At 40.6% G+C, this 72,089-nt stretch overlaps 4 protein-coding genes across 5 annotated transcripts; 2 read left to right on the top strand and 2 right to left on the bottom strand.

Moving 5' to 3' along the window:
- Positions 1-3,480: 3,480 nt before the first annotated feature.
- On the top strand, positions 3,481-18,804 carry dcbld2 (discoidin, CUB and LCCL domain containing 2). Of its 2 annotated transcripts, none has more exons than XM_034128605.1 (15): positions 3,481-3,836; positions 5,807-6,031; positions 7,354-7,491; positions 9,549-9,600; positions 9,692-9,764; positions 11,841-11,974; positions 12,180-12,220; positions 12,515-12,724; positions 13,510-13,634; positions 14,142-14,286; positions 14,375-14,512; positions 14,600-14,693; positions 15,229-15,278; positions 15,364-15,489; positions 16,841-18,804. In XM_034128605.1, exons 1-15 carry the CDS (start codon positions 3,734-3,736, stop codon positions 17,257-17,259), a joined length of 2,073 nt encoding a protein of 690 aa, XP_033984496.1. In that variant the 5' UTR covers positions 3,481-3,733; the 3' UTR covers positions 17,260-18,804. The 2 variants fall into 2 exon arrangements, with proteins under 2 accessions (XP_033984496.1, XP_033984497.1); XM_034128606.1 differs by having other exon boundaries at positions 14,375-14,506.
- tmem30c (transmembrane protein 30C) lies at positions 18,791-22,517 on the bottom strand. Its single transcript, XM_034128607.1, has 7 exons — positions 22,161-22,517; positions 21,761-21,877; positions 21,485-21,592; positions 20,871-20,961; positions 20,651-20,794; positions 20,360-20,572; positions 18,791-20,163 (listed from the first exon to the last, which is right to left on the bottom strand). The coding sequence occupies exons 1-7, from the start codon at positions 22,350-22,352 to the stop codon at positions 19,976-19,978; spliced, it is 1,053 nt and encodes a 350-aa protein (XP_033984498.1). The 5' UTR covers positions 22,353-22,517; the 3' UTR covers positions 18,791-19,975.
- Positions 22,518-22,869: 352 nt separating this feature from the next.
- cmss1 (cms1 ribosomal small subunit homolog) lies at positions 22,870-57,526 on the bottom strand. Its single transcript, XM_034128838.1, has 10 exons — positions 57,344-57,526; positions 25,819-25,961; positions 24,656-24,727; positions 24,432-24,564; positions 24,278-24,337; positions 24,087-24,189; positions 23,938-23,998; positions 23,750-23,837; positions 23,574-23,662; positions 22,870-23,208 (listed from the first exon to the last, which is right to left on the bottom strand). The coding sequence occupies exons 1-10, from the start codon at positions 57,390-57,392 to the stop codon at positions 23,125-23,127; spliced, it is 882 nt and encodes a 293-aa protein (XP_033984729.1). The 5' UTR covers positions 57,393-57,526; the 3' UTR covers positions 22,870-23,124.
- LOC117481228 (filamin A-interacting protein 1-like) lies at positions 48,575-53,010 on the top strand. Its single transcript, XM_034128837.1, has 2 exons — positions 48,575-48,705; positions 50,159-53,010. The coding sequence occupies exon 2, from the start codon at positions 50,463-50,465 to the stop codon at positions 52,692-52,694; it is 2,232 nt and encodes a 743-aa protein (XP_033984728.1). The 5' UTR covers positions 48,575-48,705; positions 50,159-50,462; the 3' UTR covers positions 52,695-53,010.
- Positions 57,527-72,089: the final 14,563 nt, after the last annotated feature.

A 72,089-nucleotide genomic window follows, 5' to 3' on the forward strand; every position in this document is an offset into this window, starting at 1 on the left:
TATGCCCCCTTTAATAATAACTGTTGGTATCAAACTTGCCATTGCAGTCATTTTACCCTACAGTGCAGGGCGCTTTGGTTGTGCCTTTTGTTTCTTGCATTGTTCACTGAGTTGATAGTGGGAAAGCAAGTACAGACTTGACCCAGGCATGTGATGACTCAACTCTCACTAATTGACTCTTTCTCCAAAAGACCGTTCCAAGTCTTTATCAAATCACCTCCCATGGGAAATGAGAGAAAGAAAATCTCTCAATACTCAACTAACTGTCACTATCAAACTCACACACAGTGCGGTGTCAAGCTGTGAGCATGAATTATGAGTACCACTCTTTTCAGATAAGACTGTATATGGTACGGGGAATACTTTTTAAATAAAGGAATATTCTATAAAATGTCTAGTGTGAGACAATGAGGGAGTGTTAGATCCTGCCACAAACAACAGCAAAACATCCATCTGTTGCCAGCATGTTATAATACTCTGTGACCACCGAGTGGCACAATCTAGTTTCTAGTTGAGGTCCTTTCTTACAGAATATATGCTTTCCAGCAGAGGTCCTCACAGTGACAGTATATCACAGTCTGTATAATGACAACCACTGTTTATTATTTTGCCAGTATCATAAAATAAACCAGTTTAGAAATCCCCAGCGTAGTTTCAAAACAAAGATTAGTCTTTATACATGCAAAACCTTAAGGGCTGAACATATGATAATGAACATTATACGTGAAAGTATAATTTATGTGGCACTCTTGAATTGAAAAGCAATAGACTGTTCAGGTGTTGAATACAAATAGTTCAAGCATAATGCTTATAAAATATAATGGTGAAATATTTCTCTTATATGGTACTGAAATAACCCTCCATTTCTGTCTATTGTCACCTTCAATCATAATGTGCAAGCCCAGTTTGTCACCACTTTTTAAAAACAGGGACAAGTGAAAAGTAAATGCACATTTTGTTGTTGACAAATACAACATTGGCATCTTTGGAAACTCAAACAATGAGGAAGCAAGCAAATGTCAACAAAGCACAACTTATCTTTCGAAATATACAACTCGCTTTAGGGATATTCCACTGGATTCCATTCGATTTTACATGTTTTATATATATTTTTCCAAACCTACATAATAGTATGTTATCTATATCTCACTTTTATGGGAACTTGTAAGAATGCCCCTCAGGGGGAGGGCATCTGGATAAGCCTGCCGCTGTGAATATATTGGAGTTCCCCTTGTGCCCTTGTGCAAATGTGTCATACAAATACAGATAGGGGATGTAACAACAGCCAAAGGGTGTGTATGGGAAAGACTGTTGGAATGGACCATTTCAGCATGAGTGACTGTTTGGCTGCATCTCTGAACATTACACTTTCTAACACCCTCATGGACATCTGCCTACAGTCAGCTCACAGAGATTTAGAAACACACACACACACACACACACACACACACACACACACACACACACACACACACACACACACACACACACACACACACACACACACACACACACACACACACACACACACACACACACACACACACACACACACACACACACACACACACACACACACACACACACACACACACACACACACACACACACACACACACACACACACACACACACACACACACACACACACAGAATGAAAACTCAGAATCAATCCGATATATTACTCCCAGGCTACAGGCTAAAAACTGTGTTTGTTGCTACATGTTACTATTGGTTACTCTTGGCAGTTGAAACTCCTTGTTAAGTGAGGGTGTTCTGCAGAACAATAATAAGTGTCTTCACATGAATTTACTGCTTCACTGTTCAGGAATATGTTGCTAAGCCATTGTTGTTTCACAAAGGCATTACTCAGACAAACTTATGTATGCACATTCTTATTTAAATAACTACAGTATGTATTAGGGCAGTCTTTAACATCCCAGTATTTGTGGATTCTCTCGTGACAGATTTGGGTGTGCAAACAGAGGCTCACAGCTGAAAGGAAAACACATTAAAGGAATAATAAAGAGAGGGTGGGACAATAAGTGCATTAGCTCACACATATTTTTATAATACAGCGGAGTTCCACGAACACAGGAGTCATTACATAAGTCCCAGTGAATGATCAACAACAATGGTTAGGTTGATAATTGCTTTGTTATTCATCAGAGACAGAAAGAATGAATGAATGTTTATTCAAGAATTGTTTTTAAATCTTATAAAGTTATTAAATCTTATAACGCGTGCATACATTACTCGTCTACGTTAACAGGGGGCAATGTAGAAAAAATAGAGTCTTACCTTTACTCCTTTGCATTCATCACAAACTGTAACTAGCTCGGTCCTGTTTGTCTTCAATGATAAACAAAGACTTGGGTAAAAAACAAAAACAAATTACATTATAGATTTTTTCTCTTTCATTTATTTATTACATTTGTATCTAATATTGAACCTTTTTGGCAACCCAGCAACATTTGGGCCACTTTAAAAACATTTAAATACTGCTTCATGATTTAAGATGCAACATATGCCATGACATGGTGGGCTAAACCAATGGTTCTCAAACTTTTTCTGTCATTCCCCACTTTGAACAGGTGGGCCTTTTCAAGCCCCACCTGTTCCTCATGCCTCCAATAAAATGGTAGGCCAAGACAATTGGCAGTGTATATATTTAGCACATTTTAACATTATTATATGCTTACATTTAACCTTTGTGTGCTGTTTGGGTCTGTGGGACCCGTTTTCAGTGTTTACTAAAATAAAATGTATTCAATTTAATTATTTTAACCTGCTTTAGTGGGGGTGGACCTCACATCCTCTAGGGGGGTCCGGGGGCCACCGCCGCCGCAAACACCCGCAGTAGCGAGGCTCCGGCGGCTCCGGCGCAGCGGCGCTGTGAAAGTCCACCGCCGTTGCGAGTCTCCGGCTGCAACAGTCCACTACCGCCCATGAGGACCCAGGTTCGATTCCGGCCTGAGGTCCAAAACAATTATTTAAAAAAAATAAAAAAATAAAAATCTCCCGTTCATCGCGTCCATTCGCGACCCACCTATAACATCTCTGCGCCCCACCAGTGCGACGCGCCCCACACTTTGAGAAACGCTCGGCTAAACACAGGTGTTAAAATTGCCATTAAACAAGTACTACTTTTATTCAAGTGCCCTAGAAAGTGACGCTCTTTTGTTTATATACTTCAAATTTGTTGTCTTAGGTAGGCTATACTGTATTGTTTGAGAAGTGTGTGAGTTACCATTTTGATATCCAACAACTGCTGTGGCTTGTTGTGCTTATGATAATAAAGCCTTCAAATCTTTGTTTTAAATGCAGGACTTGTACTTGTTATGGAGCGTTTTCATTACTTTTACTGAAGTAAAGATCAGAATACTTCTCCCAGCCCTGTCAGAGGGGTGTTGGTGGATGTGGGATCATTCAGACCACTTGGGGGACTCGGGTATCCCAGATCAGGAGGAGGAGCCTCGGTGGAGGAAGTAGCTCCACAGCTTGGATGTGTGTGTGTGTGTATGCGTGTGTGGAGTAGTTACCTCCATAGTGAGAGTGTCGCTAACCACTGGATTGTTAAAAAAGACAAGCAAAAGTCACCCTCGGGAGGAAAACACACACCGACTCGCTTTCGAGGAATAGTTTTGATTTGTTTTTCCCACGTTCTCGGCACAGGTTGAAGCGGTGCAGCCGGTCCAGAAGCGAGCATTATGCATTCAGACTGCAGGCTGCTATGGGCAGAGCGGTAATGGTGGGCAGGGGACCGACAGGGGCCGGGGTTCTCGTCCTGTCGATTCTCATCATCCTCACCACGGAGGACTGTCGAGCTCAGAAAGGTTGGTGCCTCACAGCTGCGGTGACAACTGCAGGCGGGACCCAGTGCGTAAAAGCACCGCTGCGGCCATGCTGCTTCTCCAAAGTGTGAACACGGAGGGGTTTTAAGTGTTATTAGAGATGAGCTGAAGGAAAAGCTACATTGTTATTGTCCCCCAGAGTTAAAAAGCTACCTTACATGGCCGTGTGTACGTGGAGTTCCGCTCGGTTTGCACTGCTTGCCGCAGCCCGTCATGGTGAGAGACGGGTTTAGTGAAACCAGGCAAACCGGTTCTTTAAAAAGCAGATTGTAAAGAAATAACTGCTGCTTGGTGGATCAGTTGCTAGCTGAATTAACATAGGACTATAGCTGATTTGTTAGACGTTTAAAGTCACAGTCCCAATCTTATTTGAGTTCCCTAATAAGCGAGTTACCTTTAAAATGGCATGTTTTCTTAATGGAGTCTGGATTTAAGATGTCTTTAGGAGACATTTGGCAACTTACCCTTGTTTCTCGGTCCAGGTAGCCTACTGTATACACAGTTTTCCCTAAATCAACTACTATAAACACGGAAAGCTTAATATGTTTGATTATATTCGAGTTACTTTACTTTCTACCTAAATACGCATATTTAGCAGTTTTTCAGAGCCCACAGCCAACCTCAGGTGGTGCGAGATTGGGGGTGGGGTAGCAATGGGGGTAAGACTGTAAACACGTGGACACAGTTGGTCATAACTCTACATTTCACATAAATTAGAATTGAGCTTTTCACAGAAAGTATCTCGTGGTATATTGTTTGATGATATCAATATCTAATGAGGTCTTATGATAAAGCAGGAGGAGTGATTTAGGTTGTGCTCTGATTTGTTTTTGAGCATGAGGGGAAATTTGAGGAAGGTAATCTGAACTCCTGCTGAATGCCATGCAGTTGTTCGGTGTTTGTGAGTCAGAGTTGAGGGAAGCAGCTTTGTTTTTGTCCTGTTCATCTGGACAGTGTCCACTGAGAGGCTCTTATATAACCCCAGGCCCACAGAACATCCACTTAGCACCATGAAGCGTGACTGAGTGCGTGTCCACACACAATGTCTCTGACAGCTCAGAGGACACAAAAACAAACTATCCTTAAAGAGTCTGAGGTCATAATTTCTAACTATGTGGTATTTAACTGCAGCAAAAAAACAGCAACACAAGATCAGATACCCCCTTTTCCTTATTACCCTTTGATCTGTTTATCTTATCTGCTTCACAGCCACAAGTATTTATTGTCTTTTTAAATCAAAGCCAGCTTTCCTGCTCAACCTAATTACAACACATTACATTATTTAGGCAGGGGCTTCAAATTCTTTATGCATTTTTTTGTTTGGTCCAGAAAACATCCTGATGTATTCAAATGTCTTGTTTAGTTTGACCTATTTGACTATCACCACCTAAAGACACTATGCAAGTCTTTACATTTAAGAAATAGAGAATTATGGCATTTTTTTCAAGAAGTGTCTTCAATAAAAGGTGAAACTATCCAAATAGTTGTGATCAACTAATTAAATGATTGATTGGTGTTATTCTACATTTATCAGGACATTTTGCATTTTTAGGAAACTATTTCATCTGTGGTTTTATAAACATCTAATTTCCACGTGTTTGTATTCAAATACAGAACTTTGTTTATCATAAAGAGGGAATATGTCTCCCCATTTGACAGCGGTGCCCATTGATGCAATATTGTTTGTCTGCACTGTAGGTCTATGACACAGGAGAATAAGATATCACACTCAAGCAGACTCAAGGCTTCTTGTCAGTTTTGATTTTGGTGTTTTTCATGCTATTTCTTTACCTTAAGGAGAATAAAGAATAGATTTACCTTATACTTAAACCCTCACTTCCATTGCATTAAAGGCTTATGAAGAGTACCTAAATTAACATATTTTTATGCTTTTCTTATGTTACTTTTTTAGCAGCCTGCTCTTTTTCCTCATACTTTGTGTTGTCCTGCAGGTGATGGCTGTGGCCCCACTGTACTTGGCCCCAGCAGTGGGACTCTGTCCTCTCTGGGTTACCCGGGGACATACCCCAACAACACGGTGTGTGAGTGGGAGATCAGCGTGCCGAGCGGCAGCAGGGTCCACTTCCACTTCGCAGAGCTGGACATAGAAGACAGCGACTGCCAGGTCAACTACCTCCGTCTCTACAATGGCATCGGGCCCGAGAGGAGTGAGATTGGTGAGAGTCACGAGCAGATACTACAGTGGGCTTAAACTGATATGGGATAGAAACCTTACATTTTGGCACTAGTTTTTACCAAACTGAAAACTTTGTTCGCCAAAGTCAATTAAAAAACCAGCATGACAGTCCTTTTAGTCACAATATACTGCATCAGAGGTACTTTTAGGATAGTAAAATAGTCAGGGTTGACCACATCCTTAAACATTACATCTCCCAACCTGCATGAATCTTATTATCTTCGTTACTGCCTGTGTTTTAATGCACAAAATAAATAAGGTGATGACAATTGAGAACATATTACTTTTGTGTTTACTGTGAGACCTGAACTACATACAGCTGATGAGCTAACATAATTTCCATTGACCCAAATACATTTATTTTTAAAATATATGAGGATGCAGCCTTAAGAGATACTTAATAGATCTTAACAGAAAGCTGAGCGTTAAGCTGCGGACTTCCAGGAAGAGTTTTGTTTCTTATAATTACATTTTCAGCATTAGTCAGACTATGCATTTCTGAGTTAACCAAATTGTTTTTTATGGAGTTTCATAAGTGCTTGCATCATTTTCAGACGCCATAGAGTTGGATGTTTTTATTTATTTAAGGTGAAACAGGAATATCTTGGATAAAAGAGAAATGGAAATCTTTGCTTTCACCTCTTTGCACTTTCACTGTGATACTTTCCATGTCCAAAGTATTTGTTTACATAATGATTCAGAAACCAAGCTGCTGCTGTGCCAGGTTACTTTAGTGCATGTAAACGCAGTGAAGGGCATCGGCCACATGATTAGGTCTACTGTCACTATTGGTCTCATGCCAAAGTGCTGCAGGGTGCACTTTTAATGAGAGTTAAGCTAACTATTAGAAAAATATTATTAAAAACCAGCTGTGGGTGAAGAATTTAATTGGCTTTAATTTAATTTTTATGGTGCCGCAAAAAGATGTCCCTTTTAAAAATATTGAGGAAAATAATTCATCTGATTTCTGCAGAGAAAATCTCACTTTTTACAAAGCTCTTGTCTCTCTCGGCTCAGTTCTGATGGGTCAAATCAAAGTGTGATAAATAATGTCAAATTACTGATTTATTTAGTAAGTAACCATGTAATAATCAGGATAATACAGGAAGCAGGTCAATATTGCCATATGCACCCCGACAGGGTAATGCAAAACCCAGAAACTTGTAATCTTGAACCAACCGTACATATATATTATGTTTTGTTAGATTCTTTGTTGTATATGTAAACGTAAGCTGGCTTTTATGACTACCCAGTGCCTCGTTGTCATCTACTGCTCGTTTCTCATCCTGCGCTGTTTAACAGTGAAGTACTGCGGCCTGGGTCTGAGGGTCGTACAGCTGATCGAGTCCTCCACCCACCAGGTCACGGTCCAGTTCATGAGCGGGACCCACCACAGCGGGCGAGGATTCTACCTGTCCTACTCCACCACCCAACACACAGGTAACTACACCTGTCTGAGTCACCTGCTGATCATCTGTAGCTTCCAGTCTGCAGGGTGGGGGTACCTTTTCTGTTTCTGTTCTTAAATGCCAGCGCCAAGTATATTGGGCTACTGGATAAAGGGAAGATGCTATGCATTTTCATTATCAATCATACTGGTAGAAAACCTTCTATTTGCTGCTCATACAAAAGACTAACAGTTAAAGATGAGTTGAGTTGAATGGAGACTGTGTCTGCTGCTTCGTGATAAGGTTGCTTCCGTCAAAATGAGAGGAGCATTTATGACGTGGTGTTTGCTCACTTTTGAAAAGTGTGTTTAAACTCACAGAAGAGACAAAGAGCTGCCGTGCTGTGAATACTGATTTCTGACCAGCCACATATCAGACCAGACTCAGCTGAGTCATAACGCCACTGGGCATCAGTCATCGTCTCAAATTATTGTATTTTTTTCCTACTTAAATGTGAGAACAGAAGGAATTGAACAGAAAAGTTAATTATTTTAAGGTAAATATTTAACAAAATCCTAACATTAAGCTCAGTGTTTTCTTTGTGAGTCAGCACTGTGATGAAAAATGGCGAGAGGTTTATTTTCTTGTCAATCACTTGTTAGTTTAAGCACTTTCAGCATCATTAAGGTACTAAGATTCTTTCAGCATAATCTAATAAAGCCAGAATTCACAAAATGGAAAGTTGCATGAATAAAACACAGTGGGAGAGATGGTTGATGTCAGATCTGATCAAGGAATAAATCAAACAGTCTTTCTAGTCGCCACCAAACCTTTGTACATGGCAGTTTAATAAGTTGGTGTAGATTCAGCCATCTGTTAAAGTCCATGAGACACCAAAACACTTCTTTCCGTTAATAAGAAAGTTGTTGTCACTGTGCGATTGCAATTTCAGACGGCCGTGCTTTGTCATGTGGAACATTTACAGATAAACAGATAATTGAAGCCACAAGAAGAAGAGGAGGATAATGATTGTGTCTCTGTGCAGCTGAATCACACTGCAAGGCAAACAAAGCGGTCAGATGGACTTAACTAGTTTTCCCCTTCAAAGAACTGGTGTGTGTTTTTCATGTCGTGTAACTGATCGTGCAGATGAGCGTGGGAGGACAGTTTGCACAGCTAAGTAAATCAGTCACCATGGCGACTTGCGGTGGTTGGGGGTGTTTGTCAGTTTGACTCACTGGTTGGTTTCCCAGATAAATGAGTTTTTTGATAATGTGGTGGAGACTCACTGAGATTGACCACCGACACCGTGGGGTTAACAAAGACTTCCCAGCCGCCCACTTCATCTGACTGTGGCGTGCCTCATCATCACTGAAACACTTGTGTTAGTGGGTCCCCCCTACACACACACACATACACATACACATACACACACACACACACTCTTGTTTTGAGCTGTATGACTTTGATATGTCTGGAGTTGAGCGTAAGTAAATTACCAAATGATTAATCAGCAACAATGTTGATACTTGAAAAAGTTTGTGTGCAGTTCATCCAAAACAAAAAGGCCAACATAATTAGAAAGACAATTAATGTATTTTTTGACTATTTCAATAAGACACAACTGGTTATTGACAAGACAGTGTTATTTACCATGATATTTGTGACTGAATATTTGCTGTCAAATGATTAGTCTTCTACTATTATTTCTACTATTTTTTTGGCGGTGGTGGCGAAGTCCATAGGGACTTGGCTTGGCAACTGGAAGGTCACCAGTTCGAGTCCCGGCAAGACCAAGTGCTACCGAGGTGTCCCTGAGCAAGGCACCGTTCCCTACACTGCTCCCCGGGCGCCGTTCAAAATGGCAGCACACTGCTCCTAACACTAGGATGGGTCAAATGCAGAGAAACAATTTCCCCCACGGGGATTAATATTAATAAAAGTCCATCTTTTTTTTTTCTCTATATAGTTTTTAGTGCTAAAAAGATAAGATTGGAAAAGCGTTAAGGTTGAACTGTTGCCAGAGAGGAACAGAGAGATATTGGGAGTGATGGGTTTGTGCAGCGTGCAGAGGAACCGGTTCTGACACTGTTTGTTTGCCTTTTGCAGATCTAATCACCTGCCTGGACAAAGGGGCTGATTTCCCAGAGGCAGAGTTTAGGTAAATAACATTTTGCTTTGTGTGGAATGGATATTTATGTGATCAAGCTGTGTGATATGTATTCATTGTGCATGTCTCTCTTTCTGCATAGTAAATACTGTCCTGCAGGCTGCTTGACATCTACCGAGGAGATTTCAGGAACTGTACCCAATGGCTACAGAGAGGTGAGCACATGCAGTGTGTGTGTGTGTGTGTGTGTGTTTTCTCTTTGTGGTGGCCTAGCGTCACAATTCCAGGTGAAACATGTCGCCCTGTGGCCTCCCGCTGTTTGGTCAATCCGTCAGCATTTTCTTACTCATGCGATCATGATTTTGCTCCATTATTTTCCTCCTTTTCTCTTAATCTCACATCTTTTCGTCGTTTTTCGTCCGTCTGTAAACGGGCCTAAGCTTCATGGTATGTGAGTCTTGGACTGATGACCTCACAGCCCCCCCCGCAGAGCCTGAGGTCATGGGCGCCGAGTCTCTGGCTGATGACTTCATGTTCAGAGCTTGGGGTTTTTTTTTTGTATGGATGGAGGGAGGGAGGGGTGTGTTGCTGCTGGCTGATGGGAGGACAGGGAGGAGCGTCGGCGGTGTGCTTCAGGGAGTGAGGTGCCCCACAGGAACAGAGGAGGGGCCGGGTCAGCGGGTGAGAGGGAGGTGAGATAATATTTTGGCCGAAAATAATAAGCCTCTAATCCAGTCCAGCTGCAAGAGGGCGCTGAGCGGAGCTGTGTGTGGAGTGTGTGAGACAATAAGCTGCGAGTGAGTCAGTGTGAGGAAGAGGCTGGAGAGCATGCCGAAGGTTTTGTATATGTGCAAATGAATCATTCCTGCCTGTGTTCGCGGGGTGTGCGTGTCACCAATTTGTAATATTCTGGTTATTGTTCAGGCATTCTTTGAGTCTCCCCCACCTTAAAACAGACCCTGCAACTACTTTTTCTTTTTTTAAATCTGGAGTTTCTAACAGTGTGTGTGTTCTTTATTTCCACATCCAGCATATCACATAGCTATATGTGTGTGTTGTTTTATGTGTGTGAGTGTGGTCTCCTCAGTTGGAGGCAGGGAGCGGTTTGGAGCAACGCTTTGTGTTAGCGGTTTGGTATGGCGCTCTTTAGGATGTGGTGTGTGTTTTTGGGAAGTTTAGGAGTCACAGGGCAAGTGTTGATTGCTAGTGGCAGCATTTGACTGCCGTGCATAAATACGTGTGAGTGTGTGTCTTTGTGTGAATACATGTGCTTGCCACTCTGTGGGTCACCAGTGTTTTCCCACAATCTTGTCAGCTGTGGATTCCAGTGCGGGTCTTTTCCAGGAATGAAATTCCACCTCACTCAAACAGCTGTTCACGGGAAGGAGCTCGTGACCGGAGTAGGATTGTGTTTTTTTTTTGTCTGCTTCTCCGTGATGTGGCAGCAGGTTTGGACAGGAATGCAGCCGGCAGTGAATCATTACCGTCAGTAACCCTCAGTATCCTCTCTACAGAGGAGTGACATCATGCTGACTCATCAGCCTTTTATCCGCCACAGTCTGAAGGTTAAGAGGTTCTTCTTTGTGAGCTCACTGTAAGACAGTACTGCCTGTTCCTGCAAATGCTTTATTGTAACGGAACGCTGGAACTTGAACTGCCTTTCCACCAGAGATACTCATCTTCGGTATTGAGTTGTTGCTTAAAATATCTTTATGTGAGTTTTTACTCTTCGAAGAGTTAGTCCTAGGTGATTGTGGATTATGCTCTATTATTAATTATATAGGTGATATTAGTAGATATTGCAGAAATCGAACTCTTAATTGTGATTAACCAATACTATTGAGACCAAATAACATATTGGGACCTTTTACAGTTGGGCCATCAGAACAAACTATGTGATGGGTACTGTTTCTTAATTACCTTGCACCTAATTTGTATTTGTAAACATATTCACATTACCATAAATCTGCAATGAGCTGATACCGGCTGACCGTCAGATCAATTGGTCTAGCTCAGATCAGGTCTAGATTTAAAAATCGACCCACAATGGTCTGACACACACATGCTTTAATACTGGGGAATTCAGCATTCACTCAGGCTGCACAATTAAGCACTGGTATTCATATAAGGAGGTTTAGGATGTCTAAGTGTTTTCTTTGTAATTTTGTGAACTGTTAAAATGTATTCAATTTGCCCAATGTTCAACGTTCATCGGATGTTGTGGCAGTTTGTTGTAAATATAAAACAGCACCACCGGCATCCCTTAATCCCCCCTCCTCTCTCCTCTGCAGTCCTCTCCTGTGTGTGTGGCAGCCGTCCATGCAGGCGTGGTGTCCAACGCTGTGGGGGGGCGGATCAGCGTGGTGAGCAGCAAAGGCATCCCTCACTACGAGGCCACACTGGCGAACAATGTCTCTTCCACTGGGTAAGAGAGAGATAGTTGTGAATCACAGATACATTTAAATTATATTATTACAAACCAAAAATGTAATGAATGTTTGAAATAAGATCAAAAGTGTACTCGTGGTTGAATTGCTAACTTAAAGTAGCCAGAATCGCTGCATTTTTAAGTATTTATTGGTTAAAAAAACACTAATCTATGTCTTCTGATGCTATACTTTTCTCTTCAGAGGAACTTTGTCCGACAGCCTCTTCACCTTCAGGACCAACGGTGAGTTTCTTCTGGTTCTTGAGCACCATAAGCAGCTGTAATTGTTTTCCCCTGTTGATGTAATTATTAGCGTCAACATCTGCTATTTTAATTGAGTGTAAATCTTGCCCTAGAGTCCCTTATTTTTATTAGTCTGCAGCACAAAACCTGAAGTGCATTACTTTGCTGTTTTTATACATTCTCTCACTTCACCTTTCTTTGCTTTTATCTGATGCCACATTTCTAATGAAGTCATAGGGATGGCATACAAACATGTTCAATATTTATATTAAATGGACCTCTCTGTGCTTGCAGGCTGCTCTGGGACGCTCGGTTTGGAGTCTGGTGGCGTTGCGGACACTCAGCTGTCCGCCTCGTCTGTGTGGGAGTGGAGCGTCGGTCAGCAGAGTGTGTGGGCGCCATCGGGGGCGCGGCTTAAAAAGGCGGGGCTTCCCTGGGCGTCTGCTCAGAGTGATCTAAAGCAGTGGCTGCAGGTTGACCTCAAGAGGGAGAAGAGGATCACAGGTACACAACGATAAACACTATCTTTCATTTTCTAAAATAAGGCTCTTAGCTTACACACATGTGGTCTTGTTCAGCCTTGTTAGCAGTTTGGCTCTAGGGTTACATGTTACTTTTTACATGTTGGTTTGTAGGTTGTTACACCACTTTGGTCTAGACTTAAATATCACTATAAATATTGGATGGATTCTCATATGGCTGGGCGATAAGCAGAAAAGCACTTTACAGTTTGCAAACCAAGAAATAACCACAAATATTCCTTATTACAATATCCAACATTTAAGACAATCCTATCACAATATAGATATTATATCAATATACTGCTGAGTACTAGATGGTCATGAAATATTGTAAAGATATACATGGGGCCCAGGGGAAGCATCCTTATGTCTGGCACAACCAGGACCTCATTTGGTATTGGTATTTCTTTTACATCTACATTTCTACTGGATAAACTGCCATTCATTTTGGTACAATCATGTTTATTTCAAAATGAAAAGTAATCCACTGACTTCATTATTTCGTGGTCAAAAAATATTGTGTCCAATACTTCGGTTTTACTAAACGGATATTCCCAAAATCCTCAGTTTTGTGTTAAGTAATGATGATCATGTTAACCGGCTGAACAAAGATGGTGAACATGTTACATCAGCAAGCAGGCATTAGCATTCAGCGCTGTGATCAATAAACGGCCTCACAGAGCTGCTTTAGACTCTTAAGTCGTTTTTATTTCATGTCGGAGCCAACTGCACATCATCTTCCTGTTTCTATTCTGCCCTTTCACCCAGGTATCACCACCACCGGCTCCACCCTCAGAGAGTACCGGTACTACGTCTCAGCGTACCGGGTGCAGCACAGTAACGATGGCCAGCAGTGGCTCAGCTACAGGGAAGCAAATTCAACACAAGACAAGGTAATGCAATCACCAAATCAATAAACCCTATTTGCTGAACAATTGCATCATGGGCTTTTAGTTTTTTTTTTCTTTACTTCAAATTAGTGCAAATGGATAAAAATGTCACTCTAGAAAGCTGCAGGGGCACATACTTGGGCTGTTTCCATAGCAACTGGTATTGACTACAAGATGTTTATGGCAGGAAATGATAGCCGTCAGTGGTTTGAGTTAAGTGCTGTGGTAGACAAGTCGGGACACTCGGGCATTAATAATGAATGGATATGGATTTAGTGGCGGGTTGTCGGGATGGAGCTGCTCTCTGCTGGGATTCCCAGGCTCTTATTGTGTGGGGAAGCAGTTATTAGCTTGCCAAGTTGGAAAATAATCAGCTTTTGGCTTACAGTGCAGTTGTTCACACAGTCTGAAACAAGGACTTTTTCCCCCCTCTTTACTACTACTACTACTGGGCTTTAGTTGGGTTGACATGTCTGGCATTAATAAGAGTATGTTCTCTTTTTCTGGTAGATTTTCCAAGGCAACATCAACTACCTGCATGAGGTGAGGAATAACTTCATTCCTCCAATCGAGGCGCGGTTTGTGAGGATACATCCGACCCTATGGCATCAGAGAATAGCACTCAAGTTGGAGCTGGTTGGCTGCCAAATTCATGGTTGGTAAAATGCAAATAATGAATTTGAATGTTATTGTAAGTTATACATGTTTGTGTTCTATAATATGATTACAAATGTGTCTCACAGCGAAGCCAGTGCCAAGGGTGTTTGACCCCTATCGTCATACTCCACCTTCTGCGGGTACAAAACGTCCACCTCACTTTGGACAAACCACTCACCCCCCCGACATCAGGAACACCACGATGCCTCCTCACACTGGTAAAGGTGCGCTACATTTCAGTTTGAAAAATCAATTTGTTTTCATCCTAAATTTGCCGCCTGACGCTTATTGCTGCCTTTTCCCCCCCTCAGATGTGGCGCTGGCAGCGGTTCTGGTGCCCGTGTTGTTCATGGTTCTGACCGCGCTCATCCTGACTGTGGTGTGTGCGTGGCACTGCAGGAGCAGGTGTGTATTCTCATTGTCATGTAAAGAAAAAAAAAAACTGATGTCTTGTGAAGCGCTCATTGCATTGGTGGAATAGCGTGTCAAAAACATATAATGCAAGTTTCCTCCTATTATACTATTTTTCGGCATATATTATAGGTCTCAGATATATAAAAGACATATCTATGAAGTGTTTTGCCCAAAATATTTCAAAACTATCATTTTGCATGATAGGAGACCTTTAACACTAAACCCAGGTTCATTTTAGGATTTTTGTACCAATTCAAATTATTATTTTGTTTCATGAGGGATGTCCCAAACTAATTTCTTTACCACCGATCCAAATCTGATCAATTAATATTTTGTATTACTACCGGTAATATAGATTTTTCAAGCCAATACAGCTGCAAAGGGATTATTTGTGATGTTACTTTCTAGTATGTATGAAACTATTTTTGTCATGAGGACTATTACACAGAATGCAACATTTCACGAAGAAAGACAGCACGGAAATGAACATGTTATATAGTCTGACTTGATTTTTCTCTCTTCATAGGAAAAAGAGCTCAGACGGAACATATGATCTCCCTCACTGGGACCGCACAGGTATGTAATGTCTGCAGCACAGCCTGAATGTCTCCATGTGTTTGGTGAGAGTGTTCTGCTGTAGCTCACTGTGTCTCTGCTGCAGACTGGTGGAAAAGCATGAAGCAGCTGTTGCCCTCCAAGATGGTGGAGACGGAGGATTCAGTTCGGTACAGTGAGGTGGGCCGGCTGGGGAGAGGGGCCGTACCCAGACTACATGCTGAACCTGCAGGTAAATACTGTGGTGGCTGTTCAAGCAACCAAGAGTCCTTACTTGGTCGCTGCATTCAGACTAGGGCTGCTCAATTAATCGTATTTTAATCGCAATTACGATTATGGCTTGCAACGATGACGAAAACAACGTAATCGAAATAAAACGATAATTTTTTTATTATTATTATTATATATTTTTTTATTATTTTTTTTATTTATTGGTTTTTCAGTTGAATTCTACTTAAAGTTCAGGGTAATCAACTGTTAAAAACATACTGCTCAACATTTTTCTCCAATAAATGTATGTTTTCAAAGTAAATGGATAATCGTTTTTAATAATCGTGATTTTTGCCATAATCGAGCAGCCCTAATTCAGACAGGTTGTGTTCCTTGAGATTTGTTGAGGTTTCAGCTGCTTTTAAAGGCACCCTGTGCTGTGGCTTCATCCAAGTTCAGTTTATTCTCAAAGAAAAACAATTTCAAACCACAAGAAATCAAAGTTCCTAAGAACAAGTGTAGTTTGCTCCTTAATATATATAATATATATATATATATAATTTCCTCTGTTAATATAATAGTTTGTATCCTGGTGTGCGCTGAACTTTGATTTACCCGGCACCAGCTGGCACCCAGGGGAGAAGCATTGCTGAGTGTCTTCAGTTTATTGCAAAACCTTTGTTTTGAATGTTGTGAAATCAGCTTTTTTTTCGCCCCAGCTTGTGGTCTTCTTGTTCTTCTCATCCTTTATTGCAGCAATTCTTTCTTCAATAGGTCATTACAGTCACAAACGGCTGTATACAGAGTTGCGTGAAAACAAGGAATGACATACAACTGTTTCATTAGTTTGCTAGTGTTTGAGTTGATGTTAATGTTAATGTTGACGGCACTTACTGCCTTTGTAATTTCAAAATTGTATATTTCCACATCAATGTTATGGCAGCACATCGTAATGAAAACCCTTCTCCATTATGCTGCTTAATCTCCACTAGACATGCAGGCATAACTATTTACTGATCAGATGTTTACAGAAAGGGTCAGATTTCTATCCAAAAAAAGCTAGCTTTGGCATAAATAAACACAGGCCTTTTTAAAGTTTAATGAATAAAAACCTGAGCATGTATACAGGATAGCATCTGTGACACAGACAACACAGGGACCTGCTCATCAAAACATTGCATTCCGGTACAATAATGGCAACAATCTTAACAAGGAGCCTTTTTATTGATCAAATTGTGTTTTTGGGGTCTTATTTGGAATTGCTATGTACATTACTGACTGTTAAGTAACCTATACACTGTTATATAATTAGGGTAACAATAATGATAAAAGTATAAACTTAATGAATACTTTATGAAATGCTCTCCTTTCAGATTACGCTGAGCCCCTGGTGAGTGGCGTCACGACGTTAGGGGCCCGGTCCACCTTCAAACCAGACGAGGGCCCCGACCCGGGATACACGGACCCCGACCTGTACGACGCTCCCATCTCACAGGACGTGTATCACGCCTACGCAGAACCCTTACCAGCCACGGGATCAGAATACGCCACGCCCATCGTGGTGGATATGGGCTGCCACCCATCAGGGGGCTCCACTCTGAACCAGCCCTCCGCGGTGTGTAGCTTCATGGGTGCCGGGCCCCCCTCCCTGCTCACTCGGACAGACAGCGGCCGCTCAGGGAGGACGGCCTACGATACGCCAAAGAACGCCACTGGACAGGCCACGCCCCCCGAGGATCAGACCTATCAGGTGCCTCAGAGGAACACTCAGAAGCCCAAAGGAAAGAGCTGAAGAGTCCGGATGCACATGGCCTTAATCTGCCCCGACACAACCCAGCGGAGGGTTGTGACGGAGGAGTGAATCTGTGAGCCCCGGAGCCCGGCTCCAGTCTTGAATGAACACTACCTTAGCTTTAGATTCATCTGGAGATGTCTGTATTGCCTAAATGTTTCTGCATGGTCACAATCTGCTTGTGTAGTGCCATTACAGTCCTATCACTGAAACCACAAAGATGAATGTGTGTGTGCCAGGTGTGCAAGGTGGAGGGATGGATGAAGAGGAGGAAGCTGACTACTATTTGATAAAGACTCTGTCCCTGTTCTGTGATCCTTAGTAGTTCCTGCATTCTGTGAAACTGTGATTTCCATTATTCTTCGGTTACATACCGACATGTACCCGATGATTTACATTCATCAAACCCAAAGTGTTCTCTTACTGAATTTTCTGCATGTTGCATTCAGTTACCCCACATCCAAGGTCAATTAATTCCTCCTTTTCTAGAGAAGCTCTAGTTTTCCACGGTACGTTTTTGTCTTACTTTGTTTTAAAAAGCATGACTTGAAATTGTAATCCCATTACTGCAAACCTTTTGATTGATTTACTGATATTTATTTTTATTTGACATCCTGCTGATGAGGAGAAACTCTTATTACAAATTGCCCACCACCACTACCCACACTGATTACACATCAAAGAATAATGGTTGCACTGTTGTGGACACCGTACTGACATTACGTTTTTATTTTCAATGAACCTTGTCAGGTGTTAACTTGAAAAGGCTGATCAGGAAGATGAATCCAGTGATTTTCACAAAAAGGAGATACTTTTTGTGATATTGAAGACCAAATGTTGCCTTTTTCTGTGTTTATGCAATTCATAACGGAACCACCTTTCACAATTCAGCGCACATTTAGCCAAATAACTATGAAAGCAGTCTTAATGTAGAAAATAACATTTTTAAAGGCCTAGTTAGATGTCCTAGTGAATGGTACAGAGCAAATAGGTAGATGGGTTAATCTGTTACAGCTGATCATTTCCTAGAGTTCCTTGTATGTTTGTCTTGAACTTTTTAGATTTGATTTGTGCATCGCGGTGATTGTCTCGTGTTGAAATGGGTGTTTGATCTTGCCTTAATGCATTTGAGTGTTCCTATCTATGTGCATCAACATCTGTATGTGTTTTAAGCTGTTTCGATATTTCAGTCCTGTGTGTTTTTCTTTTTTGGACTGTGCGGCTCATAGTTGTATCGTAGTTTGTGTTCAGTCATTGTCTGTAGCACCAGTTAGACTGCATTCCTCTCCTCTGGTACTAATGTGACCAAACGCTCTGTGGCAGGAGGGCAGATGGAGAAAAATGGAACACGCTGCTTTCTATCTTTACAGAATAACAACCTCACCGAAGAAGTTATTCTCACAGCTGTGGAACCAATCCTGCTTTGATTATGCTCAATAACCGAGGCGATCTACATACATTGCTCTGGTGCTCCCTGGTCACAGAGGGATGTGTTTATGTGGCTCTCACTGATTGTATATAGAGAAATAAAGAGTTTTTAAAGAACATGTTTTATTACAATCTTTTGCTATTAGCTTTTGTCTACAACAGGAAATACATGCATAACAGACAGTACAAATGGTTCATGTCAGCAAGTCGTAAACACACCTCAAATCTCATCCAGCTCAAAGCACTGCTGAGCCTAAAGTTCAGCCTCACAGATCGGCTAGCATAGCATACACTTTTACATTATACATTGTAAAAAGGCAATGGTTTAAGCACTTGCTAACCCTGCTGTGATTAGACAGATATTCACAAAATGACTCCTTAGCTTAAAAGGAGACATATCATTAAAAAAAATATCCTTTTCAGTGCATATGCTAAAACATTGGGGTGTCTGGAGTGCCCACCAACTGAAATAATACAGCCCATCATTTTTTTAAGGCTGCCTAGGTCAATGAAAATGGGAATCAGCAGGCCCTACAGATCCTATGTCATGGAATTCTCAATAGAATATACTGACCCAAATCTCAGTATCCATAGATGACTTAAGAGCTTCCCATATAAATAGAAGAAAACCAGACATTCCCATTCTAAACCAACATATCTGGAGAGCGTTGGGAAAGGGTTGCTTGGCTGTCTTCCTGTTTCTGCTTATCGAACATTTAAACATGTTCAAAAGAAACTTAAATTGAAAGTATGAACTTAAAGAATTGGCATAAAATGTCCGCCTCTAAGAATGACATTTACAGGCTTTGTTTTCCAATTGGTGTTCTGCTAATTGTACCTTTTAGTGTAATGCAGTTTTCCACTTTGCACAGTGACTGATAATAATTCATTCTTGATAAATTAATTATAAGAAATAGATAATGATGTTAATAAATATCAACAGTGCATGAACAAAATGGTGTGTATTAAAGAAATACAAGTAAAATCCACATGTAAAGAAAGCTTAACGCCTGTGCTAACACACCTAGCTTTCAGTTGGTTCTTCAAAAGCAACTTCACAATAAAAGCCAAACGCATGCAGGTCGTTAGATGAAGGGGAAAGTCATTTCCCAGATGCCGAACTTGATTCTTCCTTGGTTTTTCAACATATGTACCTTTTAACCTTTCCCGTTAACCTTCATTTGCTTGCATCAATGTTCTTTCATTCACAAAGCAGCACGACAATTATGACTTTCAAGCTGCTGGAACGTTTTTCACACCTCAGCATCCCAGAGCCCGTCTTCTTCCTTCATTCGTCCATGTTTTGCCCATTCTTCCCAAACTTAAACCACAACACCGTGAGGAGGATGGCTATCAGTAGGATCAGGCAGCTGGTGACGAGGTAAGCAATGGGCAGGAAGTGGTTCTGACCTCCAAACCAGGTCAGCGTGGTCAACACTACTTCCTTTCTGCCTCGGAAGTACTGCACAGGGAAGTCTGGAAAGCCAGAGGTCAAGGCTGCAAATAGGTGATCACAAAGAGAAACTCAATGGAAAAAGCTAGGCTATAGTTCTAAAATAGTTCTTGTCTATGTGCTTGTTTAACTGTTTAACTGCAGATAAGGAAACAATGCACACAATAGGACATTTAAAGCTCCCATAAAAACACATTTCTGATTGCAGTGAAAGGATACTGTAAGAAATATCGACGCTGTAATTCCCTGCAGGCAGACCGTTAATAAAAGGCTTGTTGGCTCGGTATAAAACCCCGTAGAGCTTCTTGAAGTTGGGGAAGGCTGCCTCTCTCATCCACACGATCAGGTCATCGTTGATGAAGCCGTTGTTGTTCTTGTCGAGGGGATCCAGTTCATACACGGGCTTCTGCCAGTACAGAGGCGGTGCTGTACCTGCGTAGTAATCACTAATCAGACAAGATGATTTGATACCATTTCTGTGTTTGACCCAAGGTTACATCTTTCATTTACCTTCAAACACTTGAGGCAGTGTCATGTTTACAGTCGATGGGTTGCGGTACTTGATATTTTTGTCCGTGTACCAGGAGATGCCTTTGCGTAACAGAGGGACATGCACTGATCCGCTGGAGGCCATGTAGCTCAGAGTGAAGGAGTCTGGGAGGACAGAGGAGAGGTAAGAGAGTGGAGGATGGATGCGATGATTGATGGTTTAGGTAGGAGTGGTGCTTACCATTGAAGATACTGTTGGCCACAGCTCCACAGGGGGCGATGGGGACTCCATTTTTGTTTTTGTCAAACGGCATGCAGTATGAACTCGGGCTCTAGTAGTTAGGATAAAAAGGTTACTAAAATTAGCATTAAGCTTAGGTGTACATTTACATCAAATTACGTATTTCAGTTTTACAATTTTAAGTTAACTTGGGTATTTTTTTAAACTTGCATATTATTTTAGATAATCTTATATTCCATAACTATTTATTCTACTACATTTATACTACAGCTGGTATTACTGATTACTTTGCAGGATTATGTTTTACATCTTATTATTTTACAAAATAAGATTTTTTATTATATTAGCCAACAGTGTAGAAAGTTGCTAAAATGTCCACCAACTCCTCCACGATAATGCTACTTACACAGCACTTAATCAGTCATAATTCAACCATAATAATTGAAAACTGAGGGGGCATTCTGCTGCATAAATACTAATAAACATACACAAAAAACACTCTTAATATTGCTTAGTAAATTATCTAAAACCGTGTACACAAATGTACCAAAAGGCCAACAAACTAATAAACAAACAATGTTATTGTGATAAGTATAAAACTATCGTGGAGCTACCTTTAAATTGTTCTTCCTGCCAACCATCTGAGCATCATCTCTGGAGTCCATGTATCTGCGGAGGTTCTGATGGAAGTTTATGAGGCCGTAGTAGAAAAAGACGTCTCCCTGGAGCAGCAGGATTCACATCATCAGCTTATGTTTACTTGTAAGGCTGAATTCTGTCATTGACTGACTTTTAAGATTTACAGCATGGACAAGAAATCAAAGCCCTGGAACTGGAACATGTTGGGTATAAAGTGTGAAAACTATGTTGTCAAACTTCGTGGCTGTTACCTTGAATGCTTTCTTGATGTTAAACACCACGGTGCAGTTGCAGGGTCGGGCTGCGTTGCTCACATTTTTACGCTTTTCAAAACATAAATTACACGTGCCGGCCTCTGTGTAGTCCAGCTGGAAAGACAGGAGAGAGATCATTCAAATGTTTATTCACTTCAAATGAATAGTGAATAAACTATTCCTGTTTACACGACTCAAAACCTAACCTTGGACCTTTCCTATCTGTGTCACTCCCTTTTTTTATTGCACAAGGGCATTGGGTCTCTTCCTCTCTTATTCCCTCCAACACACATATGCTATTTGCATTGTACTACAAGTATTTCCTGTTATTTAATATTTCCTCATATGTAAAACTACTAAATAGGCAAGTGACATTTGCAGAAACACCCACACTCACCTTTAGTTCCTGTGTGCTCTGTACTGTGAGAAGCAGCCATACTCCCAGCAGCATGCATATCAAAGCCATAAAGTAGAAGAAAGGTAGCACAGTGTTAGCCGTTAGCATGGGAGACCAGGCAGGTAACCTCTGCTGTTTGAACGCAGAGTTGTCCGGCCTCCGAGCCAGAGGCCCAGGCTTCACTTTGCCCATGAGAGGGACCTTCGGGTGCGGACAGAAGAGGAAGTAGAGACAGTTGGAGATCCAAAAAGTTAGTCAGAGAAGGCGCTGCTCTGTCTTCTCTTCCTGTTCTTTTCTTCAGCGATATCTCTCTGCACACACTACACTCTGCTTGCCAAGAGAGATTTACCCAGCAGGCTTTGCCTGGGCGGGGGAGACCGTTGTGGCCTGTAACTTATTAACCACAATCCTTAACGGCTTCTTCCTGTTTTCTGTTACTTCATTTTTTGTGGTTGTGTTTTGTGCGTCCTACTGTAGAAACAACAGGTTCCTGTTTATGCACATAAAAGTGACTCAGATGTGTATTTGATCTAATATGCTGGCAGAGGTACACGTTGGTTCTGGACCCCCCTTTGTGCTGCTTTAAAATGCTTTATCAAAGGATGTTATGGTAAATGGGACATCCTAGTGAGCAAGTTAACTCATGACCTCACATTCTCAGTAGGAGGGACTTCCCAAGGTCAGACTAAACAAACAAAAAGGATGCTGGTTTCATTCTCAGTTCGTTTATTCAATCCATCACACTGGGATGTCGTGTTGGACAACAACAGTGAGCAAACAACAGCACACATTTGAAAAACGGCCTCTGGAAATATAAAAAGGCACAGCGCAGATTTCACAGAGACACAAAGGGAATACAAACAGGATGAGGCCCCTCGGCACATAGTGATCAGACGTGGTGTGTGGGGCTTTAAAACATGAAGGTGTCTCTGGAATCTCAGCGCACAGCAAAGTGTGCGGGCAGTTAAAATAGTCCAATTTTGACTTTGCCTTCTTTACATCCATTCAGGATACCGCTCTCCAGCAGCTTCATAAAGTCCAGTTTGACCTGAAATAGACATGCACGTATGATGTTAAAACAAAAGGTATAGACAAGATGAAAGACATGTCCTAACATACTGTATGTTAGGACATCATTTTATTCCTAATAAAAAATTAGGACAAAATAAAAATAGCTTCTTTATAGTGAAATTCAAGAATATATGATTAGCTAAATTATGTTCAATCATGTTAGTTTTGCAAGTCACCTGGTCGACAAAAGAGACTTTTCTCACAGTGCATGTTGCTATCAAATTAAACTCAGTGATGGAAGAACTACTCAGATCCTACCAAGTACTGCATGTAACACCTTACGTAAGTACCCATACATAAGAAACTAATGATCTTTTAGCCCAGCAGGGGGCAGTAGCTCACCTCAGGTACGTCCACCATCCTCCTGAGCTTCTGGTCCCTCCAGTTCCAGTCCAGAACCACGTACTTCAACGCCTTCAAGCTCAATCCATCTGGAACAAATACAAGAGTTTCCATAAATAACCTTCAACAACCTTGAGGACTTATTTTTAAATCAAGACTATTATATTCACACCTACCTTTCTCAATGAGAGCGCTGATCCTGCCAGGTGTCCCCACTCCCACGTGTGTGACGCCCTTTTGCAGCAGCTTCACCTGCTCCTCTATCTGCACAGACAAAACACAGACATTAAAGAGAATATTGTTCGGGTAAAACGTAGCACTGTTTACAAAAACATGCATCAAAATGAACCGTCTTCTCTAGTACCTTGATATGTTTCGCAAAAAGTTTAACTGCTTTGGCTTCACCTTTGAAGGCTGTCATCTGCCTGGAAAAAACACAAAAATAACCGTGTAAACATAATGAAAAAGGTGTCATGTGAGATATGCTACATACACATCAGATGCTTCACTTACTTAAGGAGCTCGATGGCACGGAGAGCAGAACTACAGATGATGAGCAGAACCACTGAGCTCTTTTCTTTGTGCTGCTTTTGAACCTTCGACCACTTGGGACAAACTTTCAAAATGAAGGGGATGAGATAAAAGTCAGATGTGTGTTTGAAAGTCACCAGCTACTAGAAGATTTCAGTTTAGCCACCACTTACCCTGTTTCAGAAAAGAGGACAGTGTGTGCGTCAGGTCGTTACAGGACAGGAAGCTGGGGTCTGGAGGATGCAGGATGCAGTGACCTTAGTGAATCAATGTTTCTGCAGATATTCACTGAACCATAGAGTTAAAAGAGGACTTGATCTGACTCACCCTGCAGTGCGAGCTCCTCCTGCTCGATCACAGAACGCTTGTCGGAGAAGTAAAGCTTGACCATGCTCTGCAGGTCGGCCGGACAGCCGGGTTTTGGCTCCGAAGAGGCCAAGACGTCTGTTATCGTCTTTTTCTGGAAAACAAAATAAAGTCATGTACAGTGATGTTCACACTTAAAGACGAGTGTTGTCCCTCCGTGCAGCAGCAGGTGTCCCCACACTCACCTTCCTCTTTCTTTTGGGTTTTGACGTCTTATCATCGCCGGTTTCCGTCTTTGGAGGAATATTAGACACTTTCTGCAAAAGCAATACATACAGACAATACATATTAACCAGAGGTTTGGATGCTTTTAAAATTAGTTATAAAGTAATTCCTGATTAATCCTCAGTGGTTCATTTAGCATAAAACTAAATCATCTGTTAAATAGTTTGTGTTTTATGTTACCAAGCTATAAACGCAAAAACATATCTATAATAAACCAACGTCACTGAATTACTATTTCTGCTATTAGTTAATGTCATCATTACTTTCTCATTTAATAGTCTGGTATATTTAATGTTTCTCATTTTCTGGAAACACAGGGTGAGGTCTACTCATGACACCCTGCATAACAGGCAGATGTGTTGCTATTAATGTTATACATTTTAATATAAATATATATATTCAATCGCTCAGAAAAAAACATCCTGATCATTTAGAGCAGGGGTGTCAAACTCAAATACACAGTGGGCCAAAATTAAAAAATGGGTACTAGTCGAGGGCCGGACTGGTTCAATGTTTATTGCAAAACTTATTGAAATGAACTTATTGCACATATTAAACTAATTGGAACTAACAAAGCTTAAATGATTGCCTATAAAAACAACATTAAACATTAAATAATCAGTTGCATTCATTTCTTATGGCTCTATCTGCAGCTTTTCCAGAGTCATTTCTTATGATTACATTTTTCCACAGGCCAACAACAGCTTCAAAAAAACTATTTCCCTCAAAGAAAAAACCAAACATGCCCTGTTGTCGTGAGAGAAAAAGTGCAGAAGGAAACATCCATGTAAACTCAGTGTGCTGCTCTGTGATGCTAGTTCAAGCCAGACACTTGGCATCTCATCTTGGGTGCAAGGTCATCAATGTTTGGGCTCAGGCTCTGAGCTGAGGAAACCCTCAGGATTGAGTGAAGGTGTGCGTGCAATATACCGGAGGGCCAGATCTAATAGTAATTAAAAATTATCCTGCGGGCCGAAATTAAATCCACCACGGGCCTGATTTGGCCCCCGGGCCTTGAGTTTGACACTGATTTAGAATAATGGGTTGGAAGAACATTTTCCAATAAGGGGAAAGACTCTTCTTATTGGCAGCTCACACAGGAATAACAAAAACATGATGGTACCTGTTCATTATCTTTCTTCTTCTTGGCTTTGACTGTTCCCTCTGTTACACTCTTCCTCTTCTCTGGTTTGGTCTTTGTGTTCTTTGGGGCTTTTTCTGTTGGCTGTTTCTCTTGTTGTGTCTCCTCTTCTGCCTCAGATGCATCTGGGGAAAAAAATAAGAAATTACCTCATTACACAACTAGATTTATTGGTCAACTTGCGACTGGGAGAAGTGCAAGATTAGGAAACTATTAAAATGAGTCAACACAGAGCGCATTTCGAGTTAGACAAAATCCGGTATAGCTATTAAACATACTCCCCATGGTTACAAGCTCATAAAGATTTAGATTCCGTTTCCAGAGTTTGGCCCCTGGACCAGAGATTTGGCATTTGCACATCATGGTGTCTCATCAAGTGTCGGTGCCAGGCCAGCACATTTTGGTGACTACGGAAAAAACTGGTAAACACAGACTTTCCCCAAGATAACAAAAACAATGCAGCAGACCTAATTCCAAGCAGGTGGTTATATTTAGCTTCTCTGTTGCTACCACTTCTCTGTGCATACCTCTCGTCTCATGCTATGAGGTCATGCTCAGACCCTCTGGCATATCAGCATGCTTGTTCAAAATGCTTTAAAAACAGATGCCAGAGTAAACTCTGCAATAAATCTGTGGATTTCATTAGAGTGCCCCTTCCTGAACGTGCATTTTTTAAATTCCTACTTTCTTTGTAGTTATCCCTGTCGACATCACCTCTATCTCAGCTTGTCAGTGGCAAAAAAACAAACTTTTAGTGGACGTAAATTGACGGTGTGGCTGAGCTGTGGCCCAGGAGGTAGACTGGTCTTCCACCAATTGGAGGGTGGGTTGTTCAATTCAAAACGTCTGCCATCAACAGAGGGGGGGAAGTAGTGGAGTACAAATATTTCGTTACTGTACTTATGTATATTTTTCTGGTATCAGTACTTTACTCCACTACTTATTTTTCTGACAACTTTTTACTTTTACTTCTTACATTTTTAACATAAATACCTGTACTTTCTACTTCTTACATTTAGTTTTGATCTGTGTTTGGTGGCGTGATCATTATTATTTAGAGTCATTGCGTGCCTATTGATTTGAACACGATCCGTGTATCCATCATTTCCTGGTCTTCTCTAAAGAAGAGCGACCAATGAAAACTTTGTAATTTTCCCGTTGTTCAGCATGGAAACATTCATTAGCTAACAATGACATCATTGTTCTATTAATATAAAGGGAGGTCAGGTACTCTTTAAAACAGTTGGTAGTTATGGGTACTTTTTACTTAAGTACATTTCGAAGCCCATACTTCTTTACTTTTACTTGAGTAAAGAAGTTTAGTCAGTACTTCTACTTTTACCAGAGTATGTTTAAACACGAGTATCTGTACTTCTACTTGAGTAAAGGAGGTGTTTACGTTTGCCATCTCTGGCCATCAACAAGTACAAGTGTCCTTGGGCAAGAGGCTGAACCCCACATTCGTTGCGATGGCATGGCCAACGGTGTGTGAATGTTTATCACTCTGGATGTGCAGATTGCACCTGGTATGGAAGCCTCTGTATGATTGTTTGTGAATGGGTGAATGCTGACTTGTGTTGTAAAGGCACTTTTAGTGGTCAGAAAGAGATAAGAGAGATGTTTAAATGCAGTCCATTTACTATTTAGCGACTGTCGTTTGTTGTCCCTTTAAGTCAGTTCATGTGAAAATAGGGTCAAAACATACAGATGAGATTTTAGAGAAATCTCCTTATGTGCGGCTGTAATGGGTTGAAATGTGAAGAATGTTGTATTTAAGTCTACTTATCAGTAGCACTAGAAAAAAGGTTGTTGCATCATTAACCTCTAATGGACAACACCTGCTGAGCTCTCGCTGGCTGGGGTGTGGCAGAGTGCAACAACGTCTCCTGCCACAGAGAGCAATGCGTAAACTATTTTACACTTAAAGTTATAGGATATTACATTTTCCTTTAAAGTCTTAACACATATTCAAGAGCAAACTTGGTGTAAGCCATCCTCTCAACTGTTTGGAGTACAAAGACAATATGTTTGGGAAAAAATGAACACACACTTTTTTAATATCTCAATCACACACACCCAGTTCTAGTTAGATATTTCCTTATACATAACTCATAGTATCGGAAATCAGTGACATGATGTTAAAAGGATACACCTGAGGTAATTACCATTACTGAATATGAAAAAGTTAAGACAATACATGAACATTTCCAACGTAATCATCTGAAGACTACCCATTTTGGAGTATGTTCTAAAACTTGTTACAAGGCTAGCAGACAGTAACCATGAGGAAAACTACAAAATCAGGATAGAAGGAGGTTATCCATTTGGCCGACTGTGTGTGAGCAGCATTGTTTCTTAACCCGTTATACTGAAGCAACACAACAAAAGAATACCCTTTTTAAGCTCAGGCTGCAGCCACACGAGAACGGTAACGGTCGTATCTGCTACAGTTCTCTATCATATAGACCAGGGATGGGCAACTTGGATGGTGGTGGGGGCCACATAATGTATGTACTGGCCACCAGGGGGCCGCAGATTCACTTGGAACACACACACAAATTGCATGTATTGTATGTAATTGTAGTTGTCTAACTTGAACCTAGCTAAGACACTCTGCTGTTCCTCAGCGCCGCTCCCCCTCCCTCCCGCTGAAATTATGAATGAAAAGTGTATAGTAATCATAGATAACACGTCAGGGTCTGTGACAGTTTGTTTTCATCTGATTTCAAATAAACAAAGTCTTGGTTTTTAGAATATTAAACTTGTTTTGCCAAATTCAGATGATAAATACAACTTTTAATCTTGTAACGGCATAATTACAAGCGGTAACTTAACGTCACAGCAGGCATAACAACAGCCGGTGTTTCTTGTGAGTGTTTCCCCGGGAAACAAACACAATACACACAAACGCGTCACAGATTATTTTGCAGTATTTGGCTGCCGAACGAAATCATGTACTAGGAGTCTAGTGGACGGTATCAGTACTACAAGTAAAAAAATAAAAAATATATTTTTTTTTTAATGAATTACGTTGTTTATAAATTAATCTGAGGGCCGTAAAAAGAGGAGGTGTGGGCCGCCATTTGCCCATCCCTGATATAGACGGTTCGGCCACAAGAGGCCGACATGGAAACGCAGAAAACGATAACGGGTCCCAAGGTGGGTAGATCTGCGGACGAAACGCTCTGGGGGGCCAAACGGCTCTGTGTCTACGCCCTATACGATAATTTCCTGATAACGATGACGCAATAGCCCCGCCTCTCCCCACCTCTCCTGCTCAGAGATCAGCTGCTGGGCTGTCAGAAGAGGGGGAGGAAAAGAGAGGCTCCATTTGTTATTCTTATATTATTATATAGAGTCGTTATCAATTTGTTTTAAAGCTCAATAAATAACAAAGAAGACCTCTGACCGGCACTTTTCTAATAACGGCGAAAAAAAAATCGAACGGAAACCCTCGTCCCTTGGAAGAGGCAGAGAGGTGGGTGTTTTTCATCTGCTGGTGGACTACCGGAGAGATTTACAGCAGGAGCTTGCCTCGGGGAGGGAGAAAAAGAGCCAGAGCGTCCACCGCGGACAATAAACAGAAGGGCAACCATGGCAACCATGCGCAGGAAGTCTTCTTTGCTGCTTTTGGTGTATTTTGTGGCAGAAGTACAGCGCCACTTACAGGCCCGGCATATGTACTACAGCGTCTCCAGCACTTTCGAGTGGTCTCGTGTGAACGGACACATTTCTGGTGCCTATTGCGTGTGGACGGAATACTTTTTTGATATCGAATTCGGTTTGTTTGCGTTACCGTTCTCGTGTGGCTCCAGTCTCAGTATAACAGTGATTACATGTCTCTGATCAGCGGCCATATTGGGTTACTGCTCCAGCACAAGAGCATTCCCAGAAGACATTGATACCTGACGCCTTATTTCCTGACTTGTCCTCTAATTTTTTAATCTCACGATTGATCCATCCAATCTTTATGAATCACATCCCTCTCCTTTTGTTGTCAACAACTCTTCCTTGAGACCGTTACAGCCAAGGACCATATAAAGAGAAAGGACAATGTGATGGATTGATGAGGATAATTAGTCCACTTCTGCGCTCTAATTCTCACTCGCAGGTCCTTTTCTTTCTATCATTCAATAACCACGCCTCTTCTCCACTTCATCCTTCACTCCCATAGCTTCAGCCTTATTTGTTGCAGTCATCTGTCCAGCCATACACCGAAAGACCACTCCCACTATTGATGGGCCAAAGCAATCACTTCCCCACTCTCTTACTCTCATAGTACTCATCCTTTTCTCTCTCTAAAGCTGAATAAGTGAGGATACACAGGTGCCACTGACCAGAGGATAGAGGGAGGAAAGAAAACTAATCACGGTGGTGAGGAGGACTTCAAGATATTGGGGGATAAAAGGAATACAATCAAAACAAAGACCAGGTCTATATATATATGACCAATGCGCTGTCCAGGTTCACCTGCTCCTTCAGAAGGTAAGTGTATTTTCCCTGCTGGTGCTGGTATTTAAAAAGAGTGTGAGGAAGTATGACATTGTAACCAATTAGCAACTATTTCACAGAAAGTAGTAGCTGAACAAGTAATGGGAATTTTATGGAAAACACAAGATGGACTAATATAATAGAATTAAATCAGAAAATGTGTCAAAATGACATTCTGAATTAAGTACAAAGTTTAGACACAATCTTTGTTTGGTAATTATCACTACAAATCACCACATGTTGATTTTAATAGGTTTTTCAATGAAAGTTAGAATAATGATGCCAAAATGGGTTTTCCTTCCAATATCGTGAATCATATCAAAATTGCAATCAGTCAGTTAATGGCATTCGATTTTTTCGGCAAATGGTTCAGTCCTAATGAGAAGCAAAGTAGGTCGGTAAAATGTGTAGCTTATGAGAAATGAATCGTTCAATTAGTTCACCTTTCTAGTATTATTTGCACCATCTATAGGTGCAGCTGATGTGCTCGAGTTGAACAAATGCAATAGCCTGACATGACTGTTTTGTGATCAATGAACTGTGAAATACTATAAGCCTGGGGGGGTCAGAAGTTAACCGATACCCTCAGATGAAAGGTAGCTGCTGACAGGGCGACTATAGTGATGCTAAGCCTAAAACACATTTCTAATCCCACCAATAGCACAAGGACGATTCTAGCGCACTTGTGAAGGAGCCATTAGACATCACTTTATAGCTAATGTGTTGCTGATTAATCATGTATGCTATTTAGATTTGTAGTTAGTAAAGTGTTGTTTTGTTAAAAGGAAAGTTTCCTGTACTATATGCAAGATAAGAGATCAAAACATCTACAGCAAGGTCATTCAGAGGTGAGGGGTAATAGCCTGAAAATTAGATTTGGTTTTCTCCATCTTCATAAATGCTGTCAAAGCACAACATTTAATAGGAGAGTTTTACATTTATGGAGGCTTCGGGGCCCAATTTAATGTAATTTCATCAAATCATCACATCCAATCGCTCGGTGATTAGCATCTGACTTATTAATGCATGGAAAGGCACATCACTGATTAAAACACCATAAAGTGGCTCTATACTTCACTGCGAGTGTAAATAAAAGATAGGTAAGTAAGGTATTGAGCTGCCATTGGCCACCAGAAATATGACAGTGGTAAAAACACTGTTGGACCAAGTTCTCCCACTTTTACACTCAACGATTCAGGTTTTTTCCTTTAAATTTGTCACCACTCTTTATATTACATGATATCATTGGATTTTGCAGATGTAGTAGTTAAGTGAGAGCGCAGGGAAATCTCTCCGTTCCGCATCATTTGCATTAAGTTTAATACCAAATGCCTAATACCTTTAGCAACATCAAAATGGTAAATGGATAGTTGTGACAAATTTGCCAGATGTTAAATAAATGCAAACCAGATTTAATAAAATGGTAATGAGGAAACCGAGTTAAGTCTAAAGTGCTCCAAGGGGGAACAAATGGGACTGGAGCACAATGATTGGTGTTGCGTCTTTGCCCATTTTGACTCTGATAAAGAAACAGTAGAGTCGGTCTCTTTTGAAAGGCTGGAAACCATTCAATTAGTTTTCTCCTTTACTCTTGGATGTTAGCTTTTCTTGAACTTATAAGCACCTTAAATCCAGCTTAGAAAGATGTGCACAGCACCTTGTTTAACATGTCTTAATGTGTGACTAAAGAGACCAGATGTATGAGAAGGACTCCAACTCCAATGTCCCCTAACCATACGCACGATATACTCCGTATCACAATGGCTCCAGATGGAGGAGAAGGAAAAGAGAATGCGTTCAGAAGCACAGAGGGTGGTGCGCGTACAGATCAGATAACCATAGATCAATGCAAGTCAATGGCTCAAATGCAGGAAAATGGTGCCACTCGGCTTCTTCTTAATGGAAGATCAATAGGGGTGACATGTTTTAATGGATGGTCAATGGCGCTGACTGGATGGAAAGAGGATCAATTGACTGGTTACAGGAAACGGTGGATATTTTTTCAGTTCCAGACAAATAGCACTCAGATAGGGTTAGTCATTTTTAAGGGGGATGTGCTCACTCGTCTAAACTGGCACTGTGCCTAATAGGGCTGGGCAATAATTCAATTTTTTTTTGATGAATGCGGTCAGTGTATAGCTGGCAAGATGTATTTATAATTTTATAAACAATTTGTTGTGGATATTTTGCAGTAAAGTTCTTAATGATATAACAAAAGATCACAGGGATGCACTAAAATAGGCTTTACCATGTTGTTATTTACTTATCATGTAGTAATTGAACATAATAATAATAATACATTGCATTTATATAGCGCTTTTCCTGGTGCTCAAAGCGCTTTACAAGCAAGTAAAGAAGAAACTAAATAACAACAAAAGTGCTAAGCTAGGTGGAACATAATATATTGTGAAATATATCCTAATTGAGATATGAAATTGGGATAAAAGATTGAGACCATATTGCTTAACTCAATACGTTCTATCAAAGATACCAATGTAGCCTTTACAGAGGCATAAGACAAACCATATATCCTCCAACCACCCAAACACATCACAGGCCTGGAGACCCCCACCCCTAAAAGAGACTGATATTTCTGATGTGTGCTTCTATAAAAAAAACAATATCATGATATGAAATTAAATCAGCACTGGTGTAAACAATCAATAACACTTCCCAAGACATGAGGTATTGACTGATCCTAGAGGTGGTGTGGGTGGGTGAGGGGGTGTAGCAGTTATTGGTTTTGGAGGCCTGCAGCTTCCTCTCTAAAGCCACAATTTGAGCATGTGTTATTGTTAAATCAATGTGGACTTAAGGCGGCATGCACAACATTAACAAGCAGGCTGCAGTGGCATGGCAGAGAGGCAGAGTAGAAACCCAGAATGGTTACAAACTCATTGTCCAGCCCATTTAGCCCATTGTCTTAACACTCTTGACTTTGTATTCAATCACTTGTTGCCTTGTTGTAACACTAATCCAGGGACTTGTTAATGGTAAGTCTTTTACAATGCCTAAATGAAGTTGAAATAAAGATAAGATTAAGTCCTCGAAGGGTGTCTTAATAGATTTACAAGCTTTCCAAATGATGTGTAGGAGGAGTTGTTATTTGGCTATCCTTGCTCTTTCTAGGGTTTCTTAGGACATTTAACAAAAGCTTTCACGGTGCAGGGATGGAGTTTCGCCAGCAGGAGGAGTGTTGGATGCATAATAAGGCCAGCAATGATTACCTATAAGATATGCTGGATAAACTAAACGGGACATCCTGTAAAATGAATACGCATACTGAAAACTTATTTGCTCAAGAAAACTGGATAGAATGCTTTTCTTGGCACTAAACAGCGCACGATTCATAAGTATTTTTTATAGCATCTTAAAGGTGGGGTAGGTAAGTTTGAGAAACCGGCTCAAGATCGCTAGAATTTGAAAATACACAACCGGAGAAAATCTGCCACTTCCTTACAGAGCCCCTCCTCCAACACACACGAACGCGCACATGACCAATGAGGGCACGAGATAAGTTTGTGCACAGATGGAAGGCTGACAGGCAGGTAGGCCATCCAGTTACTTTAGCCGGGCCGGCTAAAATGATTGGTCGTGCTTTTTACAGTATTACGGCTTCCACAGATGACATTTTTTTATGGATTTTTTGTCAAAGCACTTAAGATATTCATTGCTATCGGGATGTTAAGAGCATTCCATGGAATATAACAAAAAGTGTATCTCGAGCCGGTTTCTCAAACTTACCTACCCCACCTTTAACTCATTTGAGAAAGGCAACTCTAAATGGCACTGAGGCAACCTATGTACAACCAACGCTAAAAGACACAGTGCATACTATTTCGATCCCCCCATTAATTGTTAAACATGAATATAAAGTATACCGTAAAGTAAGACTTTCACCGGATCTAATATGTTTTGGCATGTGTTAACAGTTAAACTAAGGGTCTGGTACAGTTCCCTGACATATATTGTTAGGGGACACACGGAGAAGCATGAGTTTGAGTCCTGGCTGGCTGAGTGTGAAAGGAGCTGCGGATGATGTCGCTCAGGAGGTGCTAATCAGAGACATGAGGGTTACGTAAAGAACCCAAAGCCCTTAAGCTTTAACAAGAGCCAAATGAGGAAACCATTTTCTTACCTTGCCAAATTCCAACTTATGTCATCTTTACCGTTGTTGGCCGAAGCTCATTTAAGCTTTTGACACTACTCGCACTGCTTTCACCTCTCCAACAGGAACTCTGATACAATACGTGTGGAATCTAACATCTTGATACCAGTGAGGATAGGGGTTCAATGTGTCTGTGTGAAAAGTGCACGTCTGTCCTAAGCAAAGACACCAGTGCACACATTTTCAACAGTAAATAGTAGAATTTATCATGAGCTTCTGTCAAGGAAGTCTTGCTCAACATAAATAACTTCTAGAGGACAAACCTTACATCATTACAAAACAATGTAGACCATCATTCATTACATCATTGGCCGACTAAGGGTTGTTGTTGCTTTCCACGGCTATAATTACCATTTGATTTATAGAGCTCAGTCACTACATTGTATAAAGACCACCTATGAACATTCAACAAAGCATTCAAAACAAATGACCAAATGCAACGGAAGAGCAACAACAAGAAAAACGAAATGTATTGAGATGCTAAGCCTAATTTCAAATATCTGGTTACTATAAGTGAGTGCCAAGTTAAGGCCAGTTATATAAAATCCCAGCACAGTACTGGATTACCTCATACTCATAAAACAGTTTGGCTCACCCTCACTATTGGGTTGTAGTTCAACAACCAACCCCATGATAACAAAGACAAACAAACTTGAAGACACGGCTGTTACCTGATGGCACTGAAGTGAGCTTTTCTTTTACAGGTCTAGTAAGTCGGAACATATTTGATTCCAAGGGCTTATATCATAGCAATCTATATCCTAAAAAGGTGTTTGTACTCCGTTATCAACCCCAAACATTCAGCAGTTGTGGAAGCCTTGAGCACTTTTAAAAACGCAGAGACAGCAGGAACTCCGCTACATCTGGCACTTAAAACGTATCAATGGCAATGAAAGTGAAATGGCAGCCATACTCAAATATTTAACACCTTCTCTCAGGCACATCAAATAAAAAACACATCCAAATAAAGAAAAAGAAGAAGGCAGAACATAACTATGTTTATAAATCATATCTGCTCTATGCGAGACGTGCTTAGTTACACAGAAGCCAATATAATTTCCAAAAGCATTCTGTGGTCTCATGTATCTTTGTTGATAATCGAGATGGACAAATTGAGTGAAATTGTATGTGGTATGTGATATTAAATGACTTGGTATTTGATCCCATCTAGAAACCTAATTTATTTTATCATAAGAATTAGGGACGAACACAACAAACCACATTAAACTCCCCGACTATAAAGTAGTGAGTTAGTAGTGACAGTAACATTTGGAGTGAATGTTGTTAATATAGTGGTGTAATGCCTCTCGTCTTTATGCTAAACTCATCAGTGTTTCGAGCATGTGCAGCCCAACCCCACACATAATCATAAAGTTCAACAGCGACATTTTTAGGTGACAAAATAACTGTATAGGCTGTTTAACGTCTCCTGCACTCTCTAGCTGGCTCGCTAAGTGTATCATTTATCCGTTACAGCGCTCTTACCAGCCATGCCTGTAGTACTGCTCGCGTGCCAAAGCATACATCAGACATACAGAGTGTTACAGAGTGATGTGCCAACTTGACCCTGGAAACTGGAAGCCAAAGACAACTCCAGGGCATAGACTGAGCCTCATGACAGGTGGATATAAGGTGGATATGAGCTGTTCAGGGGAAATGAATGGCTACAGCAGAGGTTTTCAGATTTAAATTACCTGGGGGTCATACAGGGGGACAGGGGGATACATACTTATGGTTAATATATATTGTGCTGCTCTCTCCCTTTCCTCTCCCTTGTATCATACTGTTCTGAATGTTTAGTAGAATACAACCACTTTAGGATTGATTGCTAGACATTCTTCCAAATCCATATTCCTCAAATTACATTTTATTTAGCTGACGCTTTTTATCCAAAGCAATTTACTTCAATACCACTAACATGCCTACAGGAGCAATTTAAGCAACTTGCCCAAGGACATTGCAACATGTTGGGAATGCCCATAACTCCTCATTTATGTTTAAAATATCTATAGTCATCATGATTGTCAAACATTAGTGTGGGTTTTGCGATGGTATAGTCAGTTTGGAAAGTTTGTGAAACAGACATTTTTGGATCCTTAGTAGACAATGAAATAAGTAGTTTGAGTCCCCCGAGCGGCAAACAAAATGTACAAACATGCCAACTTAGCGCTTTTGTGATAGCTACATAAAGCTGATGGACCCTAATTTGGGTTAACAGCTGGGTAAAGAGCTGCTTTGAAATGTCACAAAAGTGGTGGGACATTTCAAAGGTCCCAGCCCATGGCCCCGTTTCATTTTGAGAGACCGCAATGGAAGAGTTAATAGATGTTTCCGAGAGCAGCCGGTGCCTTTTTGAGTTAGACGGGGGCAGGCAGGAGGGATGCAGGCATGCTGCCCTGGGAGGTGTTCAGATAAATAAACAAGAGATGGCCGGCCACATGTGCGGCTGCCAACCTGCCTGCCAGTGGACGTCCCTCGCTGGGACAACGCTGGCAACCATTATTAAGACAGACTCTGGATCTGAGCCAGAACTTAAGTTTGGAGGTACTTTCACATGCCTGGCATTGTGTGGGAGTGTGTGTGTGTGTATGTGCTTGTCTAGACGCTAAAGAAGAACATAGTCTGACTAATGCCATCTGTGTGTGTGCATTGTGAGGTGTGTTCAGACACCATCAGGCCAAGAGCAAGGACACAGAGGCACGTGTCTTAGCTTGACTGCTCACATTAACAGAACCATCAGACAAAAGAAAAAGATATACACACTCACACACTCATATCCAAAGAAAACATGCCCCAGGCCACCACAGAGAATACACGCCATAGATCATTAGCTCACATCACCTCCATACATGTCGTCATGTCTTGATCTGTACCAACCCGGCACTTAACCTATTAGGGCTGACTGAAGCAGGTTATCTTTTATCTAAACCGTCGACCGTTTTCTTTCTTAGAATCCGAGCCTCTTGAAAAAGAATGCCAAATTAATTAAATATATACTAATTTTGAGTGAAGGCAGTACATTATATCATTAGGGATTGATGCCGCATGTTGAAAGTACTCAGTTTTGATCGTTTAAAAGTGACCTATCTACTCCTCAGGCTGTTAAGAGCCTCAGTATCACCCCTTCCTCTCTCTGGAAAGAAGTCGAATAAAGGAACGCAGGGACAGCTAAGACAGCTTCATCCCTCTTCCTGATTGATACCGAGAGGGTATCAAGAGGAAGGGAGGGAGGCTGAGATCGTCACTCTTTCTTTCCACATAGAGGCCGAGTGAAAATACTTCTATGCAGACACCATCTATTAAGTCAGCCAACACTCTCACAAGGAGTGGAGGGACGGTGTTGGCTACAGTTTGAACAAGCTAAAGGACTTGGACGTGTTTTTACTTTCACAATGTTTGTCCCTTTTATACCAGTGTTGATCTTGTTAAGAAAGGCTCAAGGCTGCTCTTAGACCATGTTGGACAACAAGAAGATGCCGTCTGTCTGTGTTTATGTGTGCTTGTGTAAGAGAAGGGATGGCCGAGTCAAATAAAGAGAGGTGAGACAAAGAAATGCTGTTACTAAACAGGAAAGCAATGCCACTATTTCTATAAACACCCATAAAAGGTCTGAGGTGGTCTCAATAAAAGTCTTAAAACAACTGCAGTGAAATGTCATACCTCTTAAGACATTTTTTATACTTGACCTAATTGCTTTGCACAATTATCTTGCAATTTGTTGAGTTTTCCAACAATGGCCTTTTAGTAACTTAACTAAAGAAACTTGATCAACGACTAGGGAATAAAAGGCGTTCCCAGCCACTGTGAGAGCTTGGACTTAAGAGGCAGAGCTGACAAGCAGAGAGATTACATCATCTTGCGCTAATATGAACCTGCTTGGTTCCTTTCTTTCTTTCTCTAAATATGGGATGAGAACACCAACTCAGAGGAAGCTGGCCAGCTAACGCAGTTTCGCTGATATGATTTGCTTCAATAACACACATCCCTTGCTCTCATGTGGTCAGTAATCATGGACCTACTTTCTGGCAACCTTCAGCGCTATTGTCTGCCAAGCTAACAGTGATTGCTGTGAATGTACTAAGAGTAAGAATATGAGATGACATAAGCCTCACACAAAGTAATGCCAGGCGCAGGCCTCTCCGTTTCAGTAACACTAACTGTGATGACAAGAAGCCTTCTGACTTTGGATTAGCCCACAAAGAGTTATATAATCTGCATCAGCCGGTTACTTATTAAAGACACACAATAACCACTTGTACTGTAAGGACACAGTGTATGACCTTGTTTAACCTCTTTTGATCGGAAGCACACATTACTCTTTGTGTTCTTGTTAAGCTGCCTCCTTTGATCTACGCTCTTTCTCCATTTTCTCCTAGGTAGACTCAAAGGTCATGCACCCACTTGGTAAAAGCGGCAAAATGGTTTCTTGGAATCAAAATGATTTAAAGAAACACAACTCAGAGTCTCCATTCCAACCAATGCAGACCCCTAAAATCACTGTTCAGAGGGCCAATAAGCGAGACAAGAGAGAGAGGTTGGAGGCCAGACACAAAAAAGAAGACCTGTCCCGTGATGACTTATTGTTCCTGTTGAGTATTCTGGAGGGAGAACTACAGGTAGGATGATCTGTTTATATCCCAACATGCACATTCATTCTGTAGCTGCATCTAGCTCATGAAAAGTCACATAAACTGAGCAGACTGCAGTTTCCCAAGATACTGAAATTAAAGCCAGCAACTGCAATGTTTGTCTCTCTAGGCCAGAGATGAGGTAATCGCTGTGTTGAAATCAGAGAAGACAGATTCAGCACTACTGGGGGCCCAATATGGTTCCAGCAGACCGGAGAAGGTGCTTTGTGCCCTGCAGAGAGACTCCCTGTGGACCCAGCAGGACCACCTGCAGGATGTGTACAAAGAAACAAGGGCTGAGGTACCTCCAGCAGCAAACTAGACACCATATGGAGCGGGTGAACAAATTAAATGAGGGGAATGCATTACTGTCAGACAAAAGAGCATCTATTACGGATGCATCATTGCACACATTTGTTATTCTGCTCTACAGGTGTTACTTGCGTTGGATCTAGTCTTCTGCAATGTTTATAAATCTGTGATAAAAAAAGTAATTTTTCAAGTGAGTGAAGTGAAGTTTTATGATTTAGAACAACAACTTTTTACAGGAAGCTCTGCAGATGTTGTACATTGTTGCAATTAAATTGTAGTAGTGTGTACAATTAAATCCTTAATCTTAAATCTCAAAAACCTAACTTGGCTGAATGGGAAAATGCATCCAATTGTAACTTTGGTTAAATGGTTCCTTAAAAAGGTGGTTTTACTCGTTTAACGTTACATTGTGTTCTATTGGTAAATGTCCCCTCTGTGGGACTAATAAAGGTATTCTGATTCAGGTTTTACGGTAATGGCAACACATTTAAATACAATTGAGGCACTCGCCCATTACACTGAGCAACTTTTCGCTGTGTAAGATACTATGACCGTCTCCCCCGTGTCGTTTTCCCCATTTTTCTCAGCTCAACGACTTGGTGAATGCCCAGAAGCGCTCCTCCGAACGGATGCAGGAGCAGCTCCTGGAGGTGTCCCGCTCTCACAGAGAAGCCTTACACAGGCTTGAGGAGGAAGAGAGGAGCCACAGGGATTTCACCCATAAGAGCACCTGCCTGACCACTCTACTGGAGGAGGACAGAGAGAGGTTGGTGCACCAAAACTACTATGTAGAGATTAAGATGAATGAATAAGCAGAGATAAGGTTGATATTCCCTATTTCCCAGTTGGTAGACTGCCTTGCAGGTAGACTTATGGAAACATGCTATCCAGAATCCCTCACGATGTAAAAGAGATGAGGATTTACAGCGAGGGTAGAAGAGGCTAATGGATTAAAGTATTTCAGCACACTGGAACAAGCCAGATCTGAGCCCTCGATGTGCACTTGTACAGGCTTACATTATGTTAATCTATGTTGGTCTGTAAAGCTCTTCATGGCTGAGCGAGGGAGCAAAGGCACTGTTGGCTGCTACCATCCCCAATGTATGTGACCTCAAGACAGTACTTTGAGTTACTCCACTCAGACACAGTCCATTGCATCCTGGTCTTGGTCGGACCTTGCGGCCAGTCTGGCTCTGTTCACTCTCTCTTGTAAACAGACAAACATGCACTCGCATGCAATTACTTGTATAGTCTTAATTGGCACCCTTCTGCCCTGTTCAACAATACCACACAGCACAGGATGAAGTCTACTTCTGAACCGAGTAAATGGTTTGCTTGTGGCTACGAAGATTCCCTTCAGAAATAGAGAGCACATTTAGATGTGGCCTATGGGTACACAGCTAGGTCTAACATGGAGGTGGTCACTGGCTCTCCTAGAGTATGCAATTTGAGGCCCGCATCAGGGCTGTTGTGTTGATGTCCCGGGTTGCCTCGGCTCATGTACCGTCAGAGTCCACTCTGTAATCTAACCAAGTAGAGACCGGACCCGCACTGGGCTCGCAGCCTTGGGAGGAGACTAGTTGTCTGCATGTGTGCGCCAAAGTGAAAACGTTTACTGATCCACCACAGGCACACACACAATTAAAGACTAAAAATAGCCATGCCAGTAGAGTGATCAAGTTTATTAGAATTCTGTCTATTCAAATGCAATGTGGAAGCCCTAAACATGGACACATAAAAGCTTTGTGGTTCATCTTGGCCTAATGATGATTAATACACGAGTAGACAGCATGTCTGTGGTGCACTGTGAACCCTGTGTGGCTCATACATTCCTGACTGTTTGAACTCAGAGGATTTTAACCTCAGGTTTGCCCTCCTTTATGAATTCCTTTTAAGAACAAAAAAAAAAACCCCACAATTGAATTCATCACATAATTTAAAATTGCCATGGTTGGTCGGTGGCTTGTGTCAACAGGTTTTAGTTTGTGTCTGTACTTAAAATACAATAAATAACCTATTCCTCATTGCACATTCACAATCATCCCACACAGCAATGCTCCATTGCCTGTGTATATTTATCTGTGTTGTAGGGGACTCTTGAAAAATAGTTTATATTCCCTTTCTTTGTGTTCCCAATTGCGCTTCAGCTTCTCTGAGCTTGGCACAAAAACGTTTGAGCTGAGTCAATGCTCGCATATATCTACAGGGTAAACAACACAAGACGCATGGTGATATAGCCTGTCCCTTTCATCTGCCTCTCCATCCTGTGCTGCAGTAGCCTAAATATTTAACTGAAAGAGTTTCCACTTCTACTTCAAATCCTCTTCAACTATATTGCAATCTCCCTCCCCATTTCTTTTCAAAGCGTATGCTCGGAGCCACTCTGCCTGGCTTAAAACCAGCACCCCTCTCTTTTTCATTTCCCTACAAAAGTAGCTCCACAAGGTGCCATGTGCACAGCAGATGAACCGTTTCAGCAGTGAACTATATGGTCAATTCCAGTCACGGCATATAATCACTTTTTTGCCATAGTATGATCCCGGTTGCGTGTCAAAGGATGATTACATCTGCACATCACAATGCAGCAATCTGGTTGTTCTAACCTCAGCTATCAGAACATGCTCTCAGTCTGTGTGCGTTTCCTATAGTCTGTCACTGGGCTGACAGCATCTCAACATTAACCACACACACATGTTCAACACACCAAAGACATCCCTGCTCTCATCTGTTCATTTCAGCTCTGAATCACAAACCCTTCACATGCTTTACCCTACACCCACAAACCACGTTTCAACTAGATTCGTTTTATCTCCCCAACTGATGTGGCCTTCTCACCAATGCATCATCAATAAGTATGTACAAATGAAGGGAAAGAAAGTTGGATGATCTAGAAAACATTTCTTAAAGTGCACCTATCGTGCTATTGTTAGGCATATATTATGGGTCTCAGATAGGGCTGTGCAATTAATCGTATTTTAATCGCAATTACAAAAACAACATAATCGAAAAAAACGATTATTTAGCTTTGCTAGGTTGTGACAGTGCACTACAACTTATTTGATCCAATTAATTTTAGTCTAATTTATTTTTATTTATCATATTTATATATGTTTAGTAGCTTGTGGAAGTGCGCTCCAAAATATTTGTTGATCTTGTTTATTGGTATTTATTATTTTGATATTATTTATTTAAATATCATTTATTTAATTTATTTTTGTATTGGTTTTTCAGTTGAATTATACGTTCAGGGTAAACAGTTAAAAAGATACTGTTCAAATTATTATTTGTTTTAAAGTTCAATAAATGGATGTTTTCAAAGTCAATGAATAATCGTATTTAATAATCGTGATGTCAATTATTGACTAAAATAATCGTGATTATGATTTTTGCCATAAACGAGCAGCCCTAGTCTTAGATATATAAAAAATATATAAAAACATGTCTATGATGTGTTTTTCTCAAAATACAAACAGATCATGCATTTTTAGACATCCCTCATATCCCTCTATTCCAGCCCTGTTTAGAGAAACGCGGATTTTGGGTCCTTAGCTTGAAGAAAAGAAAAGAGGCGGCGGAGCTAATGCCTGATCAGAAAAAGTTAAATTCTGCTGTGATAAAACGCCATCCTGTTCTAAACCACATCAAGGATTATTTCTGAACCAGTATGGAGCTCAAATAATTTTTCTCTTGCGGGTTTATCACGAGGTGAGTTCCTTTTTTGTGCTCTCCAGTACAGGTTAGCTCTGAGTGTTAGCGAGGCTTGCTAATGTAAAAAAATACCATATTACGTCCAAAACACGTCAGGCATTGTTTCTGATAGCAACTCTCTGTGGGTCCACCATCCGAAATTACGTCATATCGGCAGCAAATCTGTATCCGCTCGTTGTACCCCCGTTTTTAAAAGATGTGGGTACGGAGGAAAAGAGAAAGGGTTTTATTTTCTGACGCTGCGTGAGTTCCCTGACGCACCGGGGACACATATTTATGTATAAAAGACATCAAAAAGTGCATTTTGCATGATAGGTCCCCTTTAAAAGACTTAAGTCTACAGCCATGCTAGCTGCTCTGTGAGGCTGTACGAAGTCAGCAGTCATTTATCTGGGTAGTTTATTGTTGGTGCATAAATGCTTCAACTTCTGAGAATGAAGGGGCTCTGGTTAGCCCCAACATTTGAAACAAAAACAAAATCTTAAAAGGGGGACTGACTTTTAAGGTTGAACACCTATTGTCATGTGACAAACCCCCCTGTTTCTCTCGTGTCATATGTCATATTACAAAGAGTCATTTGTTTTGAGATGAGATCAAACCTGGAGTTTTCTTTTACTTAATATGTTTCAAGGCCCCTATATCAAGTTACTTATGCTACATCAGATACCTTGTTGTGTACATTAGTCACGGAAAAGTGCAAGTTTTCCTTTTGTATCAGGCAGCAAAAAAGTTGTTACATAACGTATATTTTTCTGCCTTGACATCACACACCCTGCGATGTGATTGCTGTGCGATGAGGATCCTTAACGCTGTGCGATGTGAACACGAGCCTCACAAGCATGGCTAACAAGCAGTCGATGAAAAAACAATCTGGCTTGGTGAGATGTGGTGGAGGAAACTTTGAATAAATTGTGCTCAAAGGAAAAGGACAAAGTAAACTTGACTGTGCCGGAGCGGAAACCGACAGCTGTTCTGTCCATCCCTCACACTCAGCACACATCCACCATCTGCAGCCTCAGCCAATAATGTGTCGGAAGAATAAGTGTATCAATTACCATAGGAGTTTGGCAGTGCATCACTTCAGAGCAGAACCGCTGTTCTGAACGCAAGCTGTTATTAGTTGTACCAATAAGATGAGGTCAGTTTAGCCAGCCCTTCAATTGTATTAAACATACTGATAAATTAGGAGACAAAAGCCAGGAAAAACTGCATGAGCAGCTGCTTCTCTTCCAATATGCCTTTTCTATAACCCTATACAGCATTATGTTAAGTACAACTGGAGGATTTGTTCAAAAGCAACAACTGAAAAAACTCAATATCCCCAAATTACTCCTCTGGATGAAAAAGGAGCTAATACAACAGCAGCCAAAGTGCTCTTTTCATATAAGAAGCAATGTTTTAGGGTTTTCTTGGAAAAGCCTAAGAGGGATCTGATCGTGCTTGTAATTGAGGAGAAGCGCTGCGGATGCCAACCCCTCCTCGAAGCAAAACAGGACCTCGTGAACTCTGGTTTAGGAGTTGGTCTGTTGGAAGGAATTTCAAGGAATGAGGAGGATTTATCCTTCACATTCCACAGAGGAATATCTCATTTTACAGAGACCTTTTTCTTAGAAATAATAAAGTCATTAGTGTCAAGGTTATCAAGCAGGTTGATGTATTAACCATACCATTGTCTTATCTCCTCTATAACTTCTGGTGTATTCAAAATCAAGTTTTCATCAGTACAATCAACAAACAAGTAAAGATGACATTCTTCTGACATTAAAGTGCACCTATCATGCTATTTTTAGGCAATAGCATAGGTCTCAGATATATAAAAAACATGTCTATGAAGTGTTTTGCTCAAAATACTGAACAGATCACCCATTCTAGCCATGCCTCATATCCCTCTATTTCACTTCCTGTTTCAAAAGCGCTGATTTGGGGTATAAAGATTTAAAATTGATACAAAAAAAGGAGGGGGCTGAGCTCATGCGGGAGATGCTACCGGCAGATACTGCCGTGATGAAACGCCATATCATGGATTATCAAGGATTATTTCTGAAACAGTATGGAGCTCAAAGGCTTTCTCTCTTGCCGGTTATACCACAAGGTGAGTTCCTTTTTATTTCCTGCTTCTTCACACACATGCTCTCTAGTACAGGTTAGCTCTGAGTGTTAGCGATGCCAATGTAAACATGCACCGACCATATTACGTCCAAAACAGTCGGACATTGTTTCGGATAACAACGTTGCTGATAGGGCCGTGGGTCCACATTTCGGATATTACGTCATATCGTACGCAAATCTGGATCAGCTCCATTGTAGCCCCGTTTTTAGAGATTTGGGTACGGAGGAAAAGAGAGAGGGTTTTATTTTCCGACGCTGCGTGAGTTCCCTGACACACCGGGGACACATATTTATGTATAAAAGACATCAAATAGTGCATTTTGCATGATAGGTCCCCTTCAAAACCGGCAGTCACATTTGTATTGAATCAATAAGGTATAAGAGGATGCCAACATGGGGAACCATACAGGTAGGCCTGTCGTGATAATCGATAAATAGACTTATCGTACGATAAATAAAAATGGACTCGATAACTTTTCTGAGCTCGATAAATTGCCGTTTGACCAGCATTTTAGCCAGGCGCGCTGTGGCTGCCAGGCGCGCTGTGGCTGCCGGCCACGCACGCTGTGAGGGGCGGGGCTGACACACAGCCAGGTCAGGACCATGGTCAGGACACTCCGTGTGCACGTGCAGCAGTTAAATAATTATTTATTAGGGCTGTCAGTCGATTAAAATATTTAATCGCGATTAATCGCACATTTTTTATCTGTTCTAAATGTACCTTAGAGGGATATTTTTCAAGTTTTTAATACTCTTATCAACATATGAGTGGACACATATGCTTTATATGTTTGTTTATTATCATTTGAACAATGACAAATTCTCATGAATATTAAACACAACAACCTCTGAACATTACAAATATTCGCCTCAATTCAACCTGGAACCTCTCTCATACAATAATACTGTGTGTGTGTGTGTGTGTGTGTGTGTGTGTGTGTGTGTGTGTGTGAATGTGGAGACACTGTGATGGATCGTTGGAGCTATGTGCCGCTCAAGGCATATATGCTCGAACGTGTGCTGTCTGGACGCTGCAATCATGTAGCGCGTACTATCCGTGCTGACTTTTCGTACAATGTCCCACTGTCTGGCTACCTGCATAAAGTCAAGTGCTCGGCGCAGTTGTCGGCGAAATGTCATTGAAACAGCTCCTTATATCCGTTAGCGCAGCTAGCTAGCACCAGATGCTAACAACAACACGTAAGGTGTGCCTCGCTCGCGCGCCACACATACACACTCCCTCCCGGTCCTCCCGATGGCCAGTCCGGGCCTGCCGGTGAGCGTGGAAGTGTGGTCTGCCACAAGCGGGCGGCAGGAGCGGGGCTGTCAGCATCAGCATGTAGATGGTATTTTAAACTCGATGCGCTCTGAAACTACGGGGCGGCCGAGGACAAAAAATACTAGATAGATAGATATATAGATAGAGAGAGAGCTCTGTTTTCCAGCCTGAGTCTATTTAATTTATTGTTTTGGTTGTGTGTGATTTAATTAATTTATTATAATTGAATTAATGTTTTATTTATTATATATCATTTATATATTTTAACATTATTTCACATTTCATTTTCCATGTTGAATGTTCAATAAAAAGTTATGTTTGAAAGGATGTACTTGAATTATTATTATATATTATCATTATGTCAGTGGTCTAAAATGGTCTTACAACAGTGCCGACAATATTATCGTTTATTGCAATAATTTCCAGGAAAATGTATCGTCCAACAAAATTAATTATCGTGACAGGCCTACATACAGGCCTTTCATCATTAAGACAAGTCACTGCTGTGGTCAGTAACTCGAGGCCCGGGATTCCCATCGGAGACTCCAACACAGTTGATTTGGATGGATGCTGTAGAGCTTCTCTCTATCTTTCACTTCTTTGTTGGCTTAACAAACTGATTAAGTGTGTTGCAATAAAAACAAATGTGTGAAAGTGAAACCGGATCATGCGATGTGATAAGAGATGACAGAGTATCTTAATGTTTTAAAGGCTTAGAAACTTTTCTTCTTCTATGACATGTGTTTTGTTAGCACAGGGCTGCTGAATCCGCTGTTGACAGAAACTTTCAATTACCATGGAGACATTGTTTGCACATTTGTAAACTATGGCCCGTCTTTCTTCTCCACAGAGGTTAGGCACTGTTGCACAACCTTTCTTTGCTTTCCTTGAATATATACGAGCAATCTCTAGATTTCCATGCCTGGTGTAAAAATGCTTGAGAACATAAATGTCTAAATGAAGTTTAAGTGTGTCTTTTTGGCTGTTTGGTACATTTTTGTGTAATGACGACGTGACACAGGGGAAATAGCTCTCCTTTAATTGGGGACTAGATGGTTTGCTTGACAGAAAGAAATTCCATCAGAGGTATATTTCCCAGTGAAAGCTGGAACGAGGAGCCATGGTGCGAGTAAGTGCTCCCAGAGGGGAAAGTGCGTCACACACAGACCTATATGTTTATTTTTCTCCTGTAGCGCTGGTGGTGCCATCAAGTAGCGAGATATAATATCATTTATTATGCCATTATGAGTTTTGTCACTCTGGTTGTGATGGACGAGACAAGCAGCGAGAATAATGAGAGTATAATCCCTCATCCCTCCCTGCTCCACTGAGCTCATACATTTGATTTGAGTAATACCATAAGAGAACGCAGAAGAAATTGATGATAGCAAGGTAGTGGTATAAATAGCAAACTACAAAAACTAAATTGCAATACATAACTTCTAGCAATAAGCTAAGGTTAGGAAGAGAATGACATAAAGAAGGATAGAGAGGTGGTGTGGGGAAGAGAGAGAAAGAAAGAAAGACATATGGATGTAATTGAGGGCCTATGAACTGATGATGTCATCTCACAGTCAGGTTATCAGGCCCCAGGCAAAGCAGCTACAACTCACAAAACATGCCTCTCTTCTTAAAACACACGGGAACACCACACACACAGACACACACACACACACTACAGTATGCATGAGCTACAGTTCGTAGAACATAGGACTTTTGCAGCATGTATTAACATCTTTGCAAGGCTTATCGTGCAAACTGAGAGCGTTGGCCTCTCGAGTTTAAATTGTGATTGAAGCTTTACTTTTCTTCGCACACTCACACATACACAAACACATTCTGTCCTTCCCATTAGCTTCTTTGGCATGGCTACACAATGACCTCATCTGGAATGGGCTTAACTCCAGTAAAAACACACACACGTACACACACACACACACAAGGACACACACACACACAGCAGTAGAGCCTGTTCAGTCCCATATAAGGACTTGCTGATGATGTAATGGGCGCCACTGACTGCGAGTGAGACTCAGTGTGCAGAGCACTTCTCATAATGTTTGGTTTTCCGGATGGAATGTCCACATCACTCGGATCTCCGGGAAAGGGAGAGGTGAAAGAGACGATTTATTCTCTAAGGATTTTAAAGGACAGAGACTGACGGCAAAGTACAGGTAGGAACAGTGAAAAGACTTGTTAACAGTGGAAAAGATATAAAGTACATTTAGAAACTTTATCATTTGCAAACTTTTAAACTGTAAGATGAGTTGCGGGCTATGTGAGAACTGTCCTGTTCTGCTTAGATCTGATAGATAGAACATCTTACAAGGCAGGTTGCTATCAGAAAAACTCAAGTTAAAAGTCTAAACTAAAAATGTAAGTCTCACTGAAACTCGACATATTAATTTAAATGTATCACCGTTTACAATTTGTTGATATTTCAAAGTATTTGTTTGACAATACTATAATCACGACTAAGAGTTAGACCGTTACAAACAAATCTCAATGCAAGTTTGTGTAGCTATTGATCTAAGTATAACAGAAATATACCATATATTTCAAGGTCTTTGTCAATTTAACTCACACATACACATTATAGCATTAGGTGATGTGCATCTTAATGGCAACATTACAGTTTCTAAATATTACATAGAAAAATGCTGTTCACTTGAAGACAACGTGCAGTCTCATGTTTTACCTAATATAAGCTACCCCAAAAACTTGAAGAATTCATATTTATTTACAAAACTCTCCATAAAGGCCTCCTACTTATCAAATGTTTCATAAAAGTTCAAGTTAAAAGTATGTGGGAATTCTTTTAAAAATGGGCAGAGGAATAAATGCATCGAAGTAGGTACACTTCTCTAAATGTCGCCACTGTATATTGTTTGTCCACACAACACTATCAGCAAACAGTCGGCATACTTGTGTGACATTAATTCCAGAAAGTCAAAAGCTACTCGAATGAGATCACTTTGAAGTGTAACGCGATTGCAATAACACATGAGAAAATGTTTTACAGTGTGTGTGTGAAATGAATTTGTACAGTACTGGTATGCATCTGGGGAAATGTGAGGAGTGACAGCACTTAGTAAATGTAGCCAGTATGTAATTACTTATGAAACAAGGGGGAATTCCCGGCCTTTCCTTGCGGGAAATGGGGGTAGCATTGGAGGTGCACAGAAGGAGGGTGATTGGATGCAGCGTTGAGGGTACTCAAGGGTAGATGAACTTCTTAATTAACCAACACTCCCTGCCAAGGGACCATCTGCTGTGATAGTCTAAACAACCTACAGACCGCACTCTGCCTGGAGAGAAATGCAAAAATAACAGTTACATGGATATATCTAGGATTTACAGGTAGGAACAAACACAGACCAGATGTAGAAGGGAGAGAGGAAAGTATTACTAGCTCCTGTAGATGTTAGGATTATTGTGTCGAGTAATTTCAATTCTCTTTACAAATGATGCTGGAAATGCACCACTTAGGAAACTATTTGTGTTTAAAAGTGGTGGTCATGAGGTTAAGTTTAAATACTACGAAGTGTCCTTGGAGGCTGAATTAAGTATCAATTACACATTTCAACCAGGCCACTCACATCAGCGTCTTTTGTTTTTCCTCTACAGACTCAAGCTCCTGGTTGTGAAAGAGAGAGAATACCAGGAGATAAAGGACAAGAAAAGTGAAGGAGATGTGTCCAATCTAAAGGGCGAACTGATCTCACTGAAGGCGCTTGCACTGCTGGTTGTAAGCGAGCAACAGTGTCTGAGCGAGCTGCTGGAGGAGCAGAGGCATCGGGTCAAAGAACTGACCGCCATCACTGATCACATCCAGCAGGAGGTTAGTGCCGCTCACCCCAGAGCAAAGAAGGAGGAGCTGAAATCCCTGCGACAAAATCAAGTTTCCATCCTCAACCAAAGACAGAGCACCATGACAGCCCCGAGCCTGCTGTCAGAGGTCGAGCTGCTGAGGAGAAGGGTCGTGGAAATGGAGGGAAAGGACGAAGAGCTGATACGCATGTGGGACCAGTGTCGAGAGCTGGACCGCAGACTAGCGAGGGAGGCGAGCCACTGCCGCAGTTTGAAAGTTGAGGTGGATAAACTCAATGGCAGAATCACTGAACTGGACAGGGTAGAGGAGGCTTTAGGCAAGAGCAGACAGGACTGCAGTATTCTGAAGGGAAGCTTGGAGCGAGAGAGAGAAGATAGAAAGATGCTGTCTGGTGAGCTCGACACACTGAAAGTTAGAGTGAGAGAACTAGAGGGAGTTGAAGGCCAGATGGGAAAGAGCGAGGCGGTGATTCGACAGGACCTGGCAAAGCTCAGGACTCTGACCGTAGCTCTGGTGGAGGACAGAAAGACCATGGCTGAGAAGCTCAGACAGGCGGAGGAACAACTCAACAGGAAGGAGGGCAACAAGAATGAGCAAAGCAATTTGACATCAATGACAGAGAGACTGAGAGAAGAGAAGCAGCAGGCACTGAGATCCAAGGCAGAGTTAGAGGACAGGGTTAAGGGTATGGTGGAGGAAAAACATGAGCTCCAAGACAGACTCAAAACAGAGGAGGAGAGGAACATCGAGCAACAAAACAAAATAATCATAATGAAGAGAAAGTTACAGCTCTTGGAAAACAGAAAAGAAAAAGAGGAGAAGTACACACACAGCTCAATTCCAAACAACGCTAACCACCACTGCCAAACAGACGACAACAAAGTCAAAGAATTGACCCGGGAGCTAGAAATGCTGCAAAAGAGACTACAAGACAAGGAGATGATGGAAGAAGAGCTAATAAAGGTGGAGGAGGACTTTGCCGGCCTGAAAACGAGGTTCAAGGACGAACAGAAGCTGTCCCAGGCTCTGACTGAAGAGCTCGAGCTGGCAAAGAGGGAGCTCTCCAGGTATGAGCAGGCAGAAAAGCAGGAGGTCAACCAGGAGCACCTTCTCCTTTGTCGCCTTCAGAAGGAGCAGGTTAAGTCAAGATTATTAGGCAGAGAGGTGGATACCCTGAAAGACAAACTTCAGAAGCTGATGGGAACAGACGAGTCCATCTGCAGGGTTCAGACCGACCACTCCACACTGCAGAGGAAACTGAGCCAGCAGGAAGCCAGTAACAGAGAGCTGGCCAGAGAGATGAAGGAACTGAACAGTGAGATAGACCGGCATAGACAGATCAAGAATCTTACACCTGGTTCAAACAGACAACTCTTTCCTGACCTTTGCCAGAACACCAAAGAGGTTCAGACTGATAGCCTGACATCTGACTACAGCGAGCACAGCGAGAAACAGGATGAAGAAAGCGAGAATGAGGACCCAAACCACAACACTGAAGTCATGAATAGAAGAAGGTCTCTCGTCAACAGCCTTAACAGCTTGAACAGTGCAAATAATAACGTAAGCCCATACAGCAGCCCCTCTGCCGACGGAGTAGATATGCCCCCAAGCGGAGAGGTGATGATGTTAACGCACACACCAGGGCAGCCCTTGCACATCAAAGTAACACCCCATCATATACTCAACACAGCCACACTGGAGATAAGCAGCCCCACTGGAGACGCAGCTACGTCCTACACCAGCACAGCGCTCATTCCAACAAGCGGAGCCTCGCCTAAACAGAGAATAACCATCATACAGAACACATCTCTGTCTGCAGTCAGTTGTAACACCCCACCTTCAAGCCCTGACCGCACCATCTCCCCACTTGACGGTACACCCATCTCACGGATGTTAAGTCCAAATTCATCACGGTCTGCGACACCCGACCAGAGCAACTCTCCAATCCAGATCGTAACAGTCCGGACCTGTTCTCCAGAGCCGATGGAAGCTGCAAGTCAAGCCTACTGCAAGACACCGGAGCGGCAGAACAGCTGGCAACATCAGAGGTCCAACAGCACCGATACAAGTCCAGGTATCATCGCCACAGAGGATAGCAAGATCCATATTCATCTGGGGAGTCCATACATCCAGTCCCTGACAGGTATTACCCACAGCATCCCGCAGCCTGTTGGGCCATACTATCTCCGACATGAGCAAAGGACTCAAGTGCTCGCCAGTGGCTGTCATGTCAAAGGTGTCGGCAAGATTACAAGTAGCATTACAATATCCCCTGCTACCTGTACAGCTGCACATTCCTCACATATAACAGTAAGTGGCCTTTGTGATTAGGTGAGAATGTATATATTCTGAACATATTCTCAGTCCTATTTCTGTATTATACAACTAAAAAAATTCACTTTGCCTAATGAGAATCTAGTTTGTTGTATTTTGTAACAATCATGAAATAAATGCTTTGTGGTGTGTTTTATAAGAGCTGTTGTAAAGCCTACTTTGTGTAGTTAGTGTGTCTTTTAAGACATGTGCTTACTGTCTGTATGCGCTAAGTGAGACCTCAGTGCAGCCAAATATTTGATGTGCTTTTTACAATTTTCGGTTTCATCAATGTGTTTTTTTCTGCTCATTAAAAGTGTTTGTGTTGATTTTATTTATTTACCCTGAGTATTTTTGAGAACAGGTTGGCATCGATATAGCTAATAAATTGTCCGGCCAGTGTGGAAAATAGTTGGACTCAGAAAAGACAAAAAATACCTGGTTTGATGTTTTCTCCCTCCAGGGCCAACTCAACACTTTAAAGCACCACACATCAAGGGCTTGTATGTTCATTTAACACATTTTAACCATGAAATAAAGGGATAAAACTAGGACCTACTGCGATAGAAAAGGGTTATGTGTTTGCTAAACTTGATTCAAAGGGTGAGTCGGCCACTATCTCAACCACAGCAAATACTTCATTACTGTACGTGTGTGTGTGTGTGTGTGTGTGTGTGTGTGGGTGGGTGTCTGTGTGTGTGTGTGACACCTCCCAAAAGTATGCACTGGAAAACTCAGCTCATGTTTTTCTGACACAATTAAACTTGGAACACCTAGTGGTGGTGGGTCTGTTCAGGCTTTATGGTGGATCGACTATTTAAAGCCCATTCTTCCCTGAGCATAACTTATAAAAGGTAAGTTGTAATTATCAGAGTCTTAACATGTTTAAAACTGAAAGCTGATATATGAACAAATCCATTAACACATTTTCTCAGCCTTTCCCCATTTACTGTCAAAGAAACACTTATGTGGCCACTTATGTTGCCACAGCAGGCAAAGCCATCTGCACATCTCAGGTTGCCAGCTAAACCTCCCAACGCAGTAAAATGATACCGTTTCTGTCATGGTTTTGACAATTTTCTTACTTTATAGCCATTTACTGTGAATGTGAAACATGAAAGTTCAAGTGTCAAACTAGTCCGTGGTCTGGGTTTCACCTAATTGGGAATCTAATGTTTACACACTAAAACTAAACCACTTCTAATAACTTTTTGCTGTAAAAACATGAGTTCAAATGGCTCTGTAAGGTATGCAGGAAAAGGATATCCATCAAGAACAGGGGTGTCAAACTCAAGGCCTGTGGGCCAAATCCGGCCTGCGACCTCATTTTATGTGGCCCCGCAAGAACGTGCAAAGACTATAATATACAATAGGTGTAATTCTTGAATATTTGCTTTCAATTATTTGCCCTAGACTTCTGCTTTCAGACGTAGTTATTTATGAAGTTATTACCGGAACTGATAATAATCCAATGCAGAGCCGATAATGTAATATAATACATTATTTAATATATATTATACATGTATATTTATATAGAGAAGCCAAGAGAGTGCAAAGCTATCATCAAGGCAAAAGGGGGCTAATTTGAAGAATCTAAAATATAAATCATATTCTGGATTTTTAACACTTTTTTTGTTTACTAGATAATTCCATATATGTTCTTTTATAGTTTTGATCTCTTCAGTATTAATCTACAATGTAGAACATTATTAAAATAAATAAAAACCTTCAAATGAGAAGGTGTGTCCAAACTTTTGACTGGTACTGTATATTTATAAAGTTACAACCGGCCCTTTGAGTGTAACCATAATGCTGATGTGGCCCGCGATGAAATTGAGTTTGACACCCCTGAACTAGAACATTGAAAGGAAAGATGAATGTGGTTGCCAACAATAACGAAATTATGTAGCACGCTAATCAGGAGCAGTATACATAATTTATGTTGTAAAATATATTGCATCACAGTGTATCCAACTACCCAAAAAACACATATGAGGTATGGCGATGATTTGTACAAGTTGTAGCCTTCTAACAAAGTTATCGTCTTTCATTTTAATCATCAACCACTTAATCTCATCTTTCTTAAAAGCTCTTTGGTCAACATTTGCTTTAAATGTTCTCTATAAATAAGCCAACTTGATGATTATCTGTATTGAGATCAGCCAATGTCTTTAAATAAATTAGAGACTAGCATCAACCCTAAACCCTTAATGACAGCATTCATGGATTTAAGTCAACAACAGATCAACTTTTAAAAAGGTCAACACCACAAAGTATATGATTACACAGTGTGGCTGGAATGAATTGCCTGTTAAATAGCTTTTGATATAAATTGTAATGAGCTGTGTCATCTAAATAAAAACTAGCTGACAGTATTGGGGGACACCCTGAGGCTTGTGGTAGCACAGGCTGGAAGATATCAGGTACATGATGACAAACCTGGAGAAACATCAGCCACACTGACATCACCGGCTGGCAAAGTGGAAACAGGCATTTGATGACGGTGTTGGGCAGACTGGAGCATGACAGAGGCCTCGTGAGAGTCTTTGTCATCAGTGTGAGCATTTAGCCACAAGACACATCATCATAACAGTCATACTGCTTCTCATGAACCACTTCTTCATTCTCAAGACTTCAAAGTCAGTACCATGCTCTATCTAACACACTTCAACTCCCCTTTTCTGTCTTGTCAATTTTCAGTCAGCCTCACAGCCTTTTCTGTCAAGCAGCTTACAAATGCAAGCAAGGATGGGATGCCAGACAGGGAAAAGGGACTAACCTAGAATAATAAGAGCTCTCACTCCAAAAAGTACATTGGTTTATATGATTATTGTATTGATGCTGTAAAAAAAGGTCTAACACTAGACATCTTAACACAAACAACAGATTTCACCATAAAGTGCGAGCAAATCTGCACGGGTGAACATTAGGTAAACAACGGATAGTTAATCCTCTTTAAAAAAAAAAAAATCTGATTCCTCTTGGGTCGCTAAAGACGCCTGGTCCAACAAGGAGTCCCAAGACCAAAGGATTAACTAATTAAACAAAGGACAGAGCTCTCAATACTTGACAGATACATGGAAAATCTCAGTGCATACAGGGAAAATACTCACCCTGAGAATGTCTAACAGACATGTGATTACAACATGATTAAATATGTCAGCCCAATGATTCAAAATAATACCTTTCATAATAAAAAGGCGATTAGATTATATAATTGTGATTGGAAGGCTAGGCCGCATCAAGAGGATTCATCCCTTCTCTCCCCTCACTATTGATGATGTATCACTTCATTGTCTTTGTCCAATTAGGCCTGCACATTGAGAGAGAACCTCCACTCCAACCACTCATTAGTGCAATATATAATAATACAGGTGTGCACGAATGCGTGATGAAGGCATTTGTCATTTTAAATACTTAATTGCCATGTGAAATAAAGGCATTCTTATACCCGTGTGTGCCCTGGATTAATTTTGAAGGAGACAGTCTACCAATGCAATGAGCCATTTACAAGATGGAGTAAGTACAGTACACCAACATGATGCTATTTTATGTTATTTCAGTAAAAGCAGTAGCAATAAAAAGTAAAATATTACACAAAATAAAAGTACTCATGAGGCAGAAGGGCCCTTCACATCATAATGCTTTATTTATATAATTTGCTATATTATCCGTTTATTATTACTGTAACATCACTATTACCTTAAACAACTAATACGTTATTATTTAGTAGTTCAACCCTTAATAATATATCATTTGAGAATCTCATTGATTCTGAGTACGTTTTTGATATAGTAATTTATGCGTTCAAATAAATATAATTAAGTAAATGTAACTAGGAAACGTTATGGTGAAGTATAACACATCATATTTAAATAATGTAGTGTAAATGGAAATATTCTATTTTAAAGTACATTGCACTTTAGTAGATGAGTAAATGTTTTTAATTGACTGTTTGCCACTGGTCTGTTTGTGTGTTTGGTTGCAAGTGAGAGACAGAGAGAATAAGTCTGTTTTGTCCACTAATTACAACGTTTGTTTGTATTACCTTGAAAAAACACATATTCTCCTCGGAAACTCAGCAACACTGCTGTCCATAGTAATCAGGCCAATGATCCTTAAGGAACAGGACTGCCCTCTATTGGTATGCAGAGTGCATGGAGCTATGAAAGAATAGCCGCAGGGAAATATCAGTGTTGATGTATGAAGAAGAAGATGGACATAGCAGAATAAATGCAAAGTTAGAGGAGAGCAGCTAACTGAAGTTAAAGTGAAAGTACAGGGCATGACAGACAACTTTAGAAACTACATAACATATCATGACCCACGCGCACACACAGACAACTAACACACGTGTTTTCACACATCACCTGGTACCAACTCTTGCTACCAACGCTAACTCCCCATGTCCTTCCAAAAACACAGGTAAGCTGTACAAAAACACACAGGTGTGTTGTATTAAACGTGCCACTATGGTTACTGTCGTCAACGTATTCAGAATGTACGTTAAGTTAACAGCAACTCACAAGCTAACGTTATCTTACAGTTAGCAACCGATATTTCTCGCACAGCAACAAGCTACTCAGATTTGAATAATGTACAAAAACCTCCCGGACCACACGGTTGAGAAACATTAGAAATACAGACACTAAAGTCAAGCAATATACCTGATTTATCCTCGTGTGCCCACCACTCGTCACCTAAATCGTCTCCCATCTTCCTGAAACAAGCTAGCAGTCTGTCCAATCCGAATCTGCCGCTGAGAGCATGTATTGCTAGGGGTGTGTTCACAAGCACAACGTTTAAAACATGTGGCTAGAAGCCGTCAACTGGGCTCCATGAAAACTAAAACAACACTCGTTTTCTCCCCTCAGTATTTCATTTAGATATATGATTGGTTTTGCCACACACAATAATACTTTTTAAGAATGTACCTTCCCATTGCATTGAGGTAAGTAACTGTTACGAAGTTAGGGGACTGTAACGTTTACAATGCAGGAGACATATTAGTTTTGCCTGCTTTTATTTAACATGTGGAGTTGTTTCCATTTGCGATGAGTACACTTCTTTGTATAAACATTGTGAACACTACAATACTGCAAGACTCTTTATCTCAGTCATGAGTAGGGCCAAAAAAACAACTATGAAATGGGCTTGTCTTTTAAGAAAATAAAGCTGAATGCTTGGTCAACAGTCTCACTCAATATGCTAAAAGATAGATAAGCTGAAACTTTATTTTATTCAGGCGTTAAGGAACACTTTTAATGCTAAATGAGCCTCATGATTGGGAAAAGTAAAACATTATAATAATAGTGAGGCAGATTTGTGACATTGTGCTGTATAAATAAAATTGACTGGACTTGAGCTAAAATGGTTTACATTTACAAATGGGTTATTTTTACCATCTGGGTCATGATGGATGCCTCACTGCATTTGATTTTAGGGGATGGCCATTCTTATTTTGAGGCAGTATTGATGCAGTGTGATACAATTTAAAAAGAAACCGATCAATAATTTGTCTTTTTGCCAATATAAATGCTTTGAAATGACTTGCTACATATTGTGGTAAAGTTACTTTAGGTCTTAACAGTTATATATTGAATCAGTTGTCTAAGGACAAACATGACAGGTAATCATTTTACATGTGTAGTTTTACAATGTCCCCTCCATCACATAGCCTACCGTACATTACTGCATTGCCTGTTGTGGAAATGAATGAATAATTAAGGCATCCTTTTGCTTCAGTTACCTTTGTTTTCTCTGAAACTATTAGATGCCATATGAAGGATCTCTATAACTGTATGTTCCTTATAAACCTCAAATGATAACAATTATATTGAAAATAGATGTTATGTATGGATCCCTTTTCAAAAATACTTTAAGAAACTTTAATATATAATAATAACATAAAACTGCTCTCAAATAAACAACAACAACATGTGCATAATGACAGGTGCAATTATAGCACTCATTATTTATCATAAGGTGACATGTCTACTGAAGCCGTAAATTGCTGTTTTACTGAGTATTTCTACTCATTTTAAATTCCACAATACTTTTAAAATCTTTTGTCATTATGGTTTGGGTGTATATGGTCTTATTTTCCAACGCACAGAAGAAAGGAAAGAGAAGAGAACAGAGGAGGAGGACGTGTCTGGAATAGTGCCCTCTTTTCTGCAGCTGTAGCGAAGAGGAGGGACAGGTCCTCCGGGAGTAATTGTATGCTTTTTTGTTTTTCTGTCGGAATAACACATTTCTAGCTGGTAGAGGCTATGAGATGTTTGATTAGAGCTTTGCCACCGAAAAAGAACAGACTGATTACTGGGGAAATTACAAGGGGTTCAGAATGGTTATGCTGTATAACCCTCAAAATGGGGGAAGAAAACAAATCAAGAAAGAGAAAGGAAGGATGCAGTCAACACATTGTGCCGAGGTCTGCCAACATTCAGGGAGGACAATGGACTCTAAATGGCAGCTTTGTATGTAATTAAGCACCGTTCCTGTAAAACACAGGCTTCTACCTCATTTGTCATTCTCTCTGTTCAACGTTTGGCTGCATATTCACTAGGAACAATATGCGGTACAAAAGCACACTCCTTTTTTTTCTGGACCCCAGGGAAACTCGTGAAATTTTAAAATCAGCTTTACGGCGTTAATCAGCCAACCTGCATGTGAAATATAAAAAAGAAAAGAAAGAAATTGCACTTCATAAAAAGGGTAATCTCCACAGGAGGGTTCACACTTAAAAGGATCATAAAATGTCAGACAAACATTTTCTTTTAACACAAAGAGAACATGGAAATCTCCCTTATTCTTTGGGATTCTATAAATTCAGATACCATTTTGTTTATTCCTAGTGAGATTGCTGTTGTTGACGAAGAGGCTGTAATAGAAGATTATTTGTATTTGCAGATGAGAAGAAGAATATGGTAAATACAGTATTCAAATAAACTCTGACATTTTGGAAATGAACTTGCTTTTTTCCCAAAATGAAGATCAGAAGATCAATATTTCCCCGGAAAAACATCAACTCGATTCTTGTACAGGTTGAGTTTTTGTACAAGCAACAAATTAAATGTGTGTATTTTTCAAGACGCTCTAGGAGGATTTTGTTATTTGGATAGATTCAGAGCCAAGCTGTTTCTATGCTGATCTTCACACCTATATAAGGATGAACGAATTACACTTTTTTTTGGCAACACAGAACAAATCCATTACGATGCAAAGAGATCCAAATTAAATCATAGAACTCTGAAAAGTTTTGAGCATTCTGAAAAACAGTGAAAGCGAAGATGAGCTTAATTGTAAACAAAGGCGGACAGCTGTCTCCTTTGGCCTCTGTGATTGCTCACTGTGGAGCATTGGTGTTATCCTGTTTTTTCTTCTTCGTGCAAGCAGCTGTTCCTCCACGTTCTCTTTTTAATGATCACAAGAAGATGATTTGTTTTTGGTTTCCTTTCTGCTTTTTTTACCAAGTATTTATTTCTCCCGCTGAACGTGAAGAAAGAGAGGGAGGGTCAGGAAAGTGAGAATGGACTCAGACTAATTATGGCTTTGAAGAAGTTCAGTGCTGATTATAACGCACCATTAAAGGCATCTATTTCCTACCTGTTCTCATACCGTGTATTTACACTGGGATAAAATGAGAACATTTCTTCTCTATCTAAGATTAGTACAGTAATTATTTTAAAAACTATTCTTTGTTTTACCTTTTGAACATCAAATTGATTCGTTTTTTGTATATTGTAGCGTAAACTGGATTTAGATCTTCAGCCCGTTTCTTTATCTAAACCAGAGTACAGATTATTTAGGGGCTGTTGAGGCAACGCAAGTTTTTCTTTTTGCAGTCTATCTCGGTTGAATGATAATATAAATGACAGTAAATTATTTTATTGCGGTATAACCTTGTCTAATTATTAGGCCACAATCCAAGGAGAATAAAGTTATGCATAAAATAGCCCTCTCAATTTTAATGAGGGTAGAAAAACTAAAATGATGATTCAAATGAATATAAAATGAAATACAGTAACTGTCATGTTTATATGCCGCAGCTAAAACTAAGGGTCAGCAAGGTAGTCAACAGCTTGACAGCAAGTATGTGACCAAGTGCAAATAAACAGGAAGTGACCTTGAGCTTTCGGAAACTTCAGCACATGAAACTTGCAGGTCTCCAAGTTACAACTGTATTCATGAGCATCTGGCTGAGCCTGACCTGCATGGAGAAGAGCTGCATCCTAAACACCGGGCCAACATTAAGTTGTTGCAGAAGCTCAATGTCAAGACTTAAATCTGAAAAAATACATGTCAAAGAAGTACTTAGATCTATTACTAAAAGCAGCAATACTGCATTGTAATAATCCTAGTTGTTAGTAAATATCCCACATTCAAAAATCTACAGAAGTATTAACATCAAAATGTATTTACATTTAAAGAAACAAAAGTACTTTTATGTAGTTTGGCATTTCTCAGAATATAATCAATCTAATTATTGATGCATTCATGTGGTCATCCCTTCAATGCACTTGGTAAGAAAGCATTATTTGAATTACTTTATTTACTGCTTGGTAGTTTAATCTGTTGTAATATATCATTTATTTGTTTATTTATATTTTGTACTTATCTAAATCTGTTTAGAAAGTAGTTTAAAACTAAATCTGTAAAACAATGGAGTATACCGTAAAACTACTGCCAATGTATTGGAGTAGAATAATAAAGTAGCATATGGAAAAACATTAATGTAAAGTACAAGCACCTTTAACTGTTAGTACAGTATTTGAGTAAATATACTATGTTACATTCCACCAGTGTCCAAATCGCATATTGACAAAAATTATAAATGGATCGGAACATACCGTAACCTTATATACTTTGCAATTTCTCAACTGCAATTTATATAACTAAATACTTCAATATCAGTCATTCATGATAGTATACTTTCAGCTGTAGGCATCAGTTTGTTGTCGTGTGCACTTTACAAAAAGTATGTGGCCTCAGATGATATTCACATGCCTTTTAGAGGTGGGGTTAGAGGTAAGACAGCATGTATTTCTGTGCAGGCATTATTGTGGCGAAGGTCCCAGTAACTGTCAACCTCACCAACTGTCCGACCACATGGGTCACCCTGCACCTGATGAAGTGTTAGGGCCACACGTTGCTAAATGTGCTTTAGTAGAAATGCCACATCAGAGGTTACATTATGACATGTTGTCTGGTTGAGTCTTCAAGGTTTATCATAGGGTCAGTTTTGTTACTCTTTTTCAAACATATGAAGCCACCACTGATGCAATATTGTCACATTTTTCTGTGGCTGGGATGTTGATGATCTGGACGAGTTCAAGCAAGGCTGTAGCTAGGCCAGTGAAAACACAGGGTTCAGGTTTATCTACCTGAAGAGGTGTCACTTCAGTAGGTGTAGTCCTGAGTTTGAAAACGTATACAAATCTGGGCTGTGAAGTTAGAAAGGACTGTACTCGCTCCACTCTTCTCTGTTTGAGGCTAGCGGTTCATTGCAGCATTAGCCACAGCTAGCTTAATAAACCTGATTTGTTGATCTAATTGTTTCAATGTGTAAAATAGATGTTTATGGTAATGCTGAATTGGAACCTTTTTTGTATTCAAGCTGGAGTCCTACAATGTAGGTGCAATGCTTAATAGGTAGAGTAGGCATTCAATGTCTACAAATATCTGGAGATTTTTCTTTTTAAACATTTCTTGCATTCACACATTTCTTTTCTTAAACTTTTAAGAAATTACATATTATTTATTCAATAATTCTACTGTTCAGTTATTATTTTCTGTGAGTGGTATCTTCCTGTGTTATGGTCCAAATGCAATGTATGTCTTGTATGTTTTAATTCACCCGGTACAAAGCTTTTCAAATGATAAATAATTAACTTTCAACAGTTGAGCACGATTGTGTTGAAATTGACCTACCTTCTCAAGAGATCATACATTTGAATGCCAAATGTGTCTTCTTATTCATACCTTTTGCTTCCAGCAGATGGAACAGAATACAAGTCCCCATGTGTGAGACCTCTGAATGTATGGACACAGCTTGCTGATGCCGCAGAGACTCTACAGTGTGGGCAGTGACATGACATCCTGTCCCCTCTCTAATTATGGTAAGTGATGAAAGTGATTGTTGTTAGCTGGAGAGGTGACAGCGTTAAAGGGCGGAGGGCAGCCGACACAGCTGGGAGCTTAGCGACACATACATATTTTTGCCTCAACACGTAGATCACCAAAGGGACACAGAGGCACAGAACAAGGTGAGAGGAGATTTCTTGGTAATGCCCCTGTCACATAGGACCTTGCTGCCTGTGTGCTGTTATGTGACCCGACAGAGGAAGGCCAGAACAGTTGGAAAATAAACAAACACCTGTGTTGTTGGCTAAATGAGATGTGACTTCTAGCATACAGAAGAAGAAGAAGAAGAAGATACACTTTATTAATCCCTTACAGGGAAATTTCTTTCCCCACTCTGTTGTGTTTACACACATTACACACACAGGGGAGGATATACATGCACAAACACAGAGGATATACATGCACACACACACAACCACATGCAGATAGGAGAGGTGGCAGAGCAGAGAGGCTGCCAGGTACCCGGCGCCAAGGGAGCAGTTTCGAGGTTAGGTGCCTTGCTCAAGGGCACCTCGGCAGTGGCCTTGGAGGTGAACTGGCACCTCTCCAGCTACCAGCTCACTCCAACTTTTTTTTGGTCCGATCGGGACGTGAACCGGCGACCCTTCGGTTCCAAGACCAAGTCCCTACAGACTAAGCCAGGCTCTTATGAATTGGCTTGCATAAAAGGTTGATGCAAAATGTATATACTCCTCCTCAAATCTAAAAACACCAACTCCACGGTTTCTGATGACATTTGAAATCCCTGCTGCAGTGCAATAGGATCCACAATGTCAAATCAAAATGATGACTATGATACATGTGTAACCTTTATTATGAATCTCTGTTCCTGGAAATGAAATATCAAACAATGTCATGGCCTTTGTTCAGTCTTGTTAGAGTTAACTGTATCTTGTGAGTATTGGCTCAATATAACCTCTATAAACCTTCAAATCAATTGGGCATGTTGTGAACATTGTGTAGATGTGGTTAACTTTTACTGTATAAAGGAAACCTGAAATAATATTTACCTTCCAATCCCCTCCACATTCAAATCAAACACAGTATGTAAAAAAGAATGGCATCCACTTGATGCAAGTAACACATGTACAGAACAGTCTGTGAGCTCATTGTGAGGCTATCAGTAGCCATCAATAGCAATTTATCAGGAACTCAGTGTGAATATTATTGAAATAGATTCAGGCCTTGAAAAGACCAAATGTCTACCTCCATCGATTGTTAGTCAACAGTAGAGAGCTGACATTTAAACAAATCTGATTCACTCCATTGTTGAAGACCTCATGAATTAATGTTCCCTGCTGCGAAACTACTCACCCATGAATTGTAAAAGGATATAGGGGACATATTATATCTGTCACTAGAATTAATACACAATTAATACAATTCCAATGTTACATTTCCCCTTAAATAATAACCATTTTTATACAGAGGAGCTTCTGAGGGGTGTTTCATTGAGGAGGCTCAAAAAAGTAAAGCTTTTCAGCGAGAAATCTGTCTTAAACCAACATGTCACACCTAAACATAAACCTAAGCACTTCAATCAATAAAGAAAAAGCATGTTAGCATCAAGTGTTGGAGCAGATGACTTTCAACATCTGTCCAGGGACTGCAGATGAAAAATAGCCTGTTGGCTAACTCTGGCGTATTTACAGAAATGTCAATCAATGTGCACTGTCCCTGTCAAATAAATACATAAATAAAAACCAAGTGGTGAGCTCAGGGCTTCACAAAAGCTGAGATTAACTTTAAATTCCAGTGTCAGAGTTTGTTTGAGCGATCTGATTGTTGTTGTAATCATTAATATTATATGATTGAGTGATGGTGTTTCTAAACATCATCAATAAAGTATAATGTTAAACAACTATTCCAAATATACGTACATACTAAAACAAGTGAACATCATTTACTCCAATAAACCCTTCTGAAAGTACATTTGAAGAAAAGTGAATGCATCTGAATTTATGTGTACTGTTTTGCAATATTGATCAAATGGTGGATGACTGGAATGCTAGACCTTGAGGCAAACGAAAATAGCATGCAGTATTCACACTGCTGTCACTGTGCGAAAAGATGCAGAACATTTTCACTCGACAACTCTAGTCAATAGGAACATAGCCAGGAGATAAATCATCTAAAGCATGGTGTGCAGTGGTAAAGCTGTTGTGGTTCAAAGTGATTTATTTCCCCAGAAGTCTTCTTTCTCAAAGTCTGGACTCAAAACAGCATCATGACGTTAAACTTTCAGTAGTGCAACATTATGATGGGTAAATACAATCCGATGCTTATTTTCTACCTGAAATAAAGAAAGGTATATCAGCATAACCAGCTCATTAGATCCTAACATCCCATTGAATACTACGATGGACGCCATTTCAAAAATACTGACAAAACACCTAACTATGAAACAGGCTAAGTGGGCCAACAGTGACAGTTAGCCAACTTTATAATCCCCCAACGTCAACAAGCGCACCGGTCCCAGCTGTGTGCCTCAATTTTTACTCTCCCCTGGAAACAGTTTGCATTGTTTTGATCTTTTATGCAGCGCTTTCAGTAAACCCTTTGCTTGTTTCCGTCAAGTTGGTGAATGCATATTGGTTTTCAAGTTGCAGGTTTGCATTGTTTAGGAAATTGTTATTTGCATCGTTAAGAAAAATGTCTTTCAATGGCATTTTTTATAGACGTCATAACGCATTTGCACCTGTCGACCACCGTAGGAACACTATAGAAAGGAAAATTCAGGTTTTGTAAATGCGACATGATTTTAAAAAACAACAACATTAATTGAGGCTTCCTCTAACTATATTTGCACAGAATAAAAAATATGTTTTGTCATAAGTTACTCTTGAAAAGAATGTGTTTTACCCAGTGCAATTCGTTTTAAAGTGTCATTATGTAATACAATGGCAGCAACACAATTACTAGTTATGAAATAAAAACATTCACATATACTGTAGGTAATTACTGAAATAGACATGACTGCCATGAATGTATAATTACCGGTAATCAACATACATGCTAATGCTCTTAGGGCTTGCTCTTTACCCCACCCTCAATCCGGCACTATATACTTTATGTAAATAAGTAATCACTCATGAATTTACGAGCTTAGTAATATATCACACATGGGGATGATAAGACGGTAAATGAGAATGAGGAGAATGAGGAGAATGCAAGAGAGGAACAGAGAGGGAGGCAGAGAGAGAGGGAGGGAGGGAGGGAGGTCGAGTTTGACTGGGAGCAAAGCAGTGAGAGGGTAAGGCAGGATGTCCCGCAGGTCATGAATAAAAGACGAAAATAATAATTTTGGTGTTTCTCATCCTTGTACAGAACGTAACAGTGTTGATATCAAAGAGATTAGAAATATTCAATTATGTCTGTCTCCCTTTTTTTATTTTTCTCTTTTTTATGTTGCTTTTTCGTCTTCCTCTCTCTCTCTATGTCCGTACCTGACAGCAACATGCATATACTGTACATTTCCCCATAAGACCACAGACGCTATGGTTATCTTGTAGGTGCAGTCACCATGGGGATTATGCATGGTGCAAATGATGTTGGATCTCATCCTTAGAGAAGCTGTTAGTCCCTCACTACCCCCTTCTGTAAGTGTGTGTGTGTGTGTGTGTGTGTGTGTGTGTGTGTGTGTGTGTGTGTGTGTGTGTGTGTGTGTGTGTGTGTGTGTGTGTGTGTGTGTGTGTGTGTGTGTGTGTGTGTGTGTGTGTGTGTGTGTGTGTGTGTGTGTGTGTGTGTGTGTGTGTGTGTGTGTGTGTGTGTGTGTGTGTGTGTGTGTGTGTGTGTGTGTGTGTGTGTGTGTGTGTGGTGTGTGTGTGTGTGTGTGTGTGTGTGTGTGTGTGTGTGTGTGTGTGTGTGTGTGTGTGTGTGTGTGTGTGTGTGCGTGCTGTCAGAGTGTAATGTTATCAAGGAAATCTCTGCTCCTGCAGTACATCATGTTCTCTTCATCAGGAAAAGGGAAATACTGACTCATACGCACTCAATTTACTTTTTTTGGCAAATACATAACACTGGCTTGATAAGAGCTTGTTTGTGTTATTGCTCTGTATCATGCAGAATAAAGAAGAGATATATTTTTCCTATAGTGTTGGAGCACGGGAGCACTCCTTTACACGTACAGCAGCAATTCATTTTCTGATCTAGGTGTAGATAGTGACTGTGGAGGAACCACGCTATGGTTTCTAAAGAGATGTTCCTAAGAGGAAGATTTGTCTTGTCACTGTTCTCCGCAGGACTTTGCAGCCTATTACCATTTTGCAATCAGTTCTGGGGCAGCTGTTTCCATTGATAACAAACTGATGTATTTGTCTGTAATTGTGGGATGATGGGAGGACCTTACCCATGCAGACATACACAGACTCATAACTGCTATATGCTGATTCAGAGAGACAGTTATCTAGTCCCCCCTTACCTGTGTAAATATGTTGGCGAATGTTATCGGAAACTCCTGCATTTAAACATTCTGTGTCGAGTAATATTTTCCACGTCAACTAAAAACTAAATCTCAGGAAATGTCCCACAAGCTCTTGCTGTGGGGAGGAGCAGTTTACAAGTAGTTACACAATAGATTGCATTATTCTGCTGCCGGCGGTGATAAGAATAGCAAAAGCACACTGCCAGCAGAATGCAACTAGAAATAGTGCTACATCTTCAGTAGTGTTGCTAAAATAATTGAAATACCAGCTTACAAGCCATCCCTTGTGACTGTAGCTATTTAACATTGTTTTATCTGGTGTGTATTTACAACACATATTCTCCTACAAGTCAACTATAACATACTTTATACTGTATGACCTCAGATGCCCCAGACGTTATTGAAGAAATCTTTAAGTAACGTAAAGATACTGCCACCATCAAGAAGTAAATGTATCATGTTGGCATGTGTTGAAACTTGGTAAAAAGGTAAAGCACGGCTAAGGCCCATCACCAAACTAGTGACTAGCTGGTGAACATAGTGGAACATTTAGCATCTCAAAAGCCAGATATTTCTCTCACGAGTCAGATAGAGACTAAAAACAAAGAGAGCAAATATTGAACCTACATTTTCCAGGTGGCCAGACACACAACTCTCAATGAAACTGCAACTGCTGGGTGTAAATAGGCAACTATTTGCGAACATCTCAAATGTAAGGTGACAATATGTTAGTGTCGTCCTCTCAACTTGTTTCTGCTGCCCCCAAGTGGCCACTAAATACATTATTGCAGGTTTGAGTTTACTACACTTTTACGCAAACAAGGTTGATACCCTTTTTTAGGGGGACATTTTGTTTTGTTCAATTATCTTTTATAAATAGGCATCACCACGTACACTGCCTTAAATCAAATTGATATCAAATCTAATTTCAAACTTCTTTCCTCTTCCTTTGATATAAAAGATGGTCTTTCTTTATGGATGATAGAAGATACTGTACTTGTGCACTGGCAAAGTGGAACTAATCATGTCAGATTAGTTTCTTGGCTTCAAGGAGGTGTACATGGAAAGAGGGAAGCTTGGCATAGACGGTGGAGAAAATGATTTTAGGGAACTGAGTTGGTGTTTATTTCCCCTCGGCCACAGTGGAGCAGCTTATTCACGATGTCACCAGTAGATGGAGCTGAGATCCTCCCAATGCTCCAGGGCTCTGCAGCATGTCTACATGAGTGTGTGTGTGTGTTTAACGGCTGCAGTAAGCATGTGACTATCAACATTGATATTATTTGAAGCTATTTTAAGGTAGATTGAAACGTTAGTGTCATTACATGTTTTGTCTGAATGATTTCGTAGAGGTTTACTCCTAAAAGGTCATTTTTGTTACTTCCCTGGATGCAGAAGTGTTCCTATTTGAGCTGTTTACTTCTGTTGGAGGTCAGAGTAGGACAGGACCAAATGCTCAGAGGCAGACTTCTTAAGGGAGCGTCTCTTCAGGCGCCTGCGGTGAACTGGCACTTCAGACGCTGGGTTCGGGCGCTGAGTTAGGGGGTTAGTTCTGCACAGTTGGACCAGAGTAGGCTCTTAAGGCTGGAAAAGCATGTCTCCCTTTTTTCGCTGCCTTTTACTCAATTTTCCTCTCTAATGCTCGCCCGGTGTCTCCTCTCCCCTCTCTGTGTCCGTCTTTCAGTTTGCCTATCAGCCCTCTGGCCCCGAGGAGCATCTGTGCCCCTCCTCGTTCCCCATATGCCCCGTGCCTTTAAGTCTGGCCCCCAACAATGGAGTCAATCTCTTATTCATTAGCGACATGAATTAACAATCCTCTATTTTCCATCACACCAACAACCTGATGGTTGACTTCACTCCTGACCTGCTTCTGGTTTGACGTGTACATCACGCAAACATACAGATGGCACATAAGGAGTGGGAACCTCGACATGTCAACATGCAGATACAGGAAGGAGTTACCAACAGGCAACGCAATTCACAGCCAGGCCAAGACTGCAACGTGGAAGAATAATACCTTCATCTCCAAGTCAACATGGAGTCAAACATTTTAGAATGGCACAAAAATACTTATGGCATTATGAATAGAATTGGTTTCAGCACCTATGTGGATGCAGAAGAGTTCATGTTGGGATGCAGATTAAATTAAAGAAAGGCTGAGGCGTATGATGCTGAGCCACAACACTTGCGACTCAATCCTCTTGTTGCTTTCAAACTGCTCCTTTTCCTGCTGTTTTCAGCTGTCATTTCACGGCCACATCTAATGCGGTGGGCTTATCAGAAGTCCCACTCAATTTCAATTCAGATCGTTGACTATCGGTCTTCACTCTTTCACCGCCACCATGTCCATTTCATTCTAGGATAGTCCTGTATGGCTCATGGGTTGACTATCCTCATCAATTATGCTCCTTCAGAGAGATGAGGAAATTGACTTGATATTAACAATAATTGAGGAAGGAGAGAGAATTGCAATGTCAGGGTAAAAACTATTGGGGGCGGCTTTAGAAAGATAGTGGAATGAGAAAAAGAGAAGTGTAATAAATGGACTAGATAAAAACTGTGCTAAAATTATAGGATTTGTGTGAGTTCTGAAAGAAATGGTTGAATTTAAGTGAGTTTTTCCAATCCTTTTAGCCCCCGTTTGAGATATCATAAGAGCAGTCAGGATTAAAGGAGAGAAGATCGATACCACTCCAGGAAACAAGATGACAGGACGGTTTAATCCCTACAAAAACCAAAGTTTAAAAACGACAGGTTATGATTTTACAGGTGATTATGGACAAGATTATCTTATTTCCCGTGGGTGCTGGAGTCTTGTCATCATTGTAAGTTGCCAGGCAACCAGCAGAGACTCTGGGAAGTTACTGCAGGAAACATGTATAGTCTGGGCAGCCTGTCCTCCTCCAAAAAACGACCAAATAGGTTGATTGTTCAACAGTTTATTACGACCTATAGTCACGTTTTAAAGTTTAGCACCTCTAGTGGTTGTGTAAGAAACAACAATTTGCGGCATATGGGCTGATGCTCCCGTTGACTGCAAACGCTCCGGAGGGTGGTTATTCACAAATAACCCTCTCTGTAAAATCCTAAATTGTAGGATAGTTTGGCCATTAAAATGCTTTTTGATTAGATTTCTAGCGAGAAGTGTATATTGTACTTTTAGAACCTACGTCCAGTGGATGTGTAGGATCTATAGTTTAATAGATATTATGAAGATTATTTGAGGTCTCGTCAGGAGAAGGTTAATATACTACGTCTTTCCCCACAGCGTCCATGTAAAGTTGGCGTCAACCCTCAGTATTTCCGGTCTCGAAGTTTTCATAGTAAAACCGGAAGTATTCCCCTCACTGTCAAATGATTTTAAAGCTATATCTGCAGTACTCATCCACTAAAAAACATCAGTTTATCCTTGTTAATTACACAACATTAATTGGTTTAAATTGTGTAGAATGCTTTTGTGTTTTTCCCATAGGTTTTTCCCTTTCGATTCTTCGAGACACATTTCTTTTTTCAGAGATTTTGATAGGCGAAAACATCGAACTACCCATAATCCTCAGCTATGGTTGAAGCTCGGTGATTGTCTGTGATGTTTTACAAATTAGATAGTAATGTGTAGAACTAAAATATGTGAAATAATATAGCAATATCCTGTACAATTATGTGAAAACATGAATAAAACTACACATCTTCAGATGTTATACATACACGCAGCCGTTACAAAAGTGTCCTACACTAATTGTCATGGCACACATTCTGTTGCCCAAGGGGTCACTGTATTTGGCGCCACCTTTTGGTAATTCGTGGTAATGACAGCCATGAATGGTTAAAATGTCCTAAATAAATAAAAAGTTATTATGGCATTGTATGCTGTGTTTACCTTGTTTGTCACATCTTCAGAAACCCTCCTGAACTCATCAGGTTCAACCCAAAGCCTCTCATCTTATTTATCAGAGAAAGAAACCGAGACCAGCTCTGTCGCTCCCAACCCAGTCTCACAAAAAATGTGTAATAGCTACGTTGGTCCACAGGGCCTAACTGTTAAATGACTGAACTTCATTCTTCTCCCTATTTTACAGCACCCCAATTTGGTGATTCTACCCAGTTAGGCATATTCACATAGCTTAGGTCAAGTGGTTTTATAACAATTGGTTCCAATTAGTCCCTTCTGTAACAGAATACGCACTTAAAAATTCACTGAATCCAATGTTCAAAGGTTAACAGTTGAGAGCACGACCTGCTTATAATCTTCAAACTGACATGATGTTACTCTCCAGATTGAGACCTCTCCAACAATGTTTTGTGTTTACTCCTACGACCAAGTTTACATTTTGCCATTTCCTCCACACAGCCTTAGCCCAGGGTTACTTTCCACTGAACCCTTTGGAGGCTCAACCTCAACAATACAACTATTACTTTACCATTACTTTTCAAGTTCTAGACTATGTAATTATCATATTCAAGCAAAACATGGACTATTTGAGGCTTAGGCATTGTATCATGACCCTGTATACACCTGTAACAGTCAAAGACAGGCAACTGAGGAGTTGGAAAGGTAGTTTCTGAAGATGTTACAAATAACACACAGCATACAATGCCATAATAACTTTGTATTATTAGTGTAGGACACTTATGTATGTATAACATCTGAAGATGTGTAGTTTTATTTATGTTTTCACATAGTTCTACACATTAATATCTGATTTGTAAAACATCACAGACAGAAAGGTATATCCGTCATTTAACGGTAAGCTATTGAAATTCTGATTCCATAGATGTGTCTCTCATCACTCAAAACCCCTGACTATTCTCTCAACTCAGTATTTACATTCTTTAATTCAAAGAAA

The sequence above is a fragment of the Trematomus bernacchii genome, unplaced genomic scaffold (genome assembly GCF_902827165.1).
Source record: "Trematomus bernacchii unplaced genomic scaffold, fTreBer1.1, whole genome shotgun sequence".
Classification (NCBI taxonomy): Eukaryota; Metazoa; Chordata; class Actinopteri; order Perciformes; family Nototheniidae; genus Trematomus; species Trematomus bernacchii.

Bases quoted from the DNA above. Each gene is read 5' to 3' on its own strand.
- tmem30c (XM_034128607.1), bottom strand. From the start codon at position 22,352: ATGGGCAAAGTGAAGCCTGGGCCTCTGGCTCGGAGGCCGGACAACTCT. The intron at 20,795-20,870 runs GTAAGCACCACT...CTGTCCTCCCAG, and splicing joins GGCCAACAGTATCTTCAATG to ACTCCTTCACTCTGAGCTAC. The intron at 20,573-20,650 runs GTAAATGAAAGA...ATTACTACGCAG, and splicing joins ACTGCCTCAAGTGTTTGAAG to GTACAGCACCGCCTCTGTAC.
- cmss1 (XM_034128838.1), bottom strand. From the start codon at position 57,392: ATGGGAGACGATTTAGGTGACGAGTGGTGGGCACACGAGGATAAATCA. The intron at 25,962-57,343 runs GTATATTGCTTG...TTTTTTCCCCAG, and splicing joins GGCACACGAGGATAAATCAG to ATGCATCTGAGGCAGAAGAG. The intron at 24,728-25,818 runs GTACCATCATGT...TTGCTTTTGCAG, and splicing joins AGAAGAAAGATAATGAACAG to AAAGTGTCTAATATTCCTCC.
- dcbld2 (XM_034128605.1), top strand. From the start codon at position 3,734: ATGGGCAGAGCGGTAATGGTGGGCAGGGGACCGACAGGGGCCGGGGTT. The intron at 3,837-5,806 runs GTTGGTGCCTCA...GTTGTCCTGCAG, and splicing joins GGACTGTCGAGCTCAGAAAG to GTGATGGCTGTGGCCCCACT. The intron at 7,492-9,548 runs GTAACTACACCT...TGCCTTTTGCAG, and splicing joins CTCCACCACCCAACACACAG to ATCTAATCACCTGCCTGGAC.
- LOC117481228 (XM_034128837.1), top strand. From the start codon at position 50,463: ATGACAGCCCCGAGCCTGCTGTCAGAGGTCGAGCTGCTGAGGAGAAGG.